This window comes from Dendrobium catenatum, unplaced genomic scaffold, assembly GCF_001605985.2.
Source record: "Dendrobium catenatum unplaced genomic scaffold, ASM160598v2 original_scaffold_53126, whole genome shotgun sequence".
NCBI lineage: Eukaryota > Viridiplantae > Streptophyta > Magnoliopsida > Asparagales > Orchidaceae > Dendrobium > Dendrobium catenatum.
In genome coordinates this window covers 84,500-146,609 of record NW_021371579.1, presented here as the reverse complement: position 1 = coordinate 146,609, position 62,110 = coordinate 84,500, and the positions used below count along the sequence as shown (strand labels likewise).

The window sequence follows — 62,110 nt, the reverse complement described above, 5'->3', positions numbered from 1 at the left end:
TTTTCTGACGTCGTTCTGCCGCAATCCCCCAAACGACCATTTAATAACTTTTTATAAAGCAAAGCAACTTTACCGCCGTCCCAAACGCACCCTCAGTCTCAGGTTCGTTCTCCTCTTCGTCCACCTCTTCAATTATGGTGACCTTGTAAGGACTAGAACACTGCGAAGCAATGTGTTCATACCCATGACACCTATAGCACTTGATTCCAGAATTGGGTTTGGAAGCGTCTCGTTCGGGGGTGTCTTACTTTTGAGGTCCGTGCGAGGTGGGGCCGAACTAGCAGTGGGTCGGCTTGCAGTCGAACCCGAGGGTCGGTTTTGGTGTTGCCCAGATGAGGTTCTATACGAGTTTGAACGGGAGTCGAAGTGTCTCGTTTGGGAGTGGGTTTTAGAATCTTCGAGGTCGAGAACTAGGCTGCAGGCTGCCTCTAACGAGTCTACTCCTCTAGCAAAAATTTCAGTTCGCAGATCTTCCCTAAGGCCAGCTCTAAACATGGTCAGGATTTGAGTTGGGGTGGCCGGCTCCTCGCCATTGCAACGGATCAGGAAATCGTCGAAGTCCGAGATATAGTCTTTGACGGGCTTGCTCCCCTTGGTCAATCTATTCCATTTATCAAGGATCTTAAGGTAGTATGAAGAAGGGAGATATTTTCTCTTAAGTTCTTGTTTCATCGTTCTCCAATCCGTGATAGGGTGTTCGCCTCGAGCCTCGCGCATATTTTCTAGATTGGTCCAATACAAGTTGGCTCGACCCGTGAGTTTCATTTCTGCAAATCTAACCTTCCTAGCCTCCGTGATGTTATACCACTTGAAGTAACTATCCATGAATTTAAGCCAATCCATGAAAACTTGGGGATCGAGGGTTCCATCATATGTTGGGGCATCAATTCTAATGTTTTTCAACAACTGGGCATCATTGTCTCTCCAAGGGTTCTCATCTCCTACAGGGTCTTGATGGGGTCTTGGGTTATGGCGGTACTGGTCTCTAGGGTGGCCATGATCTGCTCGGTTATCCTCGTCATAGGGTGAGTGAGGTCGGGAAGGTGTATAGATTGCGGGGTTCCCAATACGCTCTATGTTATCTAACCGATCACTGGTTAATCTCCTAAAATCTGCTAGGTCCGTCTGAGTGTTACGAATTTGCTGCGTGACAGTTCCCAATTGGCCCAAAATGAGGTCGAGGGTAGCTTGGAGGTGTTGTGGATCCATGGGTGAAGGTTATGGGTTGACCGGGGAAGTGTTGAGGTGGTGGGCAGCACCTACACACTACGGTAGGACGCTCCTAAGGCTTCAATATGCTGCAGGAAAACTAGGGATGGCAACCTAACGCGATGGTGTAAGTTGTCTAAGTGTTGTGGGTTGGTTGTAAAGTGTGGACAGTAACTTGACAAGGGTTTAAGGGCACCTAAAAGTCACTAAACAGTGCAGGAAAAGTCCTGGACAGCAATGTTTTCTAGGGTGGTAAGTGACCTAGGTGATTGGGTAGGTGGTGAGTGGCAAAGACAACACTTAGGTAAAGTAAATATGAACGTTTACAATGAAAATAGCATGCAGAAAAGTATTGGACAGCAAAGTTAAACAGTGAATAAAATTACCTAGATGATGTTATGCATGTAAACGACCAATGGTAAGGTAAACTCGACTCCTAAGATGCATCTAGCAAAAACAAACCATGCTAGCCATGCTCTGATACCAAGATGATCTGAAACCAGGAATTGGATTTAGAAGATTAATAAAATCTTGTTCAAATAATGAAATTGCAATCTTAATGTTGTTCAAAATTGAAGCATTCTCAAAGATCTTAGAATTCAACTACGCTTAGGCAAGAGTTTACACCTAAATTAGCAAGTTCTATAAAATAACGACGGTAATAAATAGTAAAGCAAATGAAAAGCAAACTAGAATCCGGCGGTTAACAAAGCGATTGTCTCACCTTGAGGCTACGCTCATTCACCTACTTCTAGGTTCGTTGGAAGAAGAATAACCACACAAGTGATGAAACCACTCCGAGGGCGACGGTACCGTAGATCCGTAGGGAAGGAGAGGAAGAGGTGGCACGGGAGGACGACCTTTAATGATCCACGTGTAGACGGAAAAGTGGTCATCGATGGAATCCACTAATGTTGGTAGAATCCGATCCAAATATTCTTCGACGGTGTCGTCGAAATCAAAGCCTACATCAAAGAAGGGTGATCTGAGGATGTTAACTCTCCCTTGGTTGTCGTACTCAAACCCGAAGTTCCACTCAGGTTTCTCCATGCATTCTTGAAGGTGAGAAAGGGTGGTCGCCGCAAGAGGCTCTCCAAAGGGGGAGAGAGGGGCGGCGGTTTGGAGAGGGGAGGGGGAGGCCGGCGGTAGAGTAAGGGTGAGAGGAAGAGGGTTATGTTTTGAGAACTGAAGTCTAAATTCAGTTTAAGGAATTGGGAGGGAAATTTAGGATTCAAATTTCCAATCAAGAGGTAATTAAGGCTTTCAATAAATTTTAATTTATTTGAGCCTTAAAGGGGGGCCGGCGGTAGAGCAAGGGGGGAGGAGATTTGAAAAAAAAAACTAAAAATAATTTCAGTTTTGTTTTGATTTATGACTTGGAGGGAGAGGATATTTAGGATTAATTTGTATTTCAAACAAGGGGGGAGGGAAATTAATTGCTCAATTAATGGGAATTCCCTTTAGGGAGGCCGGCGAATTGGTTGGAGAGAGAGAGTGAGTTAGGGAGAGGGGGAGAAGGTTTCCAAACTTAGAATTTGATTTGAAAATTTCTGAAATAAAATCCAAATAAAATCTTAACTTAAAATTTGGATTTATTCGAAAACTTTCCAAAAATAGATTTTCAAATTTGGAAAGAAATTCAAACTTGAAAATCAAATTTCAATGAGGGGTTGAAAGAGGAGGTGGAGTGGTGGTGGAGGAAGGGGAGGAGGACCGACGGCAAGGAGGCCGGCCGGTGAAGTTGGGGTGGTCGGCGAGTGGGTCTAGGGGCGGCGGCAAGAGGGGGGGGATGGTCCGACTTCTTCCGAGTTGATGGTGTGGATGGTGTCGCTTGTGGGTGAGGCGAAGATCAAGGGAACTAATACACGGAGAACTCACAAAGAGATCTCATGCTAAGAACTCACTAAGAGATCTTGGAACTCACAAAGAGATCACATAATGGAAAATTTTCATTCATTCAATAATAATCTCAAATACAATGACAAAGCCTTTATATAGGCTATCTAGAAATAAAATACATAAAGACGACAACGCCCTTGGGCTACAATAAACACTAATTCCCTCAAAGGGGTACAAAAGGAAAAACATGAAATATAAATGACATGAATAAAATAAAACATCAAAAATAAAGGCTCTGAATCATGGCCGTCGATCGGCGTCTCCGGCGATGGTACACGTGTCGAAATATGATGTCCCCATCAAGGGCCCAGTTCGGGTTCAACGATACTAAACAAAGATGAAAATTTTTTCCAATCTGCAGAAAGGTTGTGCACTTAGGACTCTTTTGGTTCACAAACATTTTTTTCCAAGCACAATAGTTATATGTGACGGACAATGGAATTAAATTTTCCCTTAATTTCTTCATAATTTAAAAGTAAAAATATACATAAACTAATTATTGCTGCTATAAAAGAATGATGGAACTCCTGTATGGATGGCGTATATATTTTTAACCAACTTAGCTTTCACAATAAGAAATTAACGATAGCAGCTAAATGTACTCGGAACAAATTAAGGACTTCCAAGTTTGACATTCAAGGCTCAGCAAACTACAAAGGCTATTTTTATTTCACGAATAAAAATTACAATTACAATAAAATTAAGAATAAAAAAAATTAGGAGGAAGAGCACATATGAAGATTATGGAAAATTGTACATACTAGATAGAGTTCAAGGGTCTCCCAGTGACCATTTCCATTGATTTGATTGATCATAGAACTCAAGATATTTCTCCCATCAATATGTGTTACATCGTCAGGTGATGGTAGCAAAACGTTATGTACTGTCCCAACGCTTCTGGGAAAATATAATCAAAATGAAAATAAGAAGAAAACAAAGAAACTAATTTTAAGCAATATGCGCATGAATTACAAGACAAACATATCAGGAATAAAGAAGATGATAACTACACTAAAAATGATGCCCATGAATAAAAATCTTCAACAGTTAACCATGAAAACTCACCTGAAAGGTGAAGAAACTATTCCTCCTAAGAAACATTTTTCTGAGAGAGTGATAAAAGCCTGCTCAAGTTCCCTGCGTGAAAAAAAATCTCATTTCTTATCTAATGCATGCCAAATATAAATCATGCGGAAAAGTACAGTTCTTATCAGTGTACTGCTGGGATGGATAGCTGATTTATACCTATTTAATGTAGAACCCTTCCAAAATGTGAAAATAACTGTAAAAGCCATGTCGTAAAAATTTTCTTTGATCAGCATATCCACTAAATGTGAAAGTTTCTGATTCCCTGTAGTGTAGCACACCAAAACACGTTGTTACATAGCAGTTCAGAATGTAGATGCTAGAATGGCAGCCAAAAGGCTACGTATTAAATAAATATATCCGATACCTGAAGAGTTAAACTTATCCTTATCGCGTGAAAGCAAATAGTGGGCTGAGGTTAGCACGTACTCTTTTTCAAGCATTTTAATGTCAACAATGTATTGTAGCCTCTCAGATTGAAAATCATCACTAAGAGCAGCTGGAGATAATACAATATTATTATGTAATCAAGAAGAAATAAGATATTAAGATAATGACCTCATACATTTTTCTTCAAGGACATTTCGAGCTCTTTTATGCGGTACACCATGACCAGTAGAAAAACTATCCGTGTTTTTAGAGTCAATCCAGGCAGAAGCATGATCCACAAGTTGCAGTGCATTGATGGCTGCAGATAATCCCTCTAAACTCTCTTGGAGGGCTGCAGAAAACTTTCCCGTATCATCTGTACGTACTTCATTTCTTAATCTAATAGAATACTGGTAAATGTAGCAAGCAGCCTTTCTCCAGTTGTTACGAGATGCTTGAAATGAATAAAGCAACTTGTACAGGTTTGGCCTCGCATAAATATCAGAAAGCTCAGCCTGAAAAGTTTGAAGCACGACTTAAAAATGACCTTACAATGCAATATGCTATTGAAAAACCTTCAAGCAGAAAGCAACTGGAGCAGGATAAAACCTTCCAAAATAACTCTTGCTCAACCTTTTCGGCCATTCCGACAAAAGGCAACTTGCCATCACAGAGAACCTAAGCAAAATAGAAGAATGACTCCGGTTAGCTTTATACTACAGGACATTTAAATGCATTCAGAAAGATAGAATTGCCACACAAAAAAAGGTATAGCTGGCTGAGAAGATAAAACAGGCAGACATATAACAAATGCCAAGACATGAGATAACAACATCATCATCATCTTCATTGGCTTAAAAAAAAAAACTTCATTAGCCTTCTCCCAACTATTTGAGGCCAGCTCTGTCAATTCTCAATCTCCATTCTCCCATGTTGAATGATGCATTGGGTATTAAGAATCTCCGACTAAGCATCTAAAATAATTATTTCTAATTCCATACTTCATAACTTTGCCACACATCCCGAAACTCTCAAAACTTCGAGAAACCGTCCACCATGGCCTTAGGGTGTCATGGTTTTGTTTTCTTTGTATAACTTTACTAATGCATCACCCAAGCCAAGTGTATTCTTGTACAAGCACACTTAACTTTAAAGTTTCTAATTAAATTAAAATCATTTAACCAAAAGGCCCTATGAGTTTTAAGAATTTCGATTTCTTTCACTTAAGGGGCTTTACAATCTCCTTCAATTAAATAACTGACATCTTTGTTAATATTCTTAACCCAAAATCATTCACAAAGCAAATAAAATTGTAGAGGTGACCCCTATACATTCAAGAAATGGCTCCAAACATGTAGCACTTTGTGTCAAGAAGGGTTAATGAGGTTGCACCCATGATGTAGCACTTTGCATTGTATGATACTTAGTTCTTATTTTCAAACTAGTATATTGCTCTAATACTATTTTTAAGAGCCCAAACTCTTAGTCATCAAATTATTTTCCGTTTTAACTTTTAACATAAGAGCCTCATTGATGTAGGACTACAATGCTTTTGACTGTATGCAATAAGAACTTGCACGACTTTGATAAGAACAATTATGACTAAGACTATTAGCAATCAAAACGATAAAAGAAAACGTAAGAGGGGTAGCTACGCTTAGGCCAAATCACATGCCAAACATTTGGATTATTAAAATAACTTAGAATATCAATAACAAGCGAAATAAGTAGTTTTCAACAAAATCCCTCATCTAACAATAAGATAGCAACATAGAAAGCACACTCAATCCTACGTTTACTAAGCAAAGGCAGAAGGCAAAGCACGGCTCCTTGTGACTTGATCACCACCTACAAGCTTAGTGGATTAGGAAATTAAATGAAAAGGGGAAAAAGTTCACCCTTGGGATGGTCCGGAAGCGATTTGCCACTGGACGTTGGCAAGTTGCTTGTCAATGGCCTCCGAAAGCGTAAAGATGATGCGGTTCATGTATTCTTCAATGGAACGATTAACTTCTGGGTTGAAATCGAAGGTAGAGTGGAGGATGTTGACGTTGCCTTGTTCGTCGTAAACGAATCCGTAGTCAAGCTCCGGATCGGCCATTCATTGACTTTGAAAGAATGGAGTGTAGACGAAGATCAATGTTGATTACCTTGGAGACTTCACTAGGGAGAAAATTTTCTCTCTAGACTTTAAGTAGAGAAAAGGGGAGGTGGCTTTTCTATTCTTAAGGAAAGGAGGAAGGGGAGGATGGTTCGGCCAAGGGAAGAGGAACCACGTGTGGGGAATTAGGTTTAGACTTTGGGAGGGAGGAGAACTTAAAATCTAAAATTAATTTCATATTTTACCTTGGAGAGGTTTTGGAATTTGAAATTAATTCCAAAAGGGGAGAAAAATTAGTGGGGAGAGAGATTAGGGAGAAAGGGGGCAACGGCAAGAGAGAGTGGGCTTGGGATTTGTTTCCAAAACTTAATATGAGATTTTGGGAAAGTAGTAAGGAGATGGGGGCTCTTGGAAATTTCAGCCAAACAAGGTGGAGAGAAGGTTTGACTTATTTCCTAGAGAGTATCTTGGGTTTAGGAAATAAATCCCAAGGGGAATCCACTAGGGGCTGGCGGCTTTTAATGGAGGGGGAGGAATTTAAGGAAGCTTTTAATGCTTCCTTAAATTAAAGAATTAAATTTGGGAAGAAATATTTAATCCCAATTTAAATTAAAATCAAATAAGAAAGGATTTGAAAACTCTCCTAAAATAGGATTGGTATTTTAGGTAACTTTTCAAATTCAAATAAATTCGAATTGCAAAGCAATTGAATTACCTAAAATATTCGTACCCAATTAAGAAAGAGGTAATTGCAAGCGATGGAGGGAAATCCAAGTGGAGGGCTGGCGGCTTATGGGTTGGTCGTGGGTGATGTTGTGGGAGAGGGAGGTGGGGGTTGGGTGGGGTTAAGATGGCCGGCAGCTTGAGTGGTGAGAGGGGTTTTAGGTGGCTGGCGGTTAGGGTACGAAGGGAAGAGGAAAAGAGATAGAGAAGAAGAACCACGAACCCGGCCATCTCCAAGGTGGGTGATCCGATTTCCTTCTCCTAGGGATTTCTCTCCCAAGCACTCTCAAGATCTCACAAAGAACTCAAGCAATGAAAAATTTTTATCATTCATTCATTGACAATGAGAAGAGAAACATAAGAGTTATAAATAGCCTCATACAAAGGACTCAAAAAGTATAAGACAACAATGCCCTTTGAGCTTACACATGACCTCCCTTTAATAAAAGGTAAAAGTGAAAAGTAACAAAAGCAAATACAAATATAAAATAATAGTAGACAAATACATAATATGATTCAAAAATACATCGACTCGTTCGTGGCCGTAGATCGACGGCCATATCTCTGATAGACTTTCCAAGCTCCGATGTCCCATCACTCATGGTTTTGTGACTTTGATGTAACTTCTTCCAAGGAGTCATCCATCATATAAGTTGTAAAACCCGCAAAATGCCATTTTAGACCTCGCACGCTTTTCAAAGCGCCACGACGAGTTTTAAGTGAAAATTTCAAAGTCGTCAGAATTCGACACAATAAATTTTATAAAATAGAGCGCAAAATTCTGATCGTTTTGATGTATAGAACATATATCGGATTTTGAGTATTTTGAGAGTTAAAATTTCCGGAAAGTTCTAAATGACATTTTTGCCCTTGGTAACCTTTGAAGGGAGGAGAGTTTAAGTGAGGGCACATAGGTAAATTGTGCAATTATGAGAACATTTCCATTCTAAATAGGGGACCAAAACATTTCGGTCCCCCATTCACTTCGTGCGGCCCAAACCGAACGAGAGAGGGGGAGCACGCGGGTAGAGGCGATTCCGGTGAGCTTGGGAGCAGTTTTCGGCGGCCATTCGTGGAGGAGTACGTAGGGAAATCCAAGGGAAGACTAAGGTATGTGTTTTGCTTGAGTTTCCTCCTTCCCTTGAGTTTTCTCTAAGAAATGAAAACTAGGGTTTGAGAAAACTTTGATTTTCTTTAAGAATTTTAATGGGAGATTGTTATGGAATGATTAGGAGATATTTTTATGCTAAGAATGTGGTTTTATTTAGAATATTTTGAGTTGGTGAAATTTAGGGTTTTACTTAAAATGGATTTTTTTGGGTGCCTTCTTAAGAATAATTCCTAATGCCATCGGAAAGCTTCTAATTGAAGAATAATGTAAGAATGATGAAAGTTTTGAGTTTTGAAATTTAGGGTTTTTCCCTAATTAAGAAATTTTTTATCCCTATGATTTTTATTAGTATTTGGGAGGATTTTAGAGGCTAATTTATGGATTTTATTTGAAATACAAGATTTCCTAATTTTTTATTTAATAAATTCCGAAATTTAAAGATATTTTATTTATGTTTTGAGTGTAAGGAGAGGTGTGGCATGCTTAAAACCTAAGAGTTTTTGACTAAACCCTAATTTAGAGAGAATGTGAGTGAGAGATATCATAAATGGTGGAGGGGTTTAACTTGAAAGCGTAGTTATGACATTAGAAAGAATCCTTTTATTACCTTAGATTAAGGATTTAGAAAAATGTGTAGAGACTAGTTACTTATACATTTTTGTATGTCTCTTCTAGATTTTAACCGTGTGGAAGGAAAGGACTTGATCGGGCAAACGAAAGAGGTGCACGGATTGAGGTAGGTGGAATAGGCTTTCTTATAAATTTAGACGACTCTCCTTTCATTTGATTACATAGAAATGACAAATTCTTTTATGCTTATTATGAAACTTTTATGGCTCATGTTCCCTTGTAAGTTCATGGACACTTAAAGCAAATGCAAATGTTCTCTTTATGCAAATGTACAACTCATAAATGAATTCCATGCTCATTTATTTACTCTTACCACACATGTTTTTCCTCTTTACATGCAAATGCACACATGACCATAACAAGCATGCATATCCCTATGGAAACATACACTTGCATAGTTTATGAATAGTTACATAAAGCATCTCTTATGATTATGAAAGTATTAAGTGTATGTGCATGTTGACGCGGAAGTATCACATGGTAAAGGATGCTCCTTTGAGAAATGGTAAAGGAGGCTCTTATGAGCCATGATAAAGAATGGTTCTTATGAACCAATGGTAAAGGAATGGCTAATTTTATGTACCTGATCAGTACAAGTGATACTTCCGAGACGGGTGTTATATTTTCATATTAAACTATTATGAACTTTTCATACTCATGTTATATGCATTTGAGATTGTCAATTAAGGCACAATGTTTTAAAAAAAAAAAGAAGAAAGCAAATGTTATGGAAGGAATAAGCATTTGAAGGTAATGGTAAAGGTATGCATTTCCTTAAAGCAAAAGTTGTTTTATGTTGATGATTCTTTTGTTAAAATATCTAAGCATGCTATAGTTTTTTTCTCTTGATTCTAAGTTTTATTTAAACTCCATTCGCACCTATTGAGTTATGACTCACCCTTGTTGTGGGAACACTTTTCAGGAGGATCTAGGAAAGGATAGATGGCAGACCAACCACCGCGCACTTACCGTCATAGAGAGACGACGGGCGGCAGGTTCTTTTGAGATTTGTTATTTTGATGATAGAAGGTTGTATGTGTAGATTTTTTTGTGAGGGTTAATTTTGTTTGGATCCTTTCTTTTGGAAGAACTCTCTATGTACATATTTCTTTTAAAAGATGAATGAAAAATGAAAATTCTACTTGAATTTACTTAGTGGCTCTTTCATTATATAGTTGAAGATGTTTGGTTTATGTTAAAATGATTTGATGTTATGCTTTGAAAGTTTATTCTCATCTTGTCCGACCTCTGTTCCCGCCTCGCCTTTGCGAGCTAACCGGGCCGGGTCGTGACATAAGTACTCCTGTGCGAGAACACTTTTTGGGTATCTTTACGAGGAAAAAAAAAACCAATGTATGTAATTTAGGATTTCTAAGGAAACCAATGAAGACGCATGCAAGAAGCTTTCAACTATAAAATCAAAAGGGCGATAATGAATAAATCACTAAGCAATTGGTGGTCCCTAAACTCTAATCAAGGCTTCTCCACATGAAAGCCCCATTCTATTTTCATTGAGCACTCAGGCAGAAGAAAAGTTGAAGAATTGTAGAGAGTCAAATTAGGAAGAAATAGGGCTTTAATTCACTTGATTTCGTAAAACAAATGAGGGATACACTCAAAATATCGAGAGAAGTTCATAAGATTCTTGGTTATGGGGATTATGAGAGAAATATAATTTGTTCATGCAGAGAAAATTGAGGATAATTTCAATTACTTCAAACTATAAAATAACATCCTAAGCCTTTTATTTATAGAATAAAGACGCCAGATTCAAATATCAAAAAGTTCAAGCACAATCTTAATATAGTTGCACCAATTTAAAAATTACATTAAATATCTCAATAACCTAGAAACATTTAATTACTGGAACTGTATGGGTTCATCAAAAGCATTCTAAAGGCCTACAAAAACTTCCAAAAAGTTTTGAACTTTTAGGAATTTGATAATTCATGGAAAGTTCCAAACAATGTATACTTTAGATTTGAGGGTAAATATCCAATAAGATCAACCAAAGCTCGAGTGGAAGATAAGATTAGAGAGATTATGTGAGCTTTTAGAGAATTATTTCTCAATTCATAATATAATCATAAAATTTCATAATTTAAAAATGCCATTATAAGCTGTCATACGATAAAACATAAAGTCTAAGAAACAAGTTTTGTAAGTAATGACAAACTAGCTTAACAAAACATAAGATATCTTAATTTACCCAATCAATTGCGAAGATAAGTGGGTTGATGACAATCTTTTAGATAAAGATATGAGCAATATTCAACAAAGCTTCAAAACAAAGTGATAGGAAATGGATGCAAAAATTGATAAAATCGTGGCTGAAATTTAATTTCAGCAGCCCAAAAAATTGCAAAATAAGATGAAGAACACGCCACTGATACTTTTTTTTGAAATAGCAAGGAAAGAAAGACAAGATACAATTGGAACTTTAATTGGAGAAGAAGATCCGGCTCTCTAAAATCCATAGCAGCCAACTAGAACCCTCTCAACCTAAGAAACTCCCAATTCAACCAAAACATAACATCAAAAACTCAACCTTAGGGTAAACAATCTACTTAAAGCATACAAAACATAGTAAATCCCAAAATAGCCCTCTAAATTTGAATTTTTACACCTAGCCCACCCACCTTCTCTGAATTAACTCTATGGGCCCAACCCCAAGGGCTGAAACTCATTGCAATCAGACCCCCACCAAATCACCCTTGATAGACTATACTTGGATGAATGCTATTGAACTGAAAAATCATCATCCGAATCTTTTTCAGAAAGTTGTTGAAGCCTTCTCATCAGGAGATGAGATTCTCCCACCATAAGGGAAAATATGCATACATATTTTAGTTTATTTTCATTTTATTTTAATTTGAATATTATAGTTGTTTTTTATGTTTTTTTATGCTATCCAATGATGGAGAACATCCAATGATCATGAGTAGATAGTGCTTGGGCATGGCAAGCCTTAGGTGTGTTAGCTTCTTGGGTTCTTTTGATCTTTGGGCTGCTTGTTGCCTCTCGGGTTGGGCCTTGACTGCTTTGGTTTTGTGCTGAAAATTTGGGAGCTACCTGGTTCTAGCTCATTATTGTTTGAGCGGATGTTTAGCTCATTATTTGGAGGAGTAATTACACTATTTAGCTCATTAATTTGAAAATGTACTCTTCCTTTTAGCTCATTATGTGGAGTTGGATCTTGCCTCTTCCCCTTCTTTGTGCCCCCTCAGTTTCTTCCTGGTGTTGTTTCCCGTGGCTAGTTCTCCTCCCTTTGGTGGGTGCTGGTTTCGGTCCCCTGTGCTACCTTTTCGGTTCATTCCCTGGTTGCTTTCCCGTGGCTGCTTTACCCGGTTCTTATGCTGCCTTTTCGGGTGCTGTTCTATTTTTCCTACTGGCCTTCCTCTTCCCCTTACCTGATTGGTTCGGTTTTAGGTGGAAATTGGATGTTGGCTCCCCTTAGTCTCTTATAAATTAGAGATGTATTTGTCATGAGAAGGTTGTTAATTATCTTGAGAAAAGTCTCTAAAAACCTGAGGGTTTCTTCTCCTTTCTTGGAAAAGCATGAGAGCTTGTTCCAATTATCTCTTCCTCCTCTCTATTTCATCTTGGCTTCTAATCTCTTCTTCCCTATGCAAGTTCCACTCCACTTGTATCCTTCTTCTTGAGCTATAGGTGGTGTTTGTTGGCAGAATTTGGTAACATTTGTTGGAGTTTGGTTGGACATTAGACCATGTTGCTGTGGTGAATCCTTAGTTTGCAAGCCCTAAACACTTATCATATTTTACCTGCTTTTCGTTGCATGTGAGGAAATCGCTTGTCGGTTGTTTTGAGGATAGTGTTCTTATTTTTATATTTTATTTTGTTTATTCGACTTTGGATTGTTTTGATGTTTTGTTTGGATGTCGGTTTTCTAGATTGAATTGAGTTTGTTCTAGTTGTCCTAGTGTTCTCCTCTATTGGCTCTTTCGTTCTAATTTGTCTGCATCAAGTTTGGTATCATAGCAAGTTAGCAAATCCTTGGTTGGTGGGAGTCTCTTTATTAAGAATTTTAAAATGTCTAATAATCAAGGGGATTCGTAACAAATGATGCAATAGTTAGCGGATTTGCAAAATCAAATGATTGATATGGCTAATACTCTTGCTAACTTAAATGTCAACAATCTTAATATTCAAACTTCTGAAAATGATGAGGAAGTCCCTAGGAACCAAAATAGGCGACAACGAAAATGGGATTATGGGATTAAAATTGATGTCCATAACTTCGAAGGTAAACTTCAACCCGACCAATTCATCGAGTGGGTAGAAAAAATTGATCATTTTTTTGAATGGAAAGAAATACCGGATAACATGAAAGTCAAATTTGCAAGCTTAAAACTCACTAGGCATGAACTCACATGGTGGAAGAATTTGCAAAACAATAGACTAAAGCGAGGGAAAGAAAAAATTCAAAACTTGGAAAGAATGATAGAGAAAATGAGAGGGAAATTCTTGCCATCAAATCATGTACGAACAATCTTTCAAGAATTTAATAACCTGCGTCAAGGTAATCAATCTGTTGAAGAATACATTGAAATGCTTTACAAACTCCAATCTAGAAATGATTTAGATGAATCCGAAGAAAGAACTATCTCAAGGTATATCAAGGGTCTAAAGTGGACAATCCAAGATCAACTGAATTTGCACCATATAATTAAAACTAACAAGGCTTATCGTATGGCATTGAAAATTGAAAAACAACATCAAAAGGGTCACAACTAAATAACTGAAACATATAAGCGACGACATATTGGCGGGGTTAAAACTCAATCTTCACAAACTTCTGTAGGGACATCGGGTGTGAAAATTAAATCTTTTGAAAATCAAAATGTGGATAAGGGTAAAGGAATAATGGGACCTAAACCTACTGAACAATCAAAACTAATTGGACTATGTTACAAATGTGGACTTTATGGTCATCAATCTGCGGCTTGTAGAAGAAACAACCCACCAAGAAATAATTACATTGAAAATGATGAGGAAATAGAAGAAGAGGAAGAAAATGAATATGAACCTGAAAATGAAGTTGAATTGGAAAAAGTCGATGTGGAGGGCGATGAGGGCAAACAACTTTTGGAGGGCGATGAGGGCAAACAACTTTTGATAATCCGACAAGTTTTAACAACAAAAATTGAAAATGGGAATAGGTGGCTTAGGAAAAACATTTTCAAAACCACATGCATAGTTGAGGGAAAAATTTGCTCGCTAATAATTGATAGTGGGAGTTCGGGAAATTTTGTTTCAAATCTAATGGTTGATAAGCTTAAATTGAAATCCAAACCAATTGTCAAACCTTATAAAATCTCTTGGTTCAAGGAAGGGGGTGAGGTTCCAATAACAAAAAAATGCACCGTTAGCTTAACAACTGGAAGTTCTTTCAAAGATCAAGTTGTTTGCGATGTCGTACCTCTTTAAGTCTGTCATATTGTTTGAAAAAAGGAATATTAAGGTGGACACCTAAAGCTGACAAACATTTGAAATCATTAAGGCAAAAATGAGTCAAGCTCTCACCCTTAGCCTGCCAAATTTTGAAAAAAAAAATTTGAAGTTGATTGTGATGCTTCTCAGGTTGGTGTTGGTGTTGTGCATACACAGGAAGGAAAGTCTATTGCTTACTTTAGTGAAAAGTTGAATGAAGCTTGATCTAAATATTCTACATATGACTTGGAATATTTCTGGCCTCATATGAGAAAGCAAATTGCTAAGCTCGTAAAACAATGTAAAATCTGTCAAGCTTTTAAGGGGTTTCTCAAAACATTGGTTTGTATACTCCTCTTCCTATTCCAAATAAACCTTGGGAGGATATCTCTATGAATTTTATTTTGGGGTTGCCAGTTACTGCAAGAAAATATAATTTTGTTTTTGTTGTTGTGGACCGATTTAGCAAAATAACACACTTTATCCCATGCAAGAAAACTTTTGATGCTTCATATATTGCTGATTTATTTTTTAAAGAACTTGTTCGTCTCCATGGCATTCCTCGAACATTCACTTCTGATAGGGATACTAGATTTTTTAGTCACTTTTGGAGAACACTTTGGGCAAAATTAGGAACTACTCTTCAGTTTAGTAGTGCTTATCATCCACAAACCGATGGACAAACTGAAGTTGTCAATCAAAGCTTAGAAAATTTACTGAGATGCATTGCTGGTGAGAAGCCATCCCAATGGGAATTAATATTGCCCCAAGCTGAGTTTGCGTATAATAATTATGTTAATCGTTCCACTGAAAAAACTCCACTTGAGATTATTTATGGTCAGCCTATACCTCATATTTTAGATAGAAATTTGTTGTCATTGCCTAATAAAGTTAGTGTTGAAGCTACACAGTTCTATTTTGCCAAGAACCTCTTGTGCTCGCCATGTCTAGTTTTAGTAACTTTGACATTAATAACATCTTCAATCTGATCATCATTGTTTAGAACAGATGTGAAAAGTAACAAAATTTCAACTTCCACAGAATCATCAGAATTTCCTTCATACAAAGAAAGGTCAGAAACATTAAACACAGGAGAAGTGCCAAAAGTAATAGGGAAATCCATGAGATAGGCATTCGTGCCCAACTTTCTTATAATATGAAAAGACCCAAATTTCTTCCTGCTTAATTTACTAAAAGTACCAACATGAAATTGTTGGCGACAAAAGTAAGCCATAACCAAATCACCCTTGTCATCTGGATCTTTTTCAGAAAGTTGTTCAAGCCTTCTCATCATGAGATGAGATTCTCCCACCATAGGGGAATTGATGCATACATATTTTAGTTTATTTTCATTTTATTTTAATTTGAATATTATAGTTGTTTTTTATGTTTTTTATGCTATCCAATGATGGAGAACATCCAATGATCATGAGTAGGTAGTGCTTGGGTATGGCAAGCCCTAGGTGTGTTAGCTTCTTGGGTTCTTTTGGTCTTTGGGCTGCTTGTTGCCTCTCGGGTTGGGCCTTGACTGCTTTGGTTTTATGCTAAAAATTTGGAAGCTACCTGGTTCTAGCTCATTATTGTTTGAACTGATGTTTAGCTCATTATTTGAAGGAGTAATTGCACTATTTAACTCATTAATTTGAAAAGGTACTCTTCCTTTTAGCTCATTATGTGGAGTTGGATCTTGACTCTTCCCCTTCTTTGTGCCCCCTCAGTTTCTTCCTAGTGTTGTTTCCCGTGGCTAGTTCTCCTCCCATTGGTGGGAGTTGGTTCCGGTCCCCTATGCTGCCTTTTCGGTTTATTCCTTGTTTGCTTTCTCGTGGCTGCTTTACGCGGTTTTTGTGCTACCTTTTTCAGGTGATGTTCTATTTTTCCTACTGACCTTCCTCTTCCCCTTACCTGATTGGTTCAGTTGGATGTGGAAATTGGATGTTTGGCTCCCCCTTGTCTCTTATAAATTAGAGATGTATTTATCATGAGAAGGTTGTTGATTATCTTGAGAAAAGTCTCTAAAAACCTGAGGGTTTCTTCTCCTTTCTTGGAAAAGCTTGAGAGTTTGTTCCAATTATCTCTTCGTCCTCTCTAATTCGTCTTGGCTTCTAATCTCTTCTTCCCTATGCAAGTTCCACTCCACTTGTATCCTTCTTCTTGAGCTATTGTTGGTGTTTGTTGGCATAATTTGGTGACATTAGCTGGAGGAGTTTGGTTGGACGTTGGACCTTGTTCTTGTGGTGGACCCTTGGTTTGCAAGCCCTAAACACTTATCATATTTTACCTGCTTTTCGTTGTATGTGAGGAAACCGCTTGCCAGTTGTTCTGAGGATATTGTTTTTATTCTTATATTTTGTTTCATTTGTTTGACTTTGGATTGTTTTGGTGTTTTGTTTGGATGTCGGTTTTCTAGATTGAATCGAGTTTGTTCTAGTTGTCATAGTGTTCTCCTCTATTGGCTCTTTCTTTTTAGTTTGCCTGCATCAAACATCATATCCTTCTCCTAAAAGTACTGCTCCACCAACGAGACTGGAGTGCTACTTTGCCCAAAGTGCACCAAGTGGGGTGGGTCCCTCTCGTATAAGACTTTGAAAGGACTCATCCTTGAAGTAGAATGATATTAAGTATTGTACCAGTACTCCACCCATGCCAACCATTTGTCCCACAGCCGAGATGTCTCAGAAACAAAACATCACAAGTCAATAGGCTCCTGTTTACCACCTCCATCTGCCCGTCAATCTGGAGGTGAAAAGCAGTGCTCCTCTTCAATATCGTCCCCTGCATATTGAACAGCTCCCTCCAAAAATGACTGAGGAACACTTTATCATGGTTGGATACTATAAATTATGGTATCCCAAGTAATCTGACCACCTCTTTGATGAATGTCGCTACCACTATCACTGTCATGTCCAAATGTCATATGGGGATAAAATGAGTGTACTTGCTCAATCTGTCCAACACCACTAAAATCACTATAAATCCCTGAGACCTGGGCAGGCCCTCTATAAAATCCATGGTTATCTCCTCCCATACTGTTTGAAAGAGCTACAGATTGCAATAAACCTCCCAGAGCCATGGCCATGTATTTGCTTCTCTGACACACCTCACATCTAGCCACCATCTCCTCCACATCCTTATGCATCCTCTTCCAATACAACTCCGCTGCCAACCTTTTATACATCTTCTACACCCCTAAATGACCTCCAACAGTACTCACATGAAACTCCTGCAGAAGGCGAGGAATATGGACTGAGGTCCGTGGCAACACAAATCTCCCCTAGTATAGCAGCCTCTCTCCCTCTAGGATGGCTACTCTCATCCTTCAGCAGAACAGCCCTAATCCCTCTCAATTCCTCATCCTGAGCGCTCTCCTTCTTCATTGCCCCCAAATCCAACATCAGTGGTATCGAAATGACTTACTCCTGGAGCTCTCCCATGCATCTAGACAAGACATTAGCCACCTTATTCTCTAGCACTAGCTTATAATGGATCTCAAAAATGCTCCTCGGTTGCCATCCTCGGCTCTAACAGGTACTTCAATCTCCTTTGGTCTATTCTAATAATGAAATGTCGACCCAGTAAGTAAGACTAACACTTCTGAATGGCCAACACAATGACCATCAACTCTCTCTCATAGACTGACTTTAACATAGCTCTGACTGTCAACACCTGTCTGAAGTAAGTTACAGGTATATGATTCTACATGAGAACTGCCCCCAATCCATACCCCGATGCATCAGTCTCCACCATAAAAACCTGATTAAAATTTCGTAAGGCGAGGATCGATATAGTGATCATAGCCTTCTTAAGTCTCTTAAAGGTCTGGGTAGCTGCCTCTTCCCACATAAAGTTATCCATCTTCAGCTGCTCCATCAGTGGCCAAGCTATAGTATTGTATCCCCTCACAAACCTCTGTAGTACCCAGACAACCCTAGGAAATCTCTCGGCTCCATCAGAGTCCTAAGTAGCAGCCATTTCAGCATAGCGTCAATCTTGACCTGATCAACGATCACCCCTCCTGAGATACCATGTGCTCCAAGTACCCCACACTAGGTTGTACACAGCAACACTTATTCAGGTTGGCTCACAGCTGATGCTCCTATAACATCTCTAACAGACCCCTTAAGTGCTCCAAATACACCTCGTCTGACTTACTATACACAAGGATATCATCAAAGAAAACTAGTACAAATATCCTTATGTAAGGTCAGAACACTTTATTCATGAGGGATTGGAATGTAACAGGAGCGTAGGTGAGACCAAATGGCATTATCAAGAACTCATAATGTCCCTCATGTGTCCGAAAAATAATCTTTGGGACATCCTTCTCTCTCATCCTAATCTGATGGTATTCAGACTTCATATCCATCTTTGGGAACACCACTACTCCACATAACTCATCCAGCAAATCGTCTATCACCGGAATAGGAAACTTGTCTGAACACAATCTCCTTATTTAGGGCCCAGCAATCTACACAAAATTGCCAACTCCAATCCTTCTTCTTGACCAGTAAGATTGGGCTGGAAAAAAAATTTACGCTCGGCCAGATGATTACTGCCTCCAACATCTCCCAAATTTGAGGTATCGATAAGGCCTAACACTAATCGGTAACACCCCCTCCCTTAAGGTGAAGACATGCTCATTCTCCCTCAGTGGTGGCAATCCCTGAGGAAGTTGAAAGACCTTATTGAATTGATGTATCAACGGATGTACTGAAAGAGGGAATTCTCCCCCCCTCCTCCAACCTAACTCCCTCTAAACTCTGCAACTCCACCAGAAATCCTCCCCTGCCTCATTATGGTCCTCACCATGCTTTTAAGAGAAACCATGGCTTTGAATAACCCTGCATCTCCCCTTATCACCACCCTTCTTCCCTCCACCATCACTTCCATCATCAGTGCTCCCCAATTGACCTTATTGTCTCCCAAGGTTTGCAGTCATTTCATCCCAAAATGACGTCAACGCTCTCTAACTCCAATGGAAGGAAGTCCTCCCACACTTGGACCCCCTGTATGGTCAGAACCACCCCTTTACGCCCTCCTCTTCTTATCTTTGCTTTTCTTGAGCCCATCATCACCCTGTAACACCCTATGTCCACCAGTTTCACCTATAATTAGTTCACAACCTTGTTAGAGATGAAATTGTAGATAGCCCCACTGCCTATCAGCACTAATACCTCCCTATCTGCTATCTTTTTAGTTTCATGGAGTAATTTAAGAGTGAATCTCACCACTGAGCTCAAGGAGACGTGCCACATCTAAATGCAGCTCTTCCTCCTCCACTACCATTGCCTCACTCCCACCTCCCTCAGCTTCATCATCATCATAGACGGTGAGAACCTGAAGAGTTCGATCCTCACACTTGTGCACTGGTGTATATCTCTCATCACATTTGAAACACAACCCCTTTGCCCTCTTCACCTGTAACTCCATCGTAGTGAACTTCTTGAAGTTCCTCTATGTCTCCCTCCTACAGTCTTCTCCTTTGAGGGGTCTCCCTAATAATATCTATGTCAGCCCCTTGCATGCCAAAAAGATGGTGGTCATTCTGTACGAACCTCCTGAGCTATTGCCTCTATCATCTCCCTCCAAGTGTCTCTGATCCTTCACTAACAGGGCTAACTCCATAGCCTCTCCCAAATCATGAGGCCTCATCACTCTAACTGTCGATCGAAACTCTTGTTTGAGCCATTTCATAAAGTTCATTTCCAGTACAATCTCCGATAGCTGGTACAATCGGCTGACCAGGTACTCAAACCTCTCACAGTACTCCACCACTGTCCCCTCCTGCGTCAGAGGGGAGAACTGTTCATAGAAATCCTCTCCCCTGCTGGTTCGAAAATGTTCCAACAAGCAGACCTTAAATTCCCTCCAGATTCATATAGGCTGCTTTATATCTCTCCACTGAGACAATGCTAATGCTTTCCCCTCCAAACACAGTCATCTTCTATTAACCTATTGACGACAAAGTATCTTTCCACAATGCAGATCCACTAATATGCATCATCTCCCTCAAAAATAGAAATCTTCAGCTTCATCACCCTCGAATTTCCTCTGTTTCCCCAGTTTCCTCCATAACCTCCCATTCCCCAAGGAGGTGGTCCTGCCGAGTGTCCCGATCATCCCTTCTACGCTTAGTTAATTAGATTGATTAAATGATTAATTAAATTAATGTTTTAATTTTATTTAATTTATTAATTAGATTAGTTAATTAGAAATTTTAAATTCCTATTAATTAATTAGTCAAATTAACTATCTTATTGGAGCATTTTGTGCTCTCTATTGTACATTTTAAAATCAATAAAGCTTGATAAATAAATTAAATATGCTAGAAATGCAGATGAAACAAATGTAGACCAATAGTGACATAGAATTGTCCTATAAGATTACTGCAAATTAACTCCTACTTAACAATCAAAATATAACAATCAATTTGAATGAATGGGGAATGAGATTTTCATAAGACCAACTCCAAGATAATAAGAATGATGAAAATCAAAGTTATAAAGCCATAATAATAAAAAAAAAAAACAATTTCTCTTTTTCAAATATTCAACACCTATGATAAAACAGATGGCAATGTAAGTTTTGCCGAGCACATCTATAATTCAAAGCTTATGGATTTCATGGCAATAGATCCATTAGAATAAACTATCAATCCATGAATGCTTTCGTAATAGAACAAGGCAAAAAGGTAAGGTTTGATAAGTCACGGTACATATAATGATAAAAGTATTGTTGAATATAAATAAATAGATGTAAACATATATATATCAAGCATATTATTTATTAGTAGCAATGGCTAATTTTACTCCTATCACAAGGGGCCTTCTCCACCACATAAAAAAGCATGTCATGCGCCAATGCATGAAGCTCCCCGCTAATTCAATGTTTGGTGCATGGTTCATATGCTCAAACTAGCACCTGCATTTGCTAGGAGGTCATCTCAATAACCGAACCCTGCCACCTAGAAAATATCTACAACCACTAAGCCCTCAAAATCCAAATCAATAATTGATAAGCATGCTACAATGAATTAAAATTTCAAGTTTTGGAGCCTCACCCCATGCCAAAAGAGAATACATTTAATAGTTACTTGCAAACAAAGAACCTAGCAAGGATAAAAGGGCGGGAATGGAGTCATGGTAATTGTTACCTTATTATGGCCAATATTTTTAAATGCACACACTTTAGGACTACTTTAGGACTGAAGAGAAATAAAACAAAGCAATGCACCGGCTTTGAAAATTGCTTAATTGTGAAGTGCACGCTCACAAAAAGGTGCATATGTAGCATCGCTTCACCACATTGCATTGTAGCATTGCATACCGGCCCAAAACAAAATCTTAGTTTAAATTTCATAGTTTGATGCGGGCACGAACATTCACTTTTTCTAATTATTTATCAGTCATTGAGTCGCTCTTCATGGGTTCTTAATTCTCTCCCACTAGAGCTAGTTACTTATTGGTGGTTATTTCCTTCACACTTTCTCTCTACCTAGTATTCTTATATACTTTTCTCTGTTTCTTGTTATTGGCACTACTAGCTTCTAACTCATGAGATTCTTCCCAAGATTGTTTCTCAATTCCACATTTTCACACTTTTCCAACTTCACGCCTCATTTAACTCTCGGTCTCTAGTTGATCACTCAATCTCATAAGTATTCTTGACTTTTAGATGCTATTTCAACACTTCATTATTTATTTCTTTGATTTTTTTTTTGCTTCTAAATAGTTGAAAATTATCATTATTGATATATGATTACATTTGTTGAAAATTATTACCTAACGTAACTTAAATTTGACTACTGAATGGCTATTGTATGCACATAATATATGTATATATGATATACAAATCATGAATGCTTTAGTTTGTAAAGCATTGCTTCACTTTGTGCATTGAAGAAAAAAGGAACCCTAACACATTACATTATGCTTAGCACTTTGAAAATATTGATTATGACATGATGGTTAGTTGTTAAGATGTAAGGTTAAGGCTGCATAAATCAAACTCAACTTGATCATAAACTGTGCATTTTATGAACCTAGTTATCAAACATTTCTAGCAAACTTTAGTAGGTAACACTGGTCAAATTGATCTCGCTACAAAAACAGAAGTTCTCAATATAAATAACCCGCAAATGCATGTAGTTGGGAAGGCATGCTTATGCAAATGTACAATGACTTGTGCCAACTACTTATGTGCACACTTATGTGAAATTAATTGCAAGAAGTTGATATAAATCATATAAGAACAAATATTGCAACATTAGTAGTAGAAAGAAACAACCTTGGTGGCACCATGCTCACAAAGAACGATGATAAACCGCCTAAGACAAATATATTTGCTTTCCTCATCTGGGTTTGATATTATGGCACAATAAGCATCCCTATAATTCTTAAGATCCAAAGAAAACTTGAAGACATTTGCCCACAACCGGCCGCGGATTGTAGAGGCGGGTTCAGGAAGAAAGTCATCATCCATATTGTCATCTTTCAGTGCAAGAATTTCATCAGCTTGCTCTAGAGCAGCAAGAGCAAATTGACAAGCGCCCTCACTCAAGGCATATTGATCAAAGATTAGCATTGCCCATTGATAATAATGAAGCCTCCACAAAGGTATAGATTCAGATTCACCTGAAAAGTAAAGTATCTCAGTGTTCGTGTTATATAATATGCATCAGCCACACCTTGAAAAAATGAGCATACCAGAATATAGGAAACCAGTTTCTGAAGAGAGAGTTTGCAACGATTGTGATGCTTCAGGGAAAGATGCAGCTCTGTATAACATTCAGAATTTCGTGAGGGAATGAAGAAAGGGAATGCCGAAAGAAATTAAAAAATGAAAATAAAAGTAATCATAAGAATATCTCCAAAACTCATAAACCTTAACCTTGTGGTATAAGTCTTATCATATTTGCAGAACATGAAAAGGTTAAAGATTCTTAGCATTAGACTCAACTCCCAAACCAAGAGAAAATTCAGTTAGCAGCAACATGTGCACCTTCATATTAAAATATTTGAAAACTTGCAAGTCAAATAGTATAAACAACAGCAGAACTTTTGAAATTATTTTCCTAGAGAAGGCCAAACTCAAGGTAGGTATTAGTTTGAAACGTTTGTAGAAATTCCGAAATTCCCATGCTGAAATTTAATTCCGGCAATTTGCAAAACAGAAATTGCAAAGATACAAACAACAAGAACAACAACAAGCCATTATCCCACTATATGAGGTTGGCTACATGAATCATTTTTATCCATTGTGTCCTAAAATTGCAAAGATATTGTAGGAAAAACCAGAAATTGAGCTTTGGATTGAAAGTAAATGAAGAAAAACAGCAATATACAACGGATCTTCTATTGGAGAGCAAGATCCACCTCACCCAAATCTTTAGACACCGCTAGAGTCCGCTCAGAACACAAGAACCCTAATTTCAGAAAAAATCAGAGATAAAACCTTACCTTCGCCTCAAAACATCCTTAAGCATACAATTAATTGAGTGAAATACCCAAACAGCCCTTCTAATTTGAATTTCCCTCCTCATCTCCTTTTATTTCCTCTTAATTGCTATTACATGTTGTTGGGCCCCACATAGGGAGAGGCGGAGGTTGTTTGGGCAGAAACCTTCCGCCTAGAGTAGTAACGGGTCGGACCTTGCTGGACCAGCTAGACCAGGCTCTCCTGGACCGATCTAACAATATCTCCCTCCCAAAAACTCACATTGTCCTCAAGATGAAAAGAGAGGAACTGATGCTTCACCCTCTCATACGGCTCCTAGGTAGCACCGTAGTCTGGTAGGATTCTCAATTTGATCAATGCTTCCTTGATCTCTCCTTCTCCCTGTTATACTCATTTCAGCTCAAGTGGTTCCAACATCACTTCCAAGTCCTCAATCAATGTCATTGGCAAATCTAAACTCGCAGCATGATCCTCAACAGCTCTCCTTAATTGTAACACATGGAACACCAGATATATGATAGCAATCAAAGATAAACTCAAATGATAGGCCACTGTTCCAATCATCTCCAATACCTCGTAAGGGTCAAAGTATCACGGGGCAAGATTCTCATTCTTTCTGTTGGCTGGCGTCTTCTGTCTGTAGGGTTGCAGCTTCAAGAACACACTATCCCCAACTTCAAATTGAATGTCCCTTCTATAACCATCCACCTACTTCTTCATAATTTGCTCAGCCCTTAGCAAGTGCCTCTTCAATTCGTCCAACACTCCGTCTCTTTCCTCAAAGTACTTCTCTATTGAGGAGACTAATGTGCTTCTCTGTCCAAAGTGTACCAAGTGAGGTGATTCTATTCCGTACAATACCTTAAATGGGGTCATTTGGGAAGATAAATGATAAGAAGTGTTGCACCAATATTCTATTCATGCCAGCCACTTAGCCCACAACCTAGGTATCTTGGAAGCAAAACATCGTAGGTATGTCTCCAAACTCCTATTCACGACTTTTGTTTGTCCGTCCATCTGGGGGTGGTAGGCGATGCTCCTCTTTAGTATTGTTCCTTGCAATCTGAATAGCTTTCTCCAAAAATGGCTAAAGAACACCTTATCTCTATTAGATACTAAAGATTCGGGCACTCCATGTAGTCTGACCACCTCTCTAATGAACGTTGTCGCTATTGTCACAGTCATGTAAGGGTGTCATAGTGGAATAAAATGAGCACAAGCGAGAAGAGATTTTCAGAAGAGGAAGAATGAAGATAGATCAAAGCCTACCCAATCTTTTCAATCTGGAAGATCTAATTGGAAGAAGCCTAAGCCAAACACTTCAGAGAGCAGCACTCCTGTTATATGCAATAAGTGTGGGAGGGCTCATAAGGGAGAGTGCCTTTCTGGCACAAATACCTGTTTTTGGTGCCATCAACCAGGGCACATGGCAAAATCTTGCCCTATCTTGGGACAGAAGTCTACCCCAGAGGCCAGAACAGGTAGTGCTCCTCAGAGGATAGTTGGAAGGCCAAGGATGGTGGAGTCTACTACATCAACTCCATCTCAAGGCCAAGCTCGGCAACCTGTTCAGCCAAGGGTTTATGGTTTATCCCAACAAGAAGCAAAAGACATTCCTGATGTTATCACAGGTATTAACTTTATTTAATGTCAATGATTTCCTTTATAATGTATGAGTAAAATAAGTTTTATGTTATATTACATGCATGGTATTTAGGAACAATCTTTGTATATAACAAGCCTGTTAAGATGTTATTTGATGCGGGAGCATCACATTCTTTCATTTCGGAGGAGTTTGTTAAGTCTGTTGATTTGTCTCCTTCAATTATGCTCAAACCTTTATCAGTTTTGATGTCTAGTGGGAGTCAGTTGGAAACCAATAATAAGTGTTATGTGGAATTGATTGTAGGTGATAAAAACTTGGGAGCAGATCTTATGTTATTTCCATTAATGGAATTTGATATGATCTTAGGTATGGATTGGTTGTCTTGCCACTTCGTGATCATAGACTATAATAAGAAAGAACTTAAATTTTGTATGCAGGGGAGAAAGAATTTAAATTCATTGGGGTAAGAAGCATAACTTCCATGATAGTCTCATCTTTAGTGGCATACAAATTGTTGAGGAAGGGTTATGAAGGCTTTTTAGCCTATGTTAAGGAGGAGAATAAATAAGAGAAGAGATTAGAGGAGATATCTGTTGTGCAAGAATATCCAGAAGTATTTGCAGATGATTTACATGGCTTGCCTTCAAACAGGGAGATTGATTTTACCATTGAGCTGGTTAGTGGGGCGGATCCGGTTGCTAAAGCCCCTTATAGGATGGCCATAAAAGAGTTGAAGGAACTGAAAGACCAATTGCAAGAGTTGCTTAATAAAGGATTCATCAGGCCTAACACTTCTCCATTGTGAGCCCGAATGGCATCACTACGAACTCTTGATGCCTCTCATGTGTCGTGAAAGCAGTCTTCGGAATATCCTCCTCCAACCTGATATGCTGGTATCCCGACTTCATATCCATTTTGGTGAACACCACTGCACTACATAGCTCATCCAGTAGCTCATCAATCACCAGAATGGGAAACTTGTCTAGTGCAGTCTCCTTATTCAAGACACTGTAATCCACACAAAATCTCCAGCTCCATCCTTCTCCTTGACCAGTAAGACTGGACTAGAAAAAGGGCTCACACTTGGTCTGATGACCCCACCTCCAACATCACCCAGATTAGCTTCTCGATCTCATCCTTCTGAATTTAAGGGTAATGATAAGGCCGCACACTAATCAGTGAGACACCCTCCCTCAAGATAATGGTGTAATCTTGCTCCCTGGGTGGAGGTAAGCCTTGAGATGGCTAAAAAATATCATTGAAATGTTGTATGAATGATTGTATTGAAAGAGTAATGCCTCCCCCTTCCTCTGGTCCTCTACTAATTGTGCTAGTTCCATAGCATCTCCTAAGTCCCGAAGCCTCATCACCCTAATTGTTGTTCGGATCTCTGGCTTGAATCCCATCATGAAGTTCCCCTCTAACACCGTCTCTAAAAGACGGTCCAAATGGTTAGCAAGGTACTCGAACCTATTCCGTAACTATATAACTGAACCCTCATGTCATGAAGAAAAACTACTCGTAGAAGCCTCCACCCCTACTGGTTCAGAAACGTTCCAACAAACAATCCTTGAACTACCTCCAACTCTGTATGGGTCGTCGCATGTCCCTCCACTGATACCAAGCCAAGGCCTTCCCCTCCAAACATAGGTCTACTGCTGTCAACCTCTCATTCTCCGTCAAACCATTGACAGTGAAATACCTATCCACCCATGTGAATCAGCTCCCTCAAAGATGGGCATTTTCAATTCCCTCACTCTCAGATCATCTTCGTTTTCCCTGAATCCCCAATAGCATTCCATTCCACAACGAGGAGATGCTCCCCAGGTGTCATGATCTTCCCTTATGGGCTTAAACCAAAATCCTTCTTCAAAATTCTCCCTCCTTTCAAAATTAACAATTTGACACTCATAATCCACCTCTTCGCTCGAACCCGATAGTCTTCTCCTCCCTAAAAATAGGCTCTAACCGAGGCATTTCATCTTCTCCCTTCAAAATATCCACCTCTTAATTCTTCCCTCCCCTAAATCGAATAAGGTTTCCTCCTCTTCCTTGGCCACCGGTGGCTTCCTTCATTTCAGTGTGGGCTCTGAAAATTCAGCCCTGGCCACCCTGTTGCTTTTCAGGGAGTTTTAATGGATTAAGTTCTGAGGTAAATTTTAAGAAGGCAGATAAGTTTGTAGATAAGACACTACCCAGAGATATCACCCTCATTTTGACAGGACTTTATGATCTGAGTTCTTGTTTCCTATAGGCGCAAGACCATATAGTTAATTACCTCTCCCGATAACAAAAGAGAACTTTCGATTAAGGCTAGTCGCCAATCAGATACGTAGAGATACATAGTATTTGGCATATCGTAGCAGCATAGGTTTGGGTATTTGAGAGTTTGATATTTAAAATTGAAAATTTTACCATCTTGCATTTAAAGCAGATGGTGGGGGAATGGATGATGAACCCGATCAAGATCCCATGGTTCCGTCATTTTGGGTCATCATTGTCCCTGGTCTACTTAGTTAAAGGAGGTAGTTGACCCAACCTGACATAAGTATCCTTGTCGACAGCCATGGTTGCTTCGTCCAAGGGTACCTAATAGAACTGGGATGGATATTTATCTAAGGGGATAAATTTGAATCCACCTTAGCTAACATAAAGCTTTGTGCGCAATCGATTATACCCTATTGATTCATATCTCAAGGATTTGATGTCATTTGGAAGCATACGGGCTCTGGCCATAACCGTAATTTAGTGACGTCATTTGGAGGCTAACCACCCAGTTCAGAGAACTAAAATTATAACAGTTTATCCCGCGGTGCCATTTGGCAGCAAATTGCCGGTTATAGGACAAGTACCACGTCCCCACTGGCAGGAGACTATTTGAGAATGAGTCCTACTGATACTCAACCAGACATTATCTCTTTATGAGTTGAAGTTATATTAAAAATTTTCCACCTCGGCAAACTATTGCAGAGGATGGATGGGTTTTGTGCTTTATGTGGTTGATGATTGATTTCAATTTTAAATATTCTTGAACTTAGAGATTTTATCTGTTAGACCTTGCTAACTCTGCCAACTTGCGACATAGGATCGGGTTCTTCATTGGTTGTATATTTTTGTTGATGAATTTCCATTGTTGTAGACCTTGAAGACCCAATATGAACGTATAAAACATATATTCCAGTCGACACAGTGACCGTATATCTATTTGATAATTCAAACCGTGTCAGCTCCTATCTATATAGAAGGATCGGGCTCAAATTGGGGTTCATTTATTGGCCCACGCAGCATCCCTAGACGTCACGTGCGTACCAATAGCACGCTCGTCGGGTCCCATGCGAATGTTTAATTTCATATGCACTTATTTGTGTTTATGTGTATACATTTATAGTGCAAGTGTAGGAAGGGCATTTTTTTGGATATTTAATGGGTCTTCTATGACAGCTCGTAAAAACTCGTATTAGTTTTGACCACTCTGTACTTGCCCATAGACTATACATTGACTACACGACAAATCTTCTACATCGGCCCGTTGGAGCCAGTGTACACTATATTTCTCACATTTTCTTGCGAGCGATATGTTAAATGCATAACGGATCTCTTGCGGCAGTTTGCAGATATTTGCATTTGTCATGACCCTTTTGTATTTTGCTTATAGGTAGTGTCCAGTGTATGAGACGGGTCTTCTATAAGGACCCATAGGAATTTGTGTCTATTACCAATCAACCCCCATTTGACTTGCAAAGAGGGTTGTGCATCTGCATGTATGCTTGATTGACACTTATTATAAGGGCACATTTGCAATCGTTGCGTGTCAAATCCCTCTGTTTGTGGGGCAGGTATACTTGATCAATATTGTATGGTTGTCGATGGTAGAGAATGTTGCTGCATTCATTGATCTTTATTGTTGTATACAATCATTTGCAAATGTTGTCACGTTCGCTACACATCAATCCTACGTTATAGAAGATCGGTGTATTTGCTTGAATATTGATCGCCACTTGCCCCCACAAATAAGTTGTTGTGTTTCATGAAACTCTTGCGTTCATGCTCACAATCATATGTGGATTGTTATAATCTTTTTACATTACTCAATTGCATAATTGAGATAAATGTTACAGGCCAATCACCGTCATTTGATTCATGGTACGAATGACAGCACCACCACTAGAAGGTGAAAAGAAAACAGAATCCTTGTTGCAACTATGCTTTAGTGGCAAATATATTCTTATAGGAGTTGAGAATCCTTTCTTTTTTTAGAGTGAAATTTCCAGGTAGTCCTTTACTTCTGAAAGAATATTAGAACAACTTATATAGCTTTCCAAACAATTCTCTTTATTATTGATTCGTTTCTTACCCATTTCCCTATCCCCTTTCCTACAACATTCCAGCTACAGACTGCGAGTATAAGGGTTTTGTAGAAAATTTAGCCAAGTACTTGTTACCACACCAAGAAGCATCCACTTCTGTGAGGAACATTTGGAGCTGCTTCTTTCTGTTCCAACGTAGTTTCATAGTATTCATCATCTCCAAACTTATTTTTACATCTGGATACTGCTCTTTGGTGTGAGTGCTAGAAGAAGGCCTCCACTCCACCCACTTTCTTTGACAAACGTACCCACTTGATAGCCTTTATTCCGATAATGCTTCAAATTGATATGAAAGCAAAAACAACAAGTTGCTTATTGGAGAGATGGACACTGCAGATAATTCTGATGGCTTCAAATTATATGGCAAATGGTCCCATTTTGCCAATTAAATCTCCATCTAGTGCATAATGTCATATGCCTTTTGGTTCAATCAAGCCGAAATCCAATCCGCCATCTACTTTAATTTAGATTTAAATTCACTCAAGTCTAGCACTTCAGTGTTCTTTGTTCAAATCTTCTTGTCATTATGAGTTCAATTCCCTGTAACTACAAATTATGTTGCATGTTCAAGTTGTTTAAATCAATTCAAAGTCCTTTGCACTTGGTTCAAATCCGAGTTCAAGTCAAGTCCAAGTTGTTGCCAAATCCAGTTCAAATTCATTTAAAAATACATTTAAAATTTTGCCCATTTTGAATACAAATTCCTTGTAGTTTACTCATCTTAATTATACTCAAATTCAAATTAAGTTCATGTTATTTGAGTTCATCTTATGCTCAAATTCATTCAATGTCATGCTGTCCAAATTGAGTTTAAATCCAAGTCCAGTTAGAGTTCACCTAAGTCATTTTTTGTTTAATCAAGTTCAATTCATTTGAATTCAGCTTAAATTCTCAATTCATTCAAGCTCAATAATGTACAAAAATCTACAGGTTCGGGCCCCTGTAATTTGTTCATTTAATTTCAAATTTGGTCCTTTGCATTGTTCATTGGAATTTATTTTCAATTCGTTGTCGATTCAAATTTAAATTCAGTTATAGTCCATTTGAGTCCAAGTTAGGTCCCCTGTCCACTGAAAAATCTGGCAGCCTCCCTACCGCCACGCTAGAGAAAAGCGTGTACAATAGGTGTCGGATCACACCACGACCAAAAATCATTAATCCCACCACACCAGAGAAAGGCTTGTATGGGTATTCGGGCACCTACTTGAAAACGCAGTTCTTTGCCCATAGGTGTTGAAGCACCAAAAGGTACTTATATTTGTCCCCTCCACGCTAGAGAAAAGCATGTACAGAGCCTACCCGCTTCGTCGTAGGCATCGCACCGGGTTCCCTTCCCACCACGCTAGAGAAAAGCATGTATTGGCGTTTTTCCGGCTCGACACGAACGCGAAAAGGCAATTTTTTTAGTTGAAAGAGTTATACCTGCGAATTGCGACAACGAGGTGGATGGCATAAGAATCGAGACAACTTTTTTTCTTTTTTTTTTTTTTTTTTTAATATTTCTTTTTTCTTCTTTTTTTAAAATTTTTTGTTTTTATTTTTTTTTATTTTGGTGACTTTCTACTCTCTTTTTTGACCTTATATATATATATATATACATTAATATTAATATTAACACTAATAAGAATAACAAAAAAACATAAAAAAGAAAACGAGAGGGGGATTACCCTTTTTGGATTCTGCCATAGGTAATAGGTTAAAATCGGGTTGGAGGTTGACAGAGATGGCGATTTGGTCTGGGATTTGCGAATAAGAGAGGAGGGGGTCGAAGGTGGCCAGTGGAAGTAATATATTGGTACCAAAATGATTGTTCACATATGCTCTTGTTCTTTTGCACACAAATGCTTTTTTGACAAATTTAATCAACCAGCAAGCTTCCATTTCTTAGAACTCATCTATAAGCTTAGAAGCACGGTATAGTAATATATTCAAAATAATCTCATTGGTAATACACTTTTATTTTTCCAAAAACCGATATTCAAAATATTAAAATTAACACCCAACACTTTTCATTCATTTTGGCCAGCAAACTATAGCCTCCCTTGTCTAGAGATAAGGCACATGCTGTAGGCTTAAAGATCTTTTGCCAAGTAACAATCTCAAACTTATAATTGCTCGCTGAACTTGTACAAACAGCCCTTCAAAGTTCCAGACATTCATTTGCAGTGATCTATAGCTTTCTGACATCAGTTGGCTGCAAACAAATGTGCTATTGCTTAAATCGGTTTTCACACATACTCTCTCTAAAATAAATCAATGCAACTAGTTAACTTTTGATTTGAAAGTCCTAGCATGCATGGAGCTCCCCATTGTAATACTCATTTGTTTTTTTTTTTCTTTTAATTATTATGCCAGTGTGTCTTAATCATTTATATAGCTTGCAACTCTCATCTTGTAACGGACGATCTTATGCCGGAAAAAAGATAACGGAAACCGAGTGTAAAGGATCCAATTCATCACCAATATGGGTGGAGCGGGTGGTCTTCATTAGGTATTTAGGTGGTTTGTTTTCATTGCTCTTACTTATTATGAATGAATCAAGCCTTGTTAAGTCCTTCTCCCTCTTAGGGTGGATCAATTTCTAGGTCTAATTTAATATATATTTAAAAAAAAATTTCTCTTTAAACACAATTCATCTCTCCACCACTTATCAGCTTGTAACGCTCCACTGATTTTGAGGTGGAACAATCTAACCTCCATATTCTTTGATTCTTCAAGAATTAAGTGAAGGAACCAGCCTCTTCCCACTCTTCATCTCAGAAAGATCTAAACAACGTAATGAATTTCATCTATCCTCCTTCAAAAGTTTGAAGGATGACAGAACAAGTAAAAAATTATCAAAAATTAAACTTAAATCAATATTTCATCTTTGGTATTCTAAGAGGTTAAATGTCCCTCCAGCTTGCTGACCCTTGAATTCCCTTCATCAGCCAAAACAATTCTTTTCTTCAAAAAATACTAGGGAGTCCAGCTGGAACCAAACACACCAAACCTCAGTTTTAAATGGCATTTGGCTTGATTCATACTCTAAAACTAGTAACCCATTAGCGTCATGATGCTATTAAATTTGTACCAAATCTATCACCATCGTATGAGCCCAAATCACCATTGCTAGGCACAATGAATTCTCGGTCAAGAATGCATTTTTAAAGCTGTAGAGCTGTGATAAATAAATACTAGCATGTAAAGAAAAAAACCAATCCCAAGCTTAACCAGACTTTATTTTTTTGTGATATCTGATACTAAGTGGGGATTCATTTTAATGTTCCAAAATTAAAAAATAAATAAATAACCCAAAGTTAATGTAACCCATTTTTTACGCATCAAAAAAATTATAAATAATATTTTATAAAATTCAGTAAATTGCACTGATCATTCAAAAATTTAGATATTTGTAATTAGATAAGCTTATATAAGTTAAATTAGCAATTAAATTTATTAACCTAAGTTAACTATTAATACTGTATATTGGATTAATTTACTGTAGCTTTACCTAAATCCCACAATCCATACATTCAACGGAGGGAGGATTTGGAAAATCGTGATGAAAATCTGAAAGAGGAAAAGTAAGTTTAGTGGATTTACATCAAGGGAATATTAATATAAATATATAGGGATTAAATCCAATTAAGGGAAATAACATCCCATGGCTTCAAAAGCTTATTTCCGCAAGCTTGAGGAGGCAAATCAGGAGCAAGTCAAATGCTGGAAGGAGGGAAATCAGCTGGAGAAGGAGAAAATTTCAGGAAGAAGGAATAAGGGAAGAAGAAAGAAGAGGAAAAGAAGAGGGGAAGGAGAGAAGGAAATTGAGGTTTTGAAGGTAAAGTTGGATTTTTTTTTTTTTTATTCCTCACTGCAATTTCAAATCGAAGTAGAAGGTTTTCATGCTTGTATGAGGTGCGATTATATTAATGTAAAAATTTTTATTTTGATTTTACTTTGATTAAATTAAGTTGAGAAATTAAGAAAAAGTCAAATTAATAATTTGTATATCTTAAGTTTGTTTATAGAAGAATAAAGTTCCGGTTAATTGATAGGTGGCTAATCCGGTGGTTGATTGTTGACATCCTCAATTAGGAAAATATGCAACTTTAATTCAAAAAATCAAAACTTTTTTCATAATTGGGTATAATTTGATTTGTTTAATCAGCATATAATTTATTTTTTTTTATGAAAATATAAATACATTCCTAAATTTTAAATCTAAAAATATGCATGTACAATGGTATAAGGGAAAGTGATGTAAACATCTGAATACTCAAAATATGAAACTAAATTAAATTAAATTAACTTCAAAAAGATAGTATATAGGTATATATTAACCATTTGAAAACCTGTACACATAGGGTGACAAAAGTGAGCTCATTTGGAGGCAAAAGGGCCTCCAGTTAATATGTAGGATGACCTGAACATACAAGTGCAACAAAGGTGGCCCTTATGAAGACAAAATAGTCCTTGCCAACAAACCACCTCCACATACATGATATATTCTGAAATTGAAAGAAGAATTGTATATGATAAATGTAACCAATAAAATAAATTAGAGATGATTAATTAAAAGAACGCAACATGTACACACTTTTTTATGAAATATTGTTAATGCTTGAAGCTCTCTAACATTTTGCTTAAAATTTTGTTCTCAACTGGATATGTACGATTATGGGTAAATTAGTTATTTAGATATTTTCATATTTAAGAGTTTCAACTAGCACATGAGACAAATGTATGATTATAAATGATTTTATTTTATATTTGAATTTTGTATTGAAGTTGCTATCTTGCTGAGTTGTTTTAACTCAATCTATATTATGTTGAATATCATTTCAAGTAAAGAAAAAGGCAAGGTAGAACCTAAACAGGAATTATATTTTGATATTTTGTTCTACACTATCTTTTGAGTATACAGTTCTGTTGTAAGATAAAAGCTTTGGCAGATATCTATATTATAATTAAAATGGAATTATTTGATGATATACCATAGAATCCTAATATATTTTAGCAACTTTGTATTTTAATAGATGAAATGTTTTATTTTGGAAATGCTTCCGCTTTAGTGAATAGTGAATCTTTTTAATTCTTCTAATTTAGAATCACTATTTACTTCTTCTAATTTAGAATTCATGGTATACAAAATGATTAGGAAATTTTAACTTTGTTTGCCTCATGACGTCCTGGAGTGGTCATCATGGGGTATGAAATTCATATCCATAACGAGCTCAAATATGCATAATGAGCTACATTTCAGCATTAAAACTTTGTGGGGACATCATGTCCACAACAAACTAAAACATGCATAATGAGCTACACCTTTAGCATTAACAAATTAAACTTTTAGGAGAAAAAATACAATACCTGAAGAAACAGCTGACAGCTTCATAAATTTTATGCTTCTTTAGGACTCCATCTACTTCAGAATGCACCCGCATAATTAGGCAGAAACCAAGAAGATGAAAACGTCTACACAATCCACCATCAGCATACCAAGAGCTCGGGGATATCTTTGTCTTAGTAGAATAGATATCTATTATATGAAATAAATTCTTAAGGAAAAAAAAAGGTCAGTCGTATAAAAGAACCGTACTTAATCTTAATGTCATTAGATTCTTTAATTTAAAAAGAAGTCACCTCAGCGGCTTCATATTGTCCATGTCTAACCAGAAGGCAAGCTAACTCAATCATTGGGGTAGACGTGATTGAAGACTCGTTACCAGTAACTCCCCACACAATCAAACTGCTAAACTTCCACACGGACCGGAAGAGTTGATCAGAGCTCAAAAAAGATTTTAAAAACTTAGCATCACCTTCAGAGAAGCTGGGAAAATCAACCAAAAAAGCCAATGTATAGCCAGACAACCCAAGCTTTCCATCCGATGGTCTTTTGACTGCTTTACTACCTAGACTTACGACAGAAATATAAGCATGTGATCCTACAAAAACGTAAAACACCAAGGACAAATAATAGCCTAGAGGGAGAAAAGAATAACAAACTTATTAAATTTTGTAATGGAATGGTAAAAACAAAATCTAATCAAGATATTACAAAATTTCAAGCACATATAAAATAAAAATAAATAAACATATATCTAAGCTATCTACAAGTAAGAAAAGATCATGATCCTACTTAGACTAAACTAGTCAAACAAGTGGGTACTGACTTTCAGCCTAAACAGGCAGAATCCATCCAAGTTTTAATGCAAGATAGCAATTATTGAACAATTATACCACTTTAAGCTGAGAAAGTCAGAGATTGACGCCCTTTCATCAAATGAAAGGCCTCCAAGAATCAAAATGCTCTAGAGAACCAAAAGGCCTCTTAGGTGTAAGAACCGGGTTTGCCGGTTTGAACCGGCCCTTATCAAATAGCAGGCGAGCAACAACGAGTGAAAGAACAAGCCGCGAGTGAGTGCGAGGGTAGCAGACGGGTTCGGATCATGCAAATGAGCAATGAAACGCATTCAAATGCCAAAGGCAGCGACTCCTCGTGGGAGATAACTCCAATTTGCTCACTCCATTTGAACCACACGGATAGAAGATACTTTAAAAGAAAAGAAACGAACAAAGACTGACTGAGAGAAAGAAAGAGAGAGCAAGAGGGAGACTTCATGGAAGTCAAAGGAGGAGGTGGTCGGACGTTTGAGCAGCGATCGAGGAAGAAGACGCAAGTACGGGCAAAGTATTTATAAAGCAAAGATTCAGTAAGAGTATCATAACTTTCATTTATTTCCTCACATGTTCAAGGTTTATGTTACAATAAATTTTGATTTTAAGAAGCTAAAGAATATTCAAGCTATTACAATACAGGATGGAAAGGTATGGTTATCATTTAAAAAGAGTGATATATTTTATAAATAATAAATAAAAATAATTTATTATAATGTAATTTTAAATAAAATTTAAAAAAATTAAAAAAAAGAAACTATTTAATTAGCATGTTGATAAATTTTCTAAAATAAACCTGCGATTTAATCTAATACCTTAAAATTTATGAATTTTTAAAAGATAAATTAGTAAATATTTTTAAGGAAGTTTACTCTAAATTTATATTATATATGTGATTTTAAATTAAATAGGATAAATTAATTTATGTTATTATAATAAATTGTATTTAGAAGAATAATGAATTTACGAACTAAGGATAAATGACATAGAATATACTTAAAGTAATTAAGTAAAGAGAGAAGAAATTTTTTATAAATTGGTATTTAAAATGAGAAATTATGAGAGTTAAATAAAATCTAGATGTTAATTAAGAAAATTAATTATATAGCAAATCCCAAATAAGATAATAATGAAAATAATGTTTTAAAATTCAGTTTTAATTAGTGAATTATCTAGTTAGTTAAGTTAATTAAAGAGAGCAAGAGCGATTTTATAAGATTTAATGTTTTAATTTGAAATTAAAAACAACAAGTTAGAGAAATTGAGAGCATTTAGCAATTAAATTTTAACAACATGATCCTTTTATAGGTGTTAAGTGTATCGACCTAGAAGTACGGAGTAAAAATGAAGAAGCGCAACACCTAAGTTCAAGTGAGTATTCATGTCCTAATTTTAAGTAATGATATTTGATTTTCCTACACATGATACATCATATGTTGTTGTTATTTATTTATTTTATTGTTAATATTCTATGATTTTTCTTTATTAAAGACAATTGATCATCTTGAACTAGAAGCCTTGAATTTTTATATCATCAAAAGGTCATCATCACTCAAGTTCAAGCTAATCGGATTCGGGTCGGATCAATTTTGGGTCGAACCTGAATCCAACCTATTGACCCATTTTAACACCTATACTAGAGCTCAATATGATGGTTAAAAATCATGTGGTAAAGGCCCTCATCAACACAGGAAGCAGCAATAATTAAGTTTTCTTTTGTTTTAGTTCAATAGTTGGGATTGTCAGCCAAAAGAGATTTGTAGCCATCCTTTAGGAGGGATCAATGGTGGTGTTTTATATATGTTAGAGTACAAGTGCAAGGTGAAGTTCACAATATCTAATATTTTAATACTGAAGCTTTATGAGATGTAATTTTGTTGGATGTCAGCCATGTTTTGCTAAGGAATCCCTATTTGGGGGATCAAGATGCAATATACTTTCATAGGAAACAATTATTCACCTTTAATAAGGATGCACTAGAGTTAGCAATCTAGAATGTTATTTCTATTGAAAAGTTTATATCATTCAGTGGTAAATTTCAGGGTAAAAATAGAAAAAAGATTCCCATGAACATAGCACAGGTTGAAGAAAACTACCCTCTCAATGAGAAGTCGAAAATCAAAGGCAAGTCATGGAGGATCCCAAATATTTTTAAAAGATTCTTAGGTCTTTTACAATTTTTCCAAGAGTTTCAAGAGGATTGATTTCCATCAAGATACAACTCCATTTGTGGGGGTTGGACTGGCAAGAGATTTCAAAATTCAAATATTGCTAAAAAGGAGAATTCATAAGTAGAGTGGTAATAAATTAGCAAACAACCATATCCCCAAGCTATGGTTTACCACATCAAGGACCATTACAAGAGATTTTTCTATTGCATAGATTTAGAATTTTATCTATTTTTCCTGAAATTTATTAGTTAAAAAATTATTTCAAGAAGTGATTACTGATAAAAAAACAAAGCCCCTGAGTAATTCATTTGTTTGTTGTGGTTTCTTCCGAAATCATTGAGTATAAGATTTGAACATGCTAAAAGAATACAATTAAAAGACTGTACAAGAGGGAGTCACAGTTGGATAATTTAATAACCTATATGCAACGAAGAGAGCCGAGAGCTGAAATCATCCACGACTGTAGGGCTAGTTGGAGTGGTTCCAATAAAGTGGAGAACCAGCCATTGTGTTACTATTTCATGAGCCATGGGAATCAATTTTGCTTTTATTCGGGTAATATCAGCTTGTATCATTGAAACCTGCATGTATTCATGCCCAGAATCAATAACAGCTTAAATGCATAAAATGGAGAAATGTACCAAGAAAATTCTCATTATAATGTTGGAAATATACTTTAGTACAATATGTGAAAAGTTATAAAACATTGAATATTTTCACATAAATTATCTATCTATAAAAAAAATTGATAATTTGATTTCCTTGTCAGAATCATACCTGCCCGCTAGTATTGATCAAATAGCCAAGAAGTAGAAGTACATCAAAAGCTGTCTCAAACATTACCCTCGAAACTTGTGAAGTAGCCTGAACCAACAAGAAAAAATTGATACTGCAATTTCCTTCCAACTCACAATTTTGGCTGCTTCTATGTGGTTTCAGATACTCAAGATATTTTTCTACCACACTTAACACTCCAGCCCAATTTGAAGCCCTAGAGTGCAAAGCATGCAGAGAGAGCAACATGTCCACTGAAAAGTTCCTCAAGCTTCTATGAGCAGATTGCCTCTTTTCCCAAGTATCGACTCCAACCTGCACTGGCAGAGAACCAGCCAATGGATAGTATCCAGTTTCCAGAATCTTGAGTAAGTGAAAGACGACGTCTTCAGATGAAATTGAGGGAACAAGAAGAGATTCATAGAAAATAGCAGAAGCGGCTCTTCCTATCTGATGATTTATGTGACTCGTGCATCTAAGAACTTCATAAAGCAGTTCACTATCATCACTGTCTGTGGGTAAAACCAACCCATAGCTTGTCAAATCATGAAATTCGTCAGAAGAACCTGAAAGATAGTAACGGAAGCTTTATTATTTATGACAAGAATCTATCAAGCTCGCCTTCAAGCAACAAGGTGTTTAAAAAAAAGACCTGACCATAAATAAGCTTCTCAATCCCTTCCAAAGAACGGAAAAGAGATAAGGAATTTTTCCTGATCAGACCAAGTACATTGTTTGAAGTATCAAAGAACAATCCATACGGCACACTATACTGACACCAGTACCGAAAATAATGAGAGCAAAAATCCTTCCAGTAATGGACCAGTGAGCTTGACATGGCAGAATTTACCTAAGCAAAACATCATTGGACATTGTTAGAGAGAACCAAATAAAATACTATCACATTCCAAGGTATACTATACACTCAAAAATGAAGTTACCTTGGCATTGACAATTTTGAAAATCTCTTTTCTTATGTCAGCAACAGACAAAGACTGAAACTCAAAATCAGAAAGATACTTCTGATCAAGAAGCATAGCACGTAGAGCAGCACTATGATAAATCCCAGGTTGGAGCAATCTTTGCAAAAATATGGAAGATAGAAATTGGACAACCTGGTCCTGAAAAATAAAATAGCAAAGCTCTAAAAGTTGACAAACCTATTATGACAATTGTTCATGGATAGAAAAAATATATAGAAAAAAAATCGTACAATTTTTAGCAAATATAATAATACTCAGTCACTTTCAGGGTGAACAGTAAAGGAAAGGCAGAACATTAGAGTGAAACATTAAAAGAAAAAAAAAAAGCAAAGAAATGAATACATCATTATCATGAGAACCGAATGTAAAGGGCAGTGAGGAAAGAGTACAGGAACTTTTCCATTTTTTTTCTTTATTTTTTTTTGCATTTTTTTTTAGCATATGTGAATGTGCAATTTGCATTTAGGTCCTTGTGTTTTTCCCAACATTCAGTTCGACTATTCTATTTTTCTAAACCTGAATATTAAGCCCCTAACAATTTAATCAGTAATCCATTTGGTCCTATCAAAATTATTTTAGAATTTTCTGAATTATTCTAATTTTTTTATATTTTTATTTCAAGTTTGCGTATTTTATTTTTAGGAATATCTCCTTTTAAATCAGATTATACAAAATTTTATGACTTACACAGATTTAACATTTAAATTATTTAAATTTGAAATATAAGCATATAAAAAAAATAGGAATTTAAATACTTGTATAATTTATTTGACCATGAATTGAAACTTTTGAGTCAAAATCCCCCCCCCCCTTCCCGCACTCTTCTTATCATTTTTATGACTCCATATTTAACATTTAAATTAATTAAACTTTAAATATAAACATATATAAAGAAATAAGAATTTAAGTACTTGTAATAATTTATTTGACTATGAATTTAAATTTTGGGTCAAAAATAATTTGACTAATGAATCATAAGATGCACTTGATAAAACACAAAATCTTTTGTTAGCTGAAATTGATTTAAATTTATCTCATTAGACAGACATGCACCCCAGGTCTATAAGGGATCCTTACAATTGCAACTCATGGCTATTGAAAAGGATCCTTCAATCAAGTTGGGTGAAATACCTCCTTTGACTACGTTGATTATGGACCATGACAATATGGGACGACATAACAATGAAATCTAAATCAGATTTGTCACCATTCCCAACCATTTGCTTTAAGCTAACGATAGTAAATTTCCTTAAACTTCATAATCAAGTAGTTGCTACTTATATATTGAGGTTTTAGTACTTATCTAATGATTAGCCTCAATCAGAAGTCTCTCTCATCACCATAAAGGATAATTAATCATAGGGATTTGCACATATGAGAAAACTAGAGCTTAAATACCTCGTAAAATGAGAGCAAAATTTATAGGATTTGTCTCATCTTCAATCTAATTTTCCTTTTAAAAATATGACCCGAAACAATTAAAACGCTCTCAATAGAGCAAGGGCACGAATATTCGAAGCCCATAATATAAAAACAATAGCCTAGACGTCTATAAAATAACAAGAAGTACTCCAAATAAGCATAAAATATCATTAAGAAGATAAAAAATACTCAGCATAAATAAAATAGAACATCATAAGAATTCCATTCAAGTCAACTCTATACCTTGCCAATATACTTTTACTTGTACTATTTTTATCATTGTTTAATTTGTGCACATATGAAATTGTAGTTAAGCTTGACATATAGTATAAATTAAAAGGCCTTATCATCTCTTGCCAATCCCCCCTTAAAATTTCTTTCATTTTCCACTCCACATTTGTTCTACCATCAATTGATTAAATCATTTCAGTAAATAGTTGTTCTCATTACGCTTCATGATTAAAATTTATCCTCATAAGCATGTACGGATGCAAAAGTGTTGAGGCAACATTTAAAAGTTTCAGATGGACTAAGAACAAGCTAATAGAATTACATTGATAACATGACAGCACCATATTTCTTGTTTCAAAACAAGTGAGGAACGCCAAGAAATCATTTCCACAATGCATTTACCACAAAAGGTGGCATGTAAATGATCCGTGTAATCAGTTATCAGACTATAGATATTACACAAAACACCTCAGTTTGAAACTGAACTCAGTTATTTAGTTCAAAATACCACTGCGTATCCTTACAATGAAATTAAGATGGAATACGAACAAAATTTACAAACTAAGCAAAATGGTCATCAAGGGTGAGCATGAGTCCAGTACCTTCATTGCAGAAAATATGGATGTGTTGGCCCACACTAGATCATCTAAAGCATGTTCAGAGTTTTGAAAAAGCTGGTCAGCAACAAAGTCTTCTTGCAAACCATAAATGGATGCATGTTCCCTGAAAAACATCTCTATAAAGTGTATGTAAAACTAGAACTATCAGCGTTTGAAAATAGATGGTCAGAAAGAACTTTTAGGAAAACAAAAGAAAAAAATTTGCAGTTTTAACCCAATTTGAGGCAGTCAGATTCCAAAGTCTTCAAACTACAATTGCATGTATTCACAGAAAAGAAACTCTATGAAAATAGTATTTAAAACTGTAGTTACCAGATTAGTCCGCATTTTTGGGTGCAGACCACATTCGAGGAAAATCAAAGGAACTGTCCCTATAAGCTTATATTAATATAAATGACTTACAAACCATTACAAATTTTCTTACATGGGTTCAATTATATTTATCTATTCCAGTATAGATCTCATTTTATTTTTCAACAAAATTATCTTTTTTATCCATAACTATCCAATATTTAAATATTTTGATATTTTGTGGTTTTATGCAGTAATCGCTCTGAGCAGCTGCACAAAGAAATGAAATTTTGAATCCCTAATAGTTCCCAAATGGAAGAGATTATCATGTCCATTACGTTATAAATCAATAATCAGGAAGACTTCATCGCATTGATTCAATCAATAATCAGGAAGACTTCATCGCATTGATTCAACTGACTATCAATCATGAGACAATAGTCCGTCCAACTGAAGTTCAACTTCTTAAGAGAGTTTGCTATACAGCGAGGTCTAATTTCCATTACATTCTTAAATGCATGCTTATTATGTGTCCAATAGATTGTCGCTCACTGATTTATTGAATCAATTTAATGTCATGTTGCTCATCATGCTTTCAATGCTGTGTTTGATGTAGGCTGCTTAAATTCTGGATATTGTTAATGTGGATCTACAATGAAATATATAAAATCAAGTAAATATATACAAATTCATGCAACAGAAACTCTTAATTTGGACAAATATTCATTACTTGATATGAAAACCAAAAGCACGAAGATATTCAATGCTAATGATAATACAATAGTTTTTAATATAAATGATACATGAAAATCAAAATCACAAAAATCATACATTTAATTGAAAACCATGTGTACAAAATTCAGAGTATATCCAGCTTGTATAAATTTTGTCACTCATGCAAATCAACCCTCCCGATTGTACAAGGAGGAAGCATCTCCTGAATATCTTCAATACCCACTTGATCAAGGAGTAGACAATAAGGAATAAAAAAACCAAGAAGTTTATTCAAAAATATAACTTCGCTTTTTTTGTACATCTTTCAGATCCCTTTTCATCATTACAAGTGCTATTGATTTATTTGTTTATCAGAAGCTCAGCCCAGTAGAGCCACTCAAAAATAAGATAATGAAATAGAATCTGCTTTTTGCAAATTTAAACCAGAATCACTCAAATATGAACAAAGCCGGGTGAATATTCAAAATAGTTTGAATTTATTTTCAAAAATTTTCTAAACACAATTCAAGTCCGTGCCCTAAGAAATTTGCCTTAAAATTTAATTTTCTTTAGAATTGCAATTCCAACTCATATTTAGTTATCGTATAAGAAAAAATATGATAGATTTTCATTACATTATATTCTATGATATCCATAAATATCCAGGTTTTTGCCTAAAGGTGCAATATAACTATAAGCGAGAGCATTACATGAAATTTGATTGGCACATAGTCAGCATCAACGATAAAATGAATAAGGGAAACATTGGCCAAAAGAAAATTAGTATAATCTGTGAATTACCACAAGCAGAAGCAGCGCCTACAAACAGTATAAAAAACATGAAATAATAGCTCGGTGTTATAAGACTTACATTTTATAATCATAATCAGATAATTCATAAAACAATGATCCATCTTCTTTAAGAATCCAAAGCTTGTCTGAACTGACTTTCAAGTCAATAAGTCTTCCCTAATACAAAAATTGAATCATCATCCTAAGACAACAGGAAAATGCTCAAGAAAATAGATAATGTAAGAAAATCGAAACAAGCAACAATTTGCATAAACATGCATACATAAACAATCATATATATAGTCCATTCCCATGAATTTAAAAAAAAAAACAGTTTTTAGTTTCTATCCATTTTGCATTTAACAAATTGACATCTGAGCTACCAAGATGCAATTTAAGAAAACTGGTCATATTTTAATTAATGGAACAGCATATGGACTAACACCTAGATTCCACTAAATTCCACATTTGTTTGATTATTGATTAAGCAACTTCCTTTTCTTTATTTCCCTTTTCCTTTTCATACATCATGTTTCAATTAGCATATCTTAAAGAACCTGATAGTGTCATACAACATTCTTGATTTCGCAAAAAAACAAAAAACTCAAATCTAATGAATATTTTAAGTAACCAACAATAATATTGGAGTAAAGCTACAGATTTTTCAAAAATATTTTATAAATGAGATTTTTTAGCATGATCAAATGCATAAGATTCATGTTTCCTATACTAGATGTTAAGTGAGAACAATGTAAACTTTCATGACGTGTGCTTTGTTTTTAGTCCGGTTCTTGATGAAGAGAATAGACAGTCTTAAATTTCCTTTTGGAGTTTTCATAGCCGAAGAAAATCACTATATGTGTGGATTAATATAGTCCACAAAATAGGGAAGGGCCAAGCTATAATTTGAAGATGTACAAGGTAAAGATATTTAAGGATATACACCAAAATCAGGCCAAATCTAAATAGACGTTATACCAAAATGCAGCCCATTGCTCAACAAGATGTACCATGATTAGAAGGAAAAGTTGTGCTAATTTGCACCTGCTTCTTACTTAGCTTCATGCCTCTACAAGCACCTTTACACAGATATAATTAAAAAAAAAATGTAAACCCCTACATGAAGCTGTCACTAATGCAAATACTCGGGAGGTTCCTTTTTTTTCACTCTTAAATCTGAATTTACTGATAAGCTACTTTCATGATTCAAACCTTACAGAGCATTACTGAAGAAAATAAAATAAAAGTATTAGAAGGATTTAGATTTGCTCACATTGATGATCCACAAAAGCATAATATGCAAGAATAAACCAGATATAAGGGAGATCATAAGAGCTAAATAAGCCCAAGAGACTAGTGTTTCACAGAAATGATAGTAGAGATTAAATTTATAGCTGAAAGAAATGATATTAGAGATTAAATTTATAGTTGAACAAGCAAGCAAGTAGAACAAGAAGATCAAAAGAATAAAGTTAAGTCTAATATATAGTTGGGATTGTTAGTTGGGTCAATCAAACCCTGTTTAGACACTGTCCCAGAAAAGCCCTCATAAGAAAATAATAGGGTTGGGTTAGCCTTTCTAATAAAAAGGCTCGTGAAAACATAAACATCTTTTATCTACTATTTTGTGAGCTAACCAAATAGGCTCGTTTAGAATCCTTAACAACTTTCAGCTTGTTTACCATCTAAATCCACCACCAATCAACATGTGTGGATATGATCATTGGTCTCCAATAGTTAGAACAGATTGAAACAATTTGAAGTCTTCCTCGAGGAAGAAAGCAGTAACACCAGAGTTGAAGGCAATTCAATTCTGAGAATGTGGTGGAGGATAAAGACTAAGAAGTTGTGCAGTGAACCTGGAAGGATGGCATGAAACAATATTGATCAATTATGGCTTAGAAGAGTGGAGTCTATGGTGGGTTTGCTTGGGAGGTGATTAAAGGGGTGTAGTAGAGCCTGCGGAGGAGGACAAAGTGGAGCTTAAATGTGCTAAGAAGAGTAGAGCTGAAGCTTAAATTAACCAACACATCGCCTGACTCTTTGATTCAGAAGGCAGCAATAGTGGTGGAGGTGTGTTTGAGGAAGGAGTTGACGAAGGCTTTGAAGGCAATGATGAAGACAAAAATAATATACCATTATGAGCTTAAATGGGTTAACAAGACAAGTACATTTAGAATGGAAAAAAGGGACTTTCAGATTTAGCCCTAGAAAGCCCTAAAGCTTATTTAAACCCTTTTATTTTATCCAATTATAGGTCACCCAATGGACTCATGGGCAACCAAACCTCATTAGCATCCCAACAGTAGGAAATCAAGGAAAGAAGTCCAGAAAAATGCCTTCTTTCCTAGAAATCATCTCTAGTGTTTTAGTTGAAAACCCATGACAGCATGGTTGAGCAATCTCCCTCACTCTTAACGATAATGAGGCCTCTATCTGGATTAATCTATCAAAAATAAAAAAGAAATTGCCCACTCATCTTCCCTTCAGGATTACAGATGAAAAGATTGAACATTCTGACTCCCAACAGACATTATAGATCAAGTTGTTCAAAGATTACTGTCAACAGACATTTTAGATCAAGTCGTTCAAAGGTTAATATCAGAAAGGCTTCTTCTCAATGTTGGCCAAAGGTTTCTCTAGATTGACAAAGCATTAACCCAAGTCCACCACAGTAGCAAGCATAAACTAAGACCATTACTTCAATAGGTTAATGTGTCTCCATATATTTTAAGGTTGTATGCTTAGAATATATAAGACAAAATATTGAACAATTCATGTGACATTGAAAACAGAAAATCCTTGGAAGTGATCAGTGTGTCAAACTTTTACTGGATGGATAAAGAACAAAATCCCTTAATGCAAAGAAGAAGGACGAAAAGCAACAAGCCAACAATTAACAAAAGAGAACACTATTTTATGAACTGTTGATGAGGACATCAGATTTCGACACGTGTACCGTCGTCGGAGACGCGGATCGACGGCTACGATCCAGAGCCTTTATTTCTGATTTATTTTGTATTTTATTTGTCCTCACATTTTATTTTCCTAGTTTACCCCTGTGGGTATTGAGTCGTTATTGTATCCCTGAGGGCATTTGTGTCTTTCCAACTTTGTTCCAATTTGTCCTATTTATAGGAGGCCTCTTGCATTGTACTAGAGGATGAATGATGAAGTAAAATTTCAGTTTTCTTTCTTTGGATGATCTCTTAGTGAGTTCGTGAGAGGAGATGCCCAAGTGGGGTAAGAGTAATACCCGTCAATCTTGGTGGATTCCAAGGTTCGCGGTTCTTCAATTTTCTTTTCTTTTATTTTTCTTGTGTTGAATCCCCTCCCCTAAACCTCCCACCCGCCTCATCCCCCAAAGCCTTTTTTTGTATTTTTCTTCTAACCTAAGCTCTCCCCTTGTCGCCGGCCTCCTTGGGCCACCCAAGCCGCCACCCACCACCCACCCAATCGCCGGCCTCCCTCCCCCGTCCTCCCTTCTCCCCTCAGCTAGCCGTCGGCCCACCTCCCAAGCCCTCAAATTTGAAATTCAATTTTCAAATAGCCATTTACTCACTTTCCTAAAATAAATTTGGTCAATATGGAAAGTTTCTTATTGTGAATTCAATTAAAATTTGAATTCAAATAATTTCCTATTGTCTAAATCTATGATAGGAAACTTACCTATTTGATTTAAATCTGATTTAAATTTCAGATTTTTAATTGCTCCTTAATTAAATCCTTGGGGCCTACTCACTTAAACCAAATACCTCTCCCCCTCTCTCTATTTGGCCGGCCATCTATTCCCACCCCCCTCTCTCTCCTATCTCATTAATTGTCACCAATTAACTCCTCATAATCCCCTCTTAACCGCCGGCCCCCCTTTATGGGATTAATTTGAATTTCAAATTAATTCCCTCCAATTCCACTTAACTTGAAATATAATTTCAGATTTCTAATGATCACACCAAACCCCCACCTAGCCCAAGCCGCCCCCTTCTCCCCTTCCTCCCACCCGAACCCCTCCTCCCTCCTTTTCTCCTTGGCCGAATTCCCCCAAGTGACAGCTCCTCCTCCACATCGTTACTACACACGGAAAGGATCTCCCATGATCATGTATGGCCGATCCAGAGCGTGACCACGGATTCGTGTTCGACTATCAAGGGGATATCGACGTCATACGATCGCCGTTCTTCGACGTTGGATTCGGATTAGACCACACCGTCGAGGATTACTTAAACTGTATTCTTCCCCACCTCGTGAACGTCCTCGACGAGCAACTACTGGCAGACGAGCGGACAATCACCGGGCACCCACCCGCTTCCCCAACTCAGGCTCCTTCCCCGGCGACTAGTCCCCTCGGCATCACTTGTTTATTAGTGGCATCCTTAAGTTTGTATGCAATCCTCTTCCGCTAAGCCGAGCGACATCAAGAGTGAATGTGAGGGACTCCGAGGTGAATGATCTAGATCTTAAACCGTGGATTTTTGTGAAGTGACATTTGCTTTATTATTTATTTGTTGGTGTAATTTTGCTAGTCTCCTGTTGCTTTTAATTGTAATCAATTGGCATCACTTAATCTTCCGCGGAAATTTTCTAAAGATCTATCTTGATACGCATACAATTATATTTAGCTACGCAGAATTCACAAATTATTAATTTCTACACGCAATTCTTGTTTTGTATTACATCAACTGTATTTAGAAATTAGGCAACATCCACTAAATAGCCATTTGAACCCGGGATGAGCTCCTACAGTCTGCTTCTTCAAATAGAGATACTATATTGAACTCTGTCTCATATAAGCTCCTTATAATTCTTTCCATTGCTCTGAAAAGCTAAAACGGGTATATAAACTAAAACATCGCAATGTTTCTTTCATTGAAAGTCTCTCCAACACATGAGCTTCTCTTTAAAAGATATGTGGCAATAGAGAGTGTTTTCACAACTGATCGTTATGACAACAACTTCAGATCTTGACATTACCATTCAATCAGTTAAATGTATATTTGCATGCACAAAATACTTGAGATGAAATACAAAACTCAGAGTGTAACGTGAATAAACATTTTATAGAAAAACAGAACTGCTTAACAATTAAAACACATCCAAAGAGAAGCATTAGTTTACTTCAGGATAATCTCACCTTGTCCAGAAGGATGGTTTTCAACAATGGCTCCGGTGACAAAATGCTCTTCTCACCAACATTAATGCCAAAGTTATAAACAGCAACTACCTCAACATCAGATACCTTGATGGGTAAAGAAGTCAGAAGTTGTGAGTATATAGCATAGTAGTATAAAGTATCTACGGCATCAAAGATGCCAACTAAGCAAGAAAAAGTGAAGAAACCGATAAACGGCAGCAATAACGGTATGATTACCCTAAAATGGGAGATAATATTGTTGAAAGTGCTGGAATTACTCATACAAAACTTAAGAAAAACAAAATAAACACTGTTGCAACTATGTGTTCCATGCATTCATCAGATGTTAATTCTTTTGTCATACAGGAAGCACTTACATGTAAAACCGCTAAAGTAATCACACTAGCGTCATAGTTAGGACAACCAACCCATAACCGGGAGGGAGTAGTTCCTGCCATGTTAAACAGAAAGAAGAAATTTAGAAGGAAATAACGAATAATGTAAATTAAATAAAAATATTACCATCTCAACAAAAATTAATATTTTTAGCATCAAAATTAGAGACTTCAAGAAGAAATTTAGTTATCATCATCAAGGGATTTCTTTTTAATGAAAATGCTGTGATTAACCCTTCTCGTTAGAAACAAAAAAGTAATTCATAAAGTTAAATGAAGAATAAAAAGACCTGAAAAATATTTAAATAGTGACCACGGTGACATGTTATGGTACTATGCTACCATAAATTATGGTCTTGGCATGGTAAGAAATTGCTAAATGCAGACCAAATCTTTATTTTGCAGGATAAAAACAAATTCAAAACAAAATGTTTTATGAATAAATATGAATTATGTTATAACTTTTCTTGAGTAATTATTTGTTCAAAAGTTAGTATCAAATGTTTTACTATAGGTAAGCATTAATTTTAGATTTGAACCAGATATTGTTTTAAATTTTCACCTTCTTAGCTTCCACAAATACAATACAAAGTGGAATTCTTATTGGATTTAACTACTTTAGTGACCGAAAATAGAGAACTAAAAAGGGAAGGCAATTAATAAGGGAAGGCTGCTGTGGTGAAGAATTGGGAAACTCTTAATGTGCTGAAGGTTTTCTTCTTTGCATGAAGGAATAAAGCAGAGAGATAAAACATAGTAGATAAAGGGAGAGAAAGAGAGAAAATAAAATATAGAGGGAGAGGATAGTTGAGAAAATAGGATAGAGAGAGCAAAAGAGAAAGTGATGCAATCATAAATTCTGTAATTTCATTATCAAATATTGAACATTAGTTTTTAATTTAGTTTTTTGTATTTTTTTAGCTATCCAATGATGGGAAAGCATCCAATGATCATGGTAGGTTGTGCTTGGGCTTTGGTAGGCCTTTGGTTTGCTAGCATGATGGGTCCTTGGGCTGTTGCTGGTTCTCGGGTTGGCTTATGGTTCTCGGTTTGTGCTTTAAGTTGTTAGCTCATTAATGTTGAGCTGAAGTTTAGTTCATTTATTGGGGGAATTTATTGAACTACCTAGCTCATTAATCTAAAAATATATGCTCATAAGTCTTGGATTCATTTTGGAGTGGACTTGTCTCTTCTCCTCCTCTTTTCTTCTCATTTCCCTGAGCTGGGTGATTTCCCGTGCTCTGTCCCTTGGGTTTCCGTGACTGGTGGTTGGTTTCCTGTGCCGGGTGGTTTTCCCGTGCCTTTGTCCCTTTGGTTCTTGCGGATGGCTCCTCGGTTCTGCGGTTTTCTGCTTGGAACCCGTGGGTTTCCTTCTATGTTTTGTTGTGATGTTTGAGAATTGTTATTGTGGTTGTTGGCCTTACATTTCTCTATATCATATTGGCTATTTGGTGGTGCTATGGCTGTTGAGTTCCCCTCTCTTGCCTATATATTAGAGATGATTTTTGAGGGGAGAGGTTGTTGAAAATTGTTGAGCTTAGTTTCTAAAAACCTGAGGGTTTTCTCTTCCTCTTGGAAAGGCTTGAGAGCTTTGTCCACTACTTCTTCTCCTCTATTTCGTCTGGGCTTCTTACCTCTTTCTTCTCTACGCAAGTTCCACTCCAGTTGTATCCTTCTTCTTGAGCTGTGGTGATGTTTGTTGGCTGATTTGGGAGCATTTGCTGGAGGAGTTTGGTTTGGACGTTTGGACTATCTTGTTGTGGTGGACCATCGGTTTGCTAGCCCTAAGCACATATTTTACTTAACCTACATTTCGATCCATGTGAGGAAACCGTTCTGTCGATTGTTCTGAGGATAGCAACTTTTTTTATTTCTTTTGTTTCTTTTGACTTCTCTTCTAGTTTTTATCTGTCGATTTTGTGCTAATAGATGATTGCTACTATTTGAATCGAGTTTGGTTATAGTTTTGCCCATTGTTCCACTTGTTTGGCTTTTCTAACTATTGTGCTTGCATCAGAAAGGAAACAAAAAAAAAAAGAAAAGAAAAGAGAACATCCCTTGGCTATTTTGTTTGTGGTCATGATCTATTGTCTCTATATAGTACAAGCATGGTAGCGTCGATTCAAGCATGCTGGTCATATAAACAAGTATATGATGCACATAAGAGTATAAATGAGTTGAGTCAAACTCGAGCCACCCCTAACTTAAGCTTTATATTGATTAAGTAATCAAGTTCAAGCTTGAGCGGCTCAAGGTCAAGCTTAATTTTACAAGCTAGAACTGGCTCACAAGCCATTTCATTTATGATGAAAGCAAGAAGATCATTCTTATTCAATCAAGTATTATGACAATATGATAAAAAAATAAGAAATTAAATGATAAATAATAAGAAATAACTTGAAATAAGGAAGATTTGTAATGTTTACATAATTTTAAAAATGTATGCTAAAACCATCAAATTTTAATATATTTTAAATGTAATTTCTATTAATTTTTTTAAATGAGTCAACTCATGAGCCAATGTGTCGAATCAGAACAGATTCAAGCTTGACTCGTTAACTTACTAGGATCGCTCATAATCCATTTATCAAGTCGAATCTGAGCAAATTCACAAGTCAGCTTGACTCAATTACACCCCTAATTGTCACCGAAGTTCGTGACTAGAAAATACTACTCGAGGTCTGACATTTCTTTCTTTAAGATTCTAAATTTGTTGTTGGGCCTTTTAAAATTCTTCATCTAATATTTCAAAGAATATATGAGAATTTGGTGTGCCAACTTCCTCAAACCATATAATTTTTTTCTTTTATTTTGATTTTTCTACCGTTTTCTTTTTTATGCTCGTTGATATTTTTTTCCCGCAACAAGCATCTGTGCCAATTGGTGCTCCAAGTGAAAATGGCATAAATGCCTGGCAATAATGGAAAGGGGAAGATGTCCAATGAGAAAGATAATGGGCACTGATAGATAAGATCGAGGACTAGTTGTACCAAAAGAAACTTTATTATCTCTTTTGAAGACAAAATCAACATTCATGAACCAAGAAGACTAGGTACACTTGGACAGACTAGCAATTGTAGTTGTTTATCTATAACTTGCAAAGAATGTTGCCTTCAAAATGATGTTTGAAATAGCTATTGTAATGTCTGAAATCAAATATTAAAAAATGTCTAATCAGTCTCTGATATATATAAAACAAAAATGGTTTCACCCTAAAATAGTCCCTCAACACTTTGCATGTAGTCAATTTAATCTCAGATTATCACATTTCTCTAATTTAATCCCTCGACTAAATAAAATTATGTGAAAAAATAAGATGCACCCTTCCCCACTATAATCGAATATTTTCTCCATGCAACAATGAACAAGAGCAAGTCAATTTTGTTTAACCACGTATTTGACTGCCTTTATTTTAAACTTTCAAAGATTTCATGTTTTTGTGATTGCTTTTCTCAACAACAACAATCTTGGAAGCCATTTAGAGTTTATATAGTCACAGCAATAAAGTTGTAACAAATGCAAAGTTGCAAACTACATACATCCACATGAGAAGTACTCATACAAACAAAAAACATGGCTGCAATTCACCTAAAGAGTCTCAAGTTGTAGAAGTAGATACTAAAGATTTGCACACAAAATTGAGAAAAATAAGTTGATAAAACTTTGCCTGTCAGTTCACTTGAGCTCAAGTTATGATTAAGCACCCTCGCATGACTAACAAGATCCCATAAATGCACGATCCCATCAGAATGAAGCACAAAAAGTAATTTTCTAGTGCAAACTTCAGATATTACCATATCCTGCACAGCCCCTGCAGCCTTTCCCCTGCATGGCATTTCTTCTATAAATAAATTTTGAACATAATATCAAAATGTCTGAATTTAAACAAATTTAAATTTAATATTTGCTGATGTGAATTCAAAAACAATTATACTAAAATGTCACTAAATTAAACCAAATAAAAAAGATATCAACCAAGCAGATGAATTCCTCATTTTAACCGCTCTTTAAGTATCATTCAGAAGAAAAAAAAAAGGAAAAAAGATGGGAGTCTCATGCAGAGGATAGACGCTGCTTGGTTTAGCTATATTCTCTATGCATGAAACAGTGATGCTTAAACCTACCTGGACATGAGATTCCATAAGCGACCTAGTCCAGAATCATCTCGTAGTTCATACATGAATCCTATGGGGAAAAAAGATATTCAAGTAACCGCTACAAAAAGTACAGTAAATCTTGTGAACAAGTACATATAAAATATCAAGAACCAAGTATCCTTGATCAAAAAATGAAAACTCAAATAATGATTAAATATAAGAGCAAGAAATAAACCCGGTTTGCTAGGATCAAGAACTCCAAGTTGGTAACAGCTAATTGAACCATACTGACGCCCTAATAAAAGGCATCCTGATGTTGCTGCTACAGCTGTTACCTTTCCGTCCAGTGCATTACTTTGCACACTAAATTCTCTAAGATCACTCTGCGGGAAAATTGAACCAGACAAAAAATTGAAAGGCCTTTTCAAATTGAGAAGATAAACAGTTCCTGAAACAGTCAACGCATATAGCGAGTATGCATCTCCTCCTGCAAGCTGATGTGAAAAAACGAAATTTTTAAATGTAATTTGAGTGTAATGCAAGAAAAAATATTAGGAGTTTTCGCTTTGACAGGAAACACTGTTCTGGAAAAGAAGGCGCGGTGCGAACCTCATTTTTACACAGAAATGCAAAAGGATGAAGCGCGTCATGGAAGATAAGATGCAGCCCGGTCTCCGGATATTCATTACAAGCAAAGAGCTCAATAACCTCCAGAATGTTAGGGAAGTTTTCATGTATTCTCCTGTGAAGAAAAAAGAAAGCAAGGAAAAATACATCGATATTACATCTTCTGATGTAACCTAGGGCATCGAACGATTATGAGTTTTTAGGTGTTTACAACAAAAACTACAATTTCTGGAAGCATTGACAGATAGCATTTCAGTTTAAAAAAAAAAAAAATCTACATCAAGTGCAGAAACTGTAGCTGAAGTTAAAAATGGTACATTTAGACCAAAAAGGAAGAGCCAGGGCAGACTATATGCTAAGATGTGAAAAGCACAGTACAAAACAATCCGAAGTAAAACAAGAAGACGAATTACCATAAGAGGTAGGCTGGTGGGTCTCCGGAAACAACATTGCAAGAGGCAACGTTATGGTGTATCGCCGGAGTGGTAGCGACCACTGAGTCAGGAAGAGGCGGAGGCATCGATGAGGGGACGGTGAGCTCGATCCATTTGATCCCGTCTCCCGTGGCAATGGGAACTTCCATGGCGGCGAGAGGCCGGGCGCCAGCCGCCGACATTGGGACAAGAAGTTTTGTGCGGGGAATCGACAGGGTGCGGGATTCTGGCGGTCCAGATCAATGTTTAACTTCCAACTTTTATAGAATGTGGAAGGTTTTGAAAATCGGATCCGAACAATTCGACCGGTAGAATCAGAGTAGAATAGTTCGAATCAGATGACATAATAAATAATAATATAATTAAAAGAAATAAAATTAACATAATAATAATGATAATTTATTCATAAAAATTTTATAATTCTAAGAATTTTACACTAAAAAATAAATAAAATTCATACATATATAATATATTACATAATTTTAAAAATAAATATAAATAATTATTATATTTATGCTATATATTTAAATATAAATAATTACTAATTTTAAATTTAAATATAACATCTTCATTTTTTTATTTTAATTTATATTTAATAAAAATTTAGCATATATACAAATATATATATATTTGATATAAATAATTGATTTATGTTATATATTTAAGCATAATTTACATATATAAATTATATATAAATTTTACATTATAAAACTATATTTATAAAGTCATACAATATTATTTTTTAAGATTTTTATTTTTCTATCATTTAATTTCGCATTTAGAAAATGTTAGAACTTTAAAAATGATAAATAATTATTTTATTTGAATAATTATAAAATAAAATTAATAATAAATTTAAGAAGTTTAAAATTTATTATGATAATTTTTTATTTGAATATTCTACAAAAAGAATTTCCAACAATTTCTCATTCAAACAAGTCAAATGCACATTGTTAAATGTTGAAACAAAAAACAACTAGTTCTTTAGTCCCACATCACTTAGGAATTCTAAGTTGTGTTGTTTAATATTCTTTTCCTTGTAACTCAATATTCTAAGAGCTTTCATGGTATTATGGCATCATGTGAGCTAGATTATTTATATTTAATTTACTATATAATATAATAAAACTTTTGAATAATATTATTAAATAAGATATATGATATTTAAATTAATTTAATATTAATTAAACATTTTATATAAAAATAAAATATTTAAATATATTATTAGTTGAACCGGCGGTTCATGCCGGTTTTGGCCGGTTCGTTGTTAGACCGGTTCTTGGGAAGGACCGAACCGGCTGTAAGACCGGTTCCCGGTCGAACCGGCCGGTCCGGTCCGATTTTCAAAACAATGGAATGTACACAGCTCGCCTTGACTTGTTGGTCGAGAGCTTATGATTCCAACTAAAAGATTTTGGTTCTTAGTCTTTGCGTAAGCGTTATGTGTGTGAATTTGTCTTAAATGACCTAAATGTCCCCAAAAAAAACTTTTATAGAATGTTCCTTCAACCTGAGTCTAAAACACTATGGCGACTATTTAAAATAAAATAACTTGTATAAAATCCCTACTTAATATCATATGGTTATTAGTACAATACTCTTTTTTTTTACACTACGAATTTGTATAAATTTATTGGAACCAAGTGGTTCGTCAGATTTTTTTCCTTAAGCAGTCTAGCATATTGATATTGCTTCAAATAATTTCTATAAACAATATAATTTGTATTAATTTTGGGCATCCTAAGTGCGTCTGATAACTCATAATGGGTGATACACCCATCTCAAAATAATTGTTAAGATGCACGTAATAATTTATAAAAGTTGTATGCTTTTGATGTTAGGTGGATCTTTTGATAGAGATGGAGATTTACCTTCAGATATATGACAAAATTGAAGAAAATCGAGGAAAATCACTTCCATGAGCCGGGTGGGTCGAGCAATCGAAAGAGGGCAAAATAGGGGAAATAGGAGGCTATTGTGCGTGAAAAGAAGAAGAATGGCATCGTGTCACAACCCATATACCAATTAGATCATATTGTGTCGAGTCACGAAAGGACATTCCCAAGATCTATCTAGTAGAAGAGTTTCTTTTTGAGTTTTTATTCATTAATAGAAACACAGAGCCTTCAGTCATCATATTTAAAGCACAAAAAATAAGCCATCAAGATTTTCATTTATCTGCCTGAAAACTTCGCAATAAAATATCCATCATAAGTACATTCATGGTACAAAATCAATATTAATCATTAGAATTACACTATGATTTTCAGAAGAAAATCTAATACCATAAAACATACTGACAATCAAAACTATGCAACCTTTATATACTCAACCTGCCTCTTTTCTTTTTCCTGACCTAAAATTAATACATGTAAAAAGATCAGGTATGTGCAAACTGCGGCTCAATAGACTACATGGAACCTATCCAAAATCTTAATAATAAATGAAACAAAAATTAAACAAATCACTACATAAACAATAATATACTACTCGTACAAAAACATGCAACAAAAGGACATGTTGATCTAACTAAAGCACACAAATCCTTGAAATTGAATTATCTTGAGTTAAAATAATCATATAAACAATTAGAAGCAATTGCAAGTGAATTAGATCATAATGAGCTTGCATTGAAATTAGAAGTAGCAAGCTTTGAAAGTGCAAAAAATTCTCAAAATCAAAATCAATGCACTCCAAAATAATAAATCATCACCTACATCCACACAATGGTATAACCCCTCATCACTACATGCATCATATACCCCTAGGAAGAGGCACTACACCCGACATAAACTAGTGAATCCTTTTCCTGATGTTAGATGTCATTCTTGTAGCATGCTATGTCATAAATCCTGCATTTACAGAAGTTACTGTATGACACATCTAGTGTGGAGGCCAAAATCACTTGCACCACAACATAATATGTATGCAAGTCATTCATCAAGGCATAAGGTCGCACCCAAACCCACTTGGATTCTCAAATCTAATATTTAATTGACTTTGTAGGACTGCTCTCACAAAAGATCTAGTGAGATCATGTGGTAAATTGATAGTTGATGCTCAAGGCACATGATTGGAGACATGAAGCAATTTATTACGCTGGAGGCTAGGGCAGGAGGCAAAGTTACACTTGGAGACAATACCACTATCAAAGTGGTAGGTTCATGAATGGTTGGTAATTACAGAAAAAAAAAATATTTAAAATGTCTTAGTAGTAGATGGCCTGAAACATAACTTGCATAGCATTAGTCAATTGTGCAATAAAGACTTTCATATTAAATTCTTATCTACTACTTTTGTCATCAATTTAAATGGATCAAAATATTATTTTAGAAGGATAAAGGATTAATAATATTAACATGCTTGATTTGAATTGTATTGAATTTACTGGTTATATATGTTTAAAAATAATCACTGATGAATCCTAGCTATAGCATAGGAGACTATGTCATGCAAGCATGAATACTCTTAGAAAAATAACCCAAAAGGACCTGGTTAGAGGCATATCCAAACTAGAATTCTCTAAGGACCACCTTTATGATGCTTGCCAACTAGAAAAATAAATAAAACTTCCTTTCACTCAATCAGGGACATAACCACTTATAAAGCTTCAGAAATCCTTCACATTAATCTGTTTACACCAATTAGCACTGCCAGCTTAAGTGGGAAAACATATGGATATGTGATTATTAATGATTACTCAAGATTTACTTCGATTAGATTTTTATCATATAAAAATGAATCATTCGAGAAATTTTGGACATTCTCCACATATATTCAGAAGAAATTAGGTTGTGAAATTCTAACTATCCATGGTGATCAAGGTGACGAATTTGAAAATGATAAGTTTGAATCATTTTGTAAGGAGCTAGGAATAGACATAATTTTTCAGCTCCTAGAATCCCTCAACATAATGAGGTTACTAAAAGGAAGAATAGAATTTTGTTAGAAGTTGCTAGAGCCATGTTAGTTGAGTATTCACTTCCTAAATATTTTTTAGCAGAAGTAGTGAATAATGCTTGCTATATTCTCAATAGGCTTAATGTCAGATCCAAACTCAATAAGATACACAATGAATTACTCAAAGAAAGGACACCTAATCTCTCTCACATTCATATTTTTGAATGTAAGGTGTTCATTCTAAAGAATGAAAAATATTCATTAAGAAAATTTGATCCTAAATTTAATGGAGTTGTGCAAGGATATTCATCTGCAGGTAAAGCCTATAGAGTTTTTAATAAGAGGACATTAGTTGTAGAGGAGACCACCCATGTAGTATTTGATGAATCTGATAGATCTATTGATCCTAGTTTAGAAGAAAAAGAAGTGGTTGAGGTCGCCCACGGAGTAGAATCTATTGACCTAGAAACTAAAGTAGAGCCTGGAGATATTCGTCTAGTCATCCTAAGGAGCTCATCCTAGTAAATCCATCTGTAGGAGTAAGAACTAGGCATAGACTTAAAAAGGAGGTTAGCCACTCTACTTTCATCTCTATGGTAAAACCCTCAAATATAAATCAAGTCATATCTAATGAATTTTGGGTCATAACTATTTAAGAATAATTGAATTAATTTGTTAGAAATGTTGTTTGGGTGTTGGGTAGCAGACCTAAGGACCAGAGTGTTGTAGGAATTAAGTGGGTTTTGAAGAATAAAATGAATGACTCTAACATAGTGGTTATAAATAATGCTAGATTAGTAGCTAAGGGGTAGAATAATATTAAAAGAATTAACTTTGAAGAGACCTTTGCCCCTGTAGCCAAGTTTGATGCCATTATGGTATAGTTAGCCTTTGATTACTTTAGAGGATTCAAGTTATATCAAATGGATGTTAAGAATGGCTACATAAATGGGGCAATTAAAGAAGATGTATATGTTGAGCAATCCATAGGCTTTAAGAACTCTCAACTTTCCAATTATGTATCCAAATTAAAGAATACATTATATGGATTGAAGCAAGCGCCTAGAGCCTAATATGAGAGGCTAAGTAAATTCCTCCTAGATAGAGCCTTTATTAAGGGTGGTGTAAACACTATCCTATTCCTTAAGAAAGTAGGAGAATATATGCTCATTGGTCAAATTTATGTTGATGATATACTTTTTGGATCCATAAATAAGAATCTTTGTGATGAATTTTAAAAATAATGAGTGAGGTGTTTGAGATAAGCATCATGGGAGAGCTTAACTATTTCTTTAGATTTAGCATGAAGCAAAGGGATGATGGAACCTTTCTGAACCAAATAAAATATATCAAAAATATCCTTAAAAAATATGAGATGAATAATGCTAAGGAAATCAATACTCCCATGAGTTCTACCATTCAATTAGATGAGGATCCCAATGGAAAATCAATTGTTCAGTAGAAATACAGAGGGATAATTGAATCGCTTTTTTATTTGGTTGCTAATAGATCTGATATCATATTTAGTGTATGTCTTTATGCTAGATTTCAGGCTGATCCTAAAAAATCTCATATATGTGTTGTAAAGAAAAATCTTAGATATCTTATAAGAACCCAAAACCTAGGAATATAGTATCTTAAAAATAGCTCATCTTTTAAAATCATAGGATATTTTGATTCAGGCTTGGCAGGATGCAAGGCTGACATAAAAAGTACTTCTACAACTTGTCAATTCATAGGACAATCTTGTCTCCTCATCTAGTTGAAAACAAAACTCTATAGCCTTATCTACCATTGAAGCAGAATATATATCTATAGGAAGCTGTGTTGCTCAAGTCCTATGGATCAAATAATAAATCCTTGACCTTAGACTCTTTATCAACACAATTTCAATCATGTGTGATAATACTAGTGCTATATGTATTCAAAAAATCCAATCTAACATTCTTGGACTAAAACACATAGACATTAGATACTTTTTCATTAATTAGAGATCATGTAACCAAGGGCGATATAAAATTGCATCATATAGCTATTGAAAACCAACTGGCAGATATCTTTATAAAACCCTTTTCCTTTGAAACCTTTAGCTCCTTAAGGACTACACTAGGTGTTAGACATTCATGCTTGAAGCAGGATAAATTAGAAATTGAAAACTTAAATGTGTTTGTGTGCTTATATGTAATTTGTTTTGTAAATTTTTATGTTTGTTATTTATGTTTGTGATCTATTTTATGTGAATTTTTCTTCTTCTTTGTTATTTATGTTTGTGATCTATTTTGTGTGAATTTTTTTTCTTTTTTTTTTTTCATAAAGTTTTTTTGATCATCACACACAAATTCAAAATTGCTCACATATTACTGTACGATATCACATCATATCGTATTATCTTTACAAAATATTACATCACTTCTCACAGCACTTCCAAAGGCTCTGACTGATCAATTATTAGTGATCATACTATATGAAAATCGAGTTTGTACTGTACGATACATGCTTACTATACCTATTCGTATTGTATGATATGACAATTCAATGATCGTGTAAGTTGATGCCTCGGGATGACTGCCTTAACATTGATAATCTAGAACTATATATTCTAATCGTACTATATGATAAGACCAACTTTTTTTATCAATCGGACTAGATGAATGAAATTCCCTATATCATAATGTATGATCACATATCGTATTGTACTATCACACATTGTAATGTACGATATGGCCATTTATTTATTGCAAGGAAGGAACACAAGGGTTATCTTTACTCCAAAACTCTCAATCATCCTTCCTTCCACTATAAGTTCTGACTCTTTTCAATGGCCGGGTGGAAAGTGCTCAAGGACTCTCATAGAAAGTTCTTCTGAACATCCTGTTGATCCCCGCTTCCCTAAAGCAACTGATGAAGAAGCATACCATCATTACAAGTTTGCCGAGATCACCCCTTCCAAAATCATAATTCATGAAGTCTTGAACTTCTAGGTACTCAATCTATTTGCTTGCAGCACCCTTCAATTCATTCTAACTCTTGCATTCCCATTCAACTCCGAGCTCCTCTTTGAAGTTTTTTCAAGCCTTTGAATTAACAGTGAGGGCACTGCCCTCAATCCTATGTCAATAGAAGGCCAGTAAAGATCACCTATCAAGACTTTGATCAAATCATACACCTTTCTACCACTAATGAAAAGTTCATTCTATAGCCTTTCTACCTGACTATATTGGATCATTGTCAACACCGCCCTTAGCGAGTCGTCAATAAATTGCCACATTCCTCTAATTAACACTTTAGTTCAAGATGCTCGAATCATTCAACACAACCTTAATAATTCAATCATTCCAAAAGCTTGACATAGTATAAACATCAC

General features: G+C 36.0%; 1 protein-coding gene across 2 annotated transcripts; it reads right to left on the bottom strand.

Annotated features, from left to right (window-relative positions):
- Positions 1–3,869: 3,869 nt before the first annotated feature.
- On the bottom strand, positions 3,870–55,098 carry LOC110100214 (nuclear pore complex protein NUP160; the record flags this gene model as incomplete). Of its 2 annotated transcripts, none has more annotated exon segments than XM_020827632.2 (23): positions 3,870–4,005; positions 4,174–4,245; positions 4,354–4,459; positions 4,562–4,693; positions 4,760–5,078; positions 5,173–5,241; positions 22,863–23,209; positions 23,282–23,352; positions 35,358–35,545; positions 35,631–35,932; positions 38,754–38,916; positions 39,113–39,675; positions 39,767–39,959; positions 40,051–40,230; positions 42,348–42,468; positions 44,242–44,339; positions 49,294–49,398; positions 49,671–49,744; positions 53,356–53,513; positions 53,813–53,873; positions 54,021–54,279; positions 54,395–54,527; positions 54,826–55,098. In XM_020827632.2, coding segments are annotated over 23 exon segments (4,053 nt in total), but the record flags the coding sequence as incomplete, so codon positions are not given.
- Between the last annotated feature and the right edge of the window lie 7,012 nt (positions 55,099–62,110).